This window comes from Alnus glutinosa, chromosome 7, assembly GCF_958979055.1.
Source record: "Alnus glutinosa chromosome 7, dhAlnGlut1.1, whole genome shotgun sequence".
In the NCBI taxonomy this organism is placed as follows: Eukaryota; Viridiplantae; Streptophyta; class Magnoliopsida; order Fagales; family Betulaceae; genus Alnus; species Alnus glutinosa.
Genome location: NC_084892.1, coordinates 30319397 through 30372675, shown reverse-complemented (window position 1 = coordinate 30372675; position 53279 = coordinate 30319397). Strand labels below are relative to the sequence as shown.

The 53279-nt window shown below is 37.4% G+C and overlaps 4 protein-coding genes and 1 pseudogene across 4 annotated transcripts; 2 read left to right on the top strand and 3 right to left on the bottom strand.

Moving 5' to 3' along the window:
• Positions 1–5736: 5736 nt before the first annotated feature.
• LOC133873884 (ethanolamine-phosphate cytidylyltransferase) lies at positions 5737–20457 on the top strand. Its single transcript, XM_062311677.1, has 9 exons — positions 5737–6282; positions 6433–6668; positions 7785–7966; positions 10410–10481; positions 14213–14280; positions 15529–15649; positions 19283–19348; positions 19536–19658; positions 19909–20457. Exons 1-9 carry the CDS (start codon positions 5972–5974, stop codon positions 19978–19980), a joined length of 1251 nt encoding a protein of 416 aa, XP_062167661.1. The 5' UTR covers positions 5737–5971; the 3' UTR covers positions 19981–20457.
• A 2802-nt stretch (positions 20458–23259) lies between these two features.
• On the bottom strand, positions 23260–24432 carry LOC133873477 (protein LURP-one-related 5-like). Its single transcript, XM_062311177.1, has 2 exons — positions 23985–24432; positions 23260–23825 (listed from the first exon to the last, which is right to left on the bottom strand). The coding sequence occupies exons 1-2, from the start codon at positions 24267–24269 to the stop codon at positions 23424–23426; spliced, it is 687 nt and encodes a 228-aa protein (XP_062167161.1). The 5' UTR covers positions 24270–24432; the 3' UTR covers positions 23260–23423.
• A 5174-nt stretch (positions 24433–29606) lies between these two features.
• On the bottom strand, positions 29607–30713 carry LOC133872827 (uncharacterized). Its single transcript, XM_062310445.1, has 2 exons — positions 30396–30713; positions 29607–30259 (listed from the first exon to the last, which is right to left on the bottom strand). Exons 1-2 carry the CDS (start codon positions 30475–30477, stop codon positions 29973–29975), a joined length of 369 nt encoding a protein of 122 aa, XP_062166429.1. The 5' UTR covers positions 30478–30713; the 3' UTR covers positions 29607–29972.
• A 303-nt stretch (positions 30714–31016) lies between these two features.
• Positions 31017–45593, bottom strand: LOC133872825 (probable serine/threonine-protein kinase PBL8). The gene is made up of 6 exons (XM_062310444.1): positions 45256–45593; positions 44591–44955; positions 44315–44450; positions 33739–33875; positions 33490–33613; positions 31017–31951 (listed from the first exon to the last, which is right to left on the bottom strand). Exons 1-6 carry the CDS (start codon positions 45305–45307, stop codon positions 31464–31466), a joined length of 1302 nt encoding a protein of 433 aa, XP_062166428.1. The 5' UTR covers positions 45308–45593; the 3' UTR covers positions 31017–31463.
• A 3607-nt stretch (positions 45594–49200) lies between these two features.
• LOC133872826 (large ribosomal subunit protein bL17c-like) lies at positions 49201–50274 on the top strand (annotated as a pseudogene).
• The last annotated feature ends 3005 nt before the right edge of the window (positions 50275–53279 follow it).

The window sequence follows — 53279 nt, the reverse complement described above, 5'->3', positions numbered from 1 at the left end:
CAATGAGTATTGTTTACTCACAAAATTAATAAAAAAAATTTCTCCCCTATTTTATTTATTTTTCACATTCAAAGCAAACGTTCATTTTCCACTCCCTTTTTTATCTCTTACCCTAACTTTTTTTTATATTGAAAGCATATGACAATTTTTTAAAAAAATATGACCATTATGAAAACAAAGACGAAGAAAAACAAATTTTAAAAAATATGATCATTATGAAAAAGATAAATTTTCAAAAATATAAGCGTTATAATAAGATAAATATTCAAAAACGTGATCGTTAGGAAAAGACAAGATTGTTAAAATATGACGGTTAGAATAAGATGAATATTCATAAACATTACCGTTAAGAACAGACAAACATTAAAATATATAAATGTTAGAGAAATAATAAATAGATATTTGAAAAATAGTATTTATATAAAATAGTTGAAGTTTATAACTAAAATGGTGAGGCTGTTATAAATGCTTTAAAAAAGTGAATAGCTAAAATATAGAAAAATGGTTTTTAACATTTTTTTAACTAGTAAAATCTAGTTAATCTATTAGGAATGCTCTAAATGGATTCAATTTATTATTTGTTCTAAAATTCTTCAATATTATTTGATTTGTATTGATTTGTTTCCTTATTTGATTTAAATATTAAATAGACACTTGTCAGCATTTTAGACTACCAATTGTCACTTTCGTCTTGAGAAAAAATAATCTTAGATGGACTAAGGGTCCGTTTGGGTTTGCGATTTTAAAAAGTGCGATTTAAAATAACGATTTTAAAATGTGCGATTTGGAAAAAATAATTTTTAAAAACACAGTTAAGCGTTTGGTAAGATCGCAGTTTAACCTTTAAAATTGTGAATTTACCTTTAAAATTCTGCGTTTCCAAAAAAAATCATCTTATCTGTGATTTAAAAAAGCAGATTTTCTACGTTTTCAAATCGCAATTTTTAAAAACGTAGTTCCCAAACGAAGTATGTTCTGCGATTTGGTTTAAAATCGCACTTATTGTCTACGAAATCACAATCTCAAACACACCCTAAATTTGTTACTTGTTCTAAATTTCTCAATATGATTTGTATTATTTGTTTCTTTATTTTATTTGAACATTAATGAGACACTTGTTAGCATTTTAGACTATAACTTGTTGCAATTATAAGTGTTGCTCTTGAAAGTTTCTGCTTTTATATATAGTATATGATATTATATCCACTTAAAAAATATATATATATATATATATATATATATATATATATATATATATATATTATATCCAAACTCAAGGCAGAATAAAAATATTTTCTACAAATTTGTGCCAAGATGTTTCGTTGAAAATATTTTAGAAAAAAATTAAATTATAGTGAAATATTTTTGAGTTTTCTCAAAAGGTGTTATTTGTTATAAATTTATCAATACGATTTTTATTTTTTTTGAACACAGAAAACTTCTCATTAAAAGAAAAGAATACTGAGTTACAGTCTAGAGGCCATAAGGTCTCTAAAATAAGCATTAGAAATAAAAAGAGACATCTCCTCAAACCAACAATAAGACAAGCATTTAGAAGAAGCCTCCCTAGCTAATTGATGTGCAACAATATTAGCTTCTCTGCAACAATGGAACCAAGAGCAAAAAACTAAATCAGAAGCTTCCTTTCTAATAGCATCTACAAAGTGCCAAATTTTAACAAAAGAGGAGTTTGGATCACAAATAGCTTTGACCACTTGAATGGAGTCACCTTCACATATTATGCTAGAGAAACCCATGTTTTTGCAGAAAATCAAAGCTGAATAGGCAGCCATACATTCTGCCAAGAGGGGAGTAGCTTCTGCCTTACAAGCATAACATTTGGCCCCCACAATCACTCCATCAGAATTTCTAATTACACAACCCAAACCAATAACACATTTTCTAACATTTAAAGAGGCATCCCAATTAACTTTAATATACCCAAGATTTGGGCATTTCCAAAATTTGCTACTGATAAGGGAGCTGGGGTGGGATTGCCTTACCAAATCATTCTTCTTTGGGGCTGACCAGTACTCCTCATGGCGCCTAAGAGCTTCTCATGCTAAGGAAGAAAGAGGGACATTTTTGAAAAGCCAGAGAGCCACTCCCCCAAACATCCTGGGCACCTGGACAGCCCCATAGAGCATGAAGGGTGAATTCCTCCTATTAACTTCAGAAAGACCTGACAAAGCCAGAATCTCCTGCCTTCTTGAGAGACATGTATTGCGGCTGAAAAAAATAGCAGTCTTGCTCAGGTTTATCTTCTGCCCAGACCCTCTTTCATAAGTGTCCAGAACATTCAAAAGTCTTCTCCATTCAACTTGTTTTGCCTCATGGTGCAGAAGATCCCAATTCTGTTGGAAGAAAATTGCTGGAAATCCATCTGGCCCAGGTGCTTTGAGGGGGGCCATTTGATTAAGAGCTTGCTGAACCTCTTCTAAAGTGATAGGAGCTAGCAAAATTTGGTTCATTTGGGGGGTGACTTTGGGGGAAATAGTTCTGGTGCAGCAGTCCACGTCTATGAAATTACTAGCTCTATACAACCATTGAAAATAGTCAATGAAGGCCCATTCAATGTCTCTTTGAGACGTCCAAATCTTCCCACTCAAATCCTCAATCTCCTGAATCAGATTTCTGCGGTTTTTTTGAGAGGCACAAGCATGAAAATACTTGGTGTTCCTATCTCCATACATTAGCCAATCTTCTTTGGCCCTTTGCTTCCATTTAAGGTCTTCAACCTCAAGCAGATTATCCAGCTCTTCCCTTATAACCATCTCAGCTCCTAATTTCCCAGGATCCCCTTCCTTCTGCACTTCTTGTAAAGAATCCTCCAATACGATTTTATTTGTATTTATGTGTTTCGTGATTTTATTTTGACATTAAATAGACACCTATCAACATTTTAGAAAGTCACTTATCACAATTAGACCGGCTAATAAGGGTGGCTAATAATGAGGTGGGCCGCTACCCATTTCCAAAGGAGCCACCCCTGCATTCATATTTTTTTAAAAAAGTTTTAGTTTTTTTAATTGTTTCCTAATATTTTTCTTGTTTTTAGAATTTAGTTTTTTTTATTTTATTTTTTCAAGTTTTTTTATGAATCACATGACATGTAGCAAATTTTGATGACTTGACATGCAATTCCATTAGCTTAATAGACGGAGGTATCATCACCATAATTATACATAAACGAAGTACCATTTAACATACGAAATTAAACCTAAGGCCTCGTTTGGGTCGCGGAATAAATCTATGTAATGGAATAACTATTCATATATAATAGTCATTATTTTATTAGGAATGGCTCTATTCCTTTGAATAGTTACTTATATTGATAATAACTATGAAGAATAATACATATTCATAGATGAATAAACTACATTTTTCCAGGAAAAAAAAATGATTTATATTTTCTTATTCTTTTTTTTTTTAAAAAAAAAAACGAAACACAAGATTTACAGTGGGTGGTCCGCCAGCCACATATGGAGCCCCCCCCCCCCCCAAACACACATATTTTCCTAAGCCGATGACGTCGTAACATTTGAATTTAGGAAAAAAAAAATCATAAAATGAAAGGGGCTACGGGTGACGCATAGATAGAGCTGAATTTTATTGACACTATTTGCAAATCTAACATAAATTATACATGGCATTAAAGGATTAGGACTTAGTATAAATGAGTTGGGATTATAAACATGTTACAAATGGGCTGACTTGCTTGACCAATTTAATAAACATGTCATAAATTGGTCAACTCGCTTGACCCGCAAGTTGACCCGTTTGGTTCGTTTATGAAATTATATGTTTTTTTTTTTTTAAAAAAAATAATATATATAGGTTGAAACAAGTAAAAAATGTCGTATTTAGGTCAAAACAGGTCAAATAAATTGTGTTGGGTCAAGCCAAATAGATTGCTTTGGGTCTAAAATAAGTCAAAAAAAAATTAACTCATTTAATAAACGAGTAAAATGAGCCGTGTCAGGTCACTCGTGCGTCATGTTAGAGTTGAATAATCGTTTAAACTTTCGAATGTGACAGGTAATGGGTTGATGGCTCGATTCAAACCTGATCTGCCAATCCAAAATCTGAGTACGAAGATCAGGAACAAGGATCTTCTCCAGTTCACAGGAGGGTAAAATGGTTATTTCGTATTTATTTATTTTTTGGGTTAAATACCCTTGAGGTACCTGAGTTTTACGTGTTTTTAAATTTAGTATCTCAGTTTCATTTCGTATCACAGGTAGTACTTGAATTTAGGAGAAAAAATCATTTTGCTCTTTCTCGTCCAAATTTCAACTTCTCGCCACGTGTCAACCGCTGAGGTTGACACGTGGCACCACATAAAAAAAATTTTAAAAAAAATTTAAAAAAAAAATAAAAAAAGAAAAAAAAAAAGAGGCCACCCTCTTGGCCGGTCTGGCCGGTCTGGGGTGGCCGAACCACCCCCTAGGGCCATGGGGGTGGTTCGGCCACCCCCTAGGGCCAAAACCCTTCAATTTTTTTTTTTTTTTATTTTTTTTTCAACTGTGGGGTGGCCGAACCACCCACTAGGGCCACGGGGGTGGTTCGGCCACCCCCTCGGGCCAAAACCCTTCCAAATTTTTTTTTTTTTTTTCAACTGTGGGGTGCCCGAACCACCCCCTATGGGGTGGTTCGGCCACCCCAAACCGGCCAGACCGGCCAAGGGGGTGGCTGGGCCACCTCCTTGGCCAAAATGGGGGTGGCCGGCACCCCCATGGTGGCCAAGGGGGGTGGCTCAGCCACCCCTCTTTTTTTTTTTTTCTTTTTTTTTTTAAAAAAATTTTAATCATATTTTTAATTTTTTAATTTTTATTTTAATTTTTTTTATGTGGTGCCGTTGAAATTTGGACGAGAAATAGCACAATGATTTTTTCTTCCAAATTCAGTTACTACCTGTGATATGAAATGAAACTGAGGTACTAAATTTAAAAACACGTAAAACTCAGGTATCTCTAGGGTATTTAACCCTTATTTTTTAGGGTTGAATACCTATTTGCCCCCTGTGCTTTACGACCTTTATTTTTTGCTCATTCAGTTTCACTTTTTATCAAATTTGATACCGGTGGTATATGAAAAGACGGAAATGGTACCTCCGTCTAATTTCCCGTCCAAAACTAACGTCCAGCCACGTCATCCTACAGGTGTCGGCGTGCATGCGCGACACCTGTCCCCGTGATACACTTCAGCGCTGACGTGGCTATTATTATTATTATTTTTTATTATTTTAATGATTTCTTTTATATATATATAAAATTTTTTTTTTAAAAAAAATAAAATTTGGGGTGGCCGAAACCACCCCTATGTGGCCCAAAAGGGTGGCTCAGAATTTTATTTTTTATTTATATATATATATATATAAAGAAATCATTAAAATAATAATAATAAAAAATAATAACTACGTCAACGCTGAAGTGTATCACGGGGACAATTGTTGCGCATGCACGCTGACACCTGTAGGATGACGTGGCTGGACGTTAGTTTTGGACGGAAAATTAGACGGAGGTACCATTTCCGTCTTTTCATATACCACCGGTATCAAATTTGACAAAAAGTGAAATTGAGGAGGCAAAAAATAAAGATCGTAAAGCACATGGAACAAATAGACATTTAACCCTATTTTTTATTTTTGTTTCGACAAATTTACTCTCTCATTTCGCCTAAATGGCTCCTCTTCATCTCACTCGAATAGGAGAATATCTAAATGCGAATATCATATGGGTGACCAAAATCGTAAATTGCAACGAAAACCCTAGAGCGGTGGCCACTCGCCACTCACCACTCAACCAAAAATTGAAAAAGTGAAAAAAGGGGGAGAGAAATCAGAAGAAGAAAAGAGGACCCGGCAGTAGTAAAGAGGAAGCTAAATCTGGAAATGGAATAACAAAAAGAAGTGGTGAATTCAGTTTGATATAGGAAGGTACCAGCGTGGACGTGCAAAGAACGGAATACGATGGGTTCGGATGAGGGGCGCCCGGAAAATGTACGGAGTACGGCGAGGATTCTGGCAACGTGCTTGATCGGAGGGGTTGTTGTGGGGGTCTCGCTGTTGGGCCTATCGCAACTGCCTTCGGGAATTCGGTGGAGAAAGAAGAATAAACCCATACGGGTCTACATGGATGGCTGTTTTGACATGATGCACTACGGCCACTGCAATGCCCTGCGTCAGGCTCGTGCTCTTGGCGACCAATTGGTTGTTGGTGTTGTCAGCGATGCCGAAATTACTGCCAACAAAGGTCCTCCTGTTACCCCTCTTAAAGAAAGGTCCCTGTTCCGATTCTCTATTCCAAGTGTGCGTAATTGATTTGTTTTTCTGCCACTTTGGATGAATATCAATGCCGCCAGCAGGCTGGATACTATTCGATTTCTTTCTTATCTAGTACTTATTTTTTATTCATTTTCATGTGATCATAGGATGATTATGGTCAACGCTGTCAAGTGGGTTGACGAGGTTATCCCTGATGCGCCTTATGCCATAACTGAAGATTTCATGAAGAAGCTCTTCGACGAGTACAACATAGACTACATCATTCATGGTGACGATCCATGCGTTCTTCCTGATGGTACTGATGCTTATGCTCTCGCCAAGAAGGCTGGTCGCTACAAGCAAATAAAGCGCACTGAAGGAGTCTCCAGCACGGACATTGTTGGTTAGAATTCTGGCCCCAATGTTTATTATATCTTTGCTGGTTTTCTAATCTCTCTCTCTCTCTCTCTCTCTCTCTCACACACACACACACACACACACACACACACGATTTTTTAACTTATAAAATAACCTAATAAATGTAGTAGGATTATAGCTTCTAATATAGTAACACCATTAAATAGACTCTAATAGATTAAAACCCAAGAAAAATATCAAGGAATTTGATAAATTACCAGAAATCTCATATCAGAACCCTTGCTTATGTTTTATGGTTAGCTCGATGTTTATAGGCCCTGGACTCTTATTCTAACCGGATTTGGGCGTCTAATTTAGAAACCCTATAACTCCAGAACTTTTGACCTTGTAAAACATGGCTAGAAGGCATATATATAGGCCCAACCACGACTAGATCGTCTAGTTATAAAATTAGAGCCATGAGCACAACTACTGCCCATATTGAAAAGTTTTGCAGTCACCAAATACCATTTATTTAATAGACTTGAATAAGCCAAATTCTATGTAGTTTAAGAAACAAATGACCTATTGAACTACTACTGATGTGCACTCCCAAACTGAAAGCTACTTGGTTGGCGTGGGCCGTTGGCATTTTAGTTTTAGGCTTTTGAAGGTAATTCTTCTCCAAGCACGCTATAGATGTGGCATTAGGCAGTCTATTTGTTGGAGGTGGTGATGTTACAGTAGGCAGCGGTCATGGTGGTGGCAGCAAGGTAATGTTCACAATGTGTTGCTCAATGTGTTGCTCAATGTGGTGATCAGGGAGTGGTAGGGGTGTTGGTGATAGTGGGATATACATTCTTGATTCAATGCTCTGGTCTAACGCTGAATTTATTTTCTGATTTAAAGTCTCCTTTTATAATTTTACTTTATATATCTAAATATTTGTGATTTTTTTGCTCAGTTATTTTAGCATTGATTTTTCTTCTTCTATTCATGCTCACTAAAAGGGTTCTTCATGATGTATACTTTCTCCCATTCCCACATAAAATATATGGTTTTAAGAATTTGTTTAAACTGATTGACTGAGTTGCCTCGCCCTATGCTTGGACTGTTGGATATATTGCATGTAACATTTGTTTTCTCCTAATTTTGTTTGTAGGTCGTATGCTTCTTTGTGTAAGAGAGAGAGCCATTAGTGACAGTAACAACCATTCTTCTTTGCAAAGACAGTTCAGCCACGGTCACGGCCAGAAATTTGAAGATGGTGGGTCAGGAACTGGAACTCGTGTATCTCATTTTCTGCCAACATCTCGCAGAATTGTTCAATTCTCGAATGGGAAGGTATGTACTATGGGTGTGTTATGTCTGTCTGTGCGTGTCTTTGTGTTGAATCCTTGAATTTTAAGATTGAACTTGATGGGTTTCCTATCTCCCAGTGCTGGTTGGCATGATTTCATCTTGTTTGCTTTAATACTTATAAAAAAGATGATTTCATCTTGTTTGCTTTAAAATAAATTAAGTTTGCATCTTGGTGCTTTCTTCATGAAGTGTGTGATCTCCGGAGCAGCTGGAGCAATTGGTTTCGAACAGGGATAATCTACCCTATGTGAAAATAGCCCATTTTTGAAGTGTGCAATCAAAATATCATTAAAAGCGTAAGGCCCAAGTACACATGAACTATACAAAAGAAAACATCTGGCTAACTAGAAGGAGAAAAATGAATAAGAAAAAGAGTATAGAAGAAAAATGACTCAAGCTCCTCCAACGTTCTCTCGCGGTCCTCAAAATTTCTATCATTCATTTCCCTTTGAAGGCACCACAAAAGGCAAAGAGACATCATCTTCCACACAACAATACTCTGAGTTTCACTAGCAGTTTGCCAACAAGCAAGCAAGTCAACTATTCGGTTAGGCATAACCCAAGACAGCCTAAAGCGACTAAAAAAAATTTCCATAAGGCGCAAGCAATTGCACAATGGAGAAGAATATGGTCCACAGACTCCCCAATCCTCTTACACATACAACACCTATTAATTACAATGACATGCCGCTTCCTAAGATTGTCCATGGTAAGAATATTTCCTATGGCTGCCGACCAAGCATAGAAAACCACCCTCAAAGAAGCCTTAGTCCGCCAAATACTTTTCCAAGGGAAATGAGAGCTATCAATACAAAACAAGACACTGTAGAAGAATCTAACATTAAATAACTCTTTTTTTGGAGGGGTTCCACCAAAGCTTATCTTCACCTTCCCGTCTTCCGCTAGCTGAATACAAAAAGTTGAAGATCAAGGCAAAAATATCCACCTCCTAATCATAAGCCGCTCTAACCTCTAGCAAAGCTAACTTTCCACGTATTGACAACATTTAGCAACACTGATAGGCTTAGGATCTTATGGCTTTGGACTCAATCCATAGCATCTCAAGTTTAAGTTTCAAAGAAACGAAGGCCATAAATGAAGATGGACCTTATTCACCAAAAAAACAGAAAAAATAAAAAAGAAGATGGACATGATTGGATCTCAAACTATATGAATACACAAATATTTAATGTGTTTAGGGTGTGTGTGTATGTTTGAGAGAGGTGGAGACATTTCTTTAGGCATGCCAAGTTATACAAAATCTTGGTGAATTTGAAAATGGCAAGAATATGGATTTTTGGACTTCTGCAGATTGATATGGCCACGAAACTGACTTGTGTGCAACCTTATTTCTAGCAGCAAAATTTTATGACTTTAATCATGAGGGAAGAAAGATGACAAACCTCCTCTGGATCCAAATTTCAATAAATTTGGATACCATTAAATTGTGCAATACAATATTCTTGAAGGTTTCGCCAGTAAATTAAAATGGCGGCACAAAAGGTTGTTAAAAGTATTGTTCTATGGTCTCGAGCATTGCCTTTGGCCTTTGGATATTTTATGTGACAATATCAAAAAACTAAAACTCTCTGTGTGTGAGTGGAGAGCAGGAGAGAAATAGAGAAGGGCTCAAATTGGGTAGACCGTTGTCTGTATTAGTTTTAACGGTGGATGATAAGTTTGGTTAATATTATCTCTTGAATGTTAATATTAAGGAGATTGTGAAAAGGTTGTTAAAAGTATGGCACGTGTGTGTGTTTGTGTTTCCTTGTATGTGTTGCAGTATGCGGTGTGCCTCTCAGTCAACCTTATAGCTCCTGCTGTTGAATCATATGGATCAGATGATTTGGCACTTTTGTAGTCATTCAAATCTTAACGTACATGTCTCCATGAAAGCTGTACATTGGAGGAACTTATGGATAGAATACTGGAGAGCTGAATCGCAGGATGAGTAAAATGGGAGCATTACCAACTTCTCGTCATTGCATTCTCACTCTCTCCTCCCTGCCTCCCTTTTCTCCCCTCTGAAATCCAAAAAATTAGATAAATTGTTAGCTGGAAAGTTGGATTAGGCTTTGATGTGTTGAACTGATTTTGAATAGATGTCTAGTGACTTCATCCTTTAGTCGAAGCATTAGATAGTTTAGTTTTACATTAAGATAACTCATGTTTTTTTTCTACCGTCTCTTGTTTGCTAATGGGAGCTTTATGCTACAAATTTGCTCTAGGACGAATTGGCTATTTAAAACAATGGCTCCCTCTCCACTGTATTATTGTTTACTGTTCTCTCAGTTTTGATAAGCAATCTTATTTCTCATTCTTCTTGATTTTCCTAAGGATCCGACCTTCTTTGTAAGATTTTTGTGTGGTTTGTGATGTCTACGTCGATATTTTTTTCACTAACTTTTAATGCCTGTTGTTTCAGGGCCCAGGACAGGATGCACGAATCATTTATATAGATGGTGCCTTTGATCTTTTTCATGCTGGACATGTTGAGGTGCCATTTTGACTCTCTTTTTCAATAATAAAGTTAACAAAGTCATGGCTAGATGGATAAATGATTAAATGGCATTGATTGCAGGGGCGTTTGTTTGTATGTGCATGTGTGACATAGTTTATGGTTTAGAGGGATGTATGACTTTTCTCCCTAGAAAAAGTTTTCGTTTGTTCTGAAGTGTGAGGCAGCTTATGGTGTTGGGATCATGTGCATCATATGCACAGCGGAATTATCCCAAGTTCGGCTTTATAAAACATGGCAAGATCATGCTAAAAAAATATATAAGAGAAGAACTCTTACTTGGAATACACGGCCACTCCTTGGCTATTGGGCAAAATTTTTCTTCTTGCTCTTGTTATGCACGGCTGTCTTGGGATTATTGAGAGTCTGAGAGCTTCAAGTTTTGTCCCCAATGATTGAATATGACCAAGAGAGTGGACTCTCAAAAGAGTATTTAGAGTTATTCTGAATTGTTCAATAAATAATGCTTGCAGGCACCTCTATTTATAGGCTTATATTACTTAGAGAGGTGAGCTTACTATTCCCCCTAGGAGACTACTAAGGTGGATGGCTAGGGTTAGGGGATTAACCCTATCCCCTTGCCTCCATCTCACACACATAGGGCTAGGGTTAATCCCCTAGCCCATGCGCCTATCCCCTTAAGTGGATTGGGTTGGATTTTATTCTAGGCCCAATTCCCTTTACACTCTCCATGCAGAGTCTCACACTAGCCTATGTTTTAAAATTACAACTTACAACCCAAATAAATAGAAGCTGTCAATATACATCAGCTCGGAGAGGGACTTAAAGGAAAAAATAAAACTAGCTTCAAATAGGCTTGTGACACTTGTCATCTAATGAATTGTCACAAGTTACTATTTAATTACAATTGATTCAACTAAAAAATTGTAATTGCACTGTAGTTTATATTTTTGATTAAATTAATCAATCCTTTAAACATTAATTAATTAATTATTATTATTATTATTTTAAACTTTTGATTCCTCCATGAAATATTTTGTAGTTGAATTAAAGTCACCATAAACTATCACTTTTAATTTAACTACATCTTATTCTGAAGTATCCAATTTAATCACATAATTATTTCCGTACTTGTGAAAACTCATTTCACTATTTACGTAAGTATTTTAGTAACTTTTACCAAAATGCCTTGGCTAGGGACTGCGAATAATTATTCTATTAAATCTATCTCAATGAGAATTTTCTTATCCTTTTAAATAAAGAACTTGGATTCTTTCTTAAGAATGATGGTCCTACAATATTACCTAATGCACCGAGAATTTTGACCGTAGTAAATGTCTCACTCCTAAATTCATCAAAGTGGTCTCTATTGTACATTTGAGTTAACAATTCTCTTAGGATTTAAAATTAATATCATAAAAAGTCTTGGAGTTACATTGCATCTGTCCTAACAGATCAATCCGAAATCACTATTTCACGTGATCAAGATAGATCATCATGATTGATTTGTTAGTCTTTGCAAATAGAATGCCCAATTTCGTTACCGACTTCGAATATTAAATTATAAATGGTAAGCTTCATGGTTTAAGATCTTCTATGTGATAATTTCATTATTCACACCATAAACCATATTCAATGCAATTGATTGACCATTTACATGTACATGCAAAATAAGAATCAATAAAGATAAACAGGTAAATAGGTTATATGTCCAATGTTCATTTAAATAAATCAGTGAATAAATAACTTTATTCAATTTAAATCAAATGTCTTATAAAATGATTGGAGTTTATGGCACTATTCCTAACATTTGTTGCTCTTTAATCTCTGTAATTTAGATTGTAACTCTGGTGATAATATTACCATATTTGTACTTTGTTTTCTAATAAATTTAGTACATATGGAAAGAGAACTGTGAGTTTGTATTGGGTGACCTATTTGCTCCTTCTTCATCTTGTTTTGGGTGAGGGGAGGGTTGAGGGTTGGGGTAATAAGATCATTATAATCAACTTGTTTTGGGGTAGGGGAATTGGCGATGCACTAGAAATTTCTATAAATCCTAGAAATGACTATGGATTATAGGAAATAAGGAAAAACTATCTCAATAAGAATTTTTTTATTGATAAAACTGATAAAAACAATGTATTGGGCAACCAAGCCGTCCTTATTATGCTTAAATAAAAGTTAGGGTTGGAACGCTGAAAATAATATTACAAAATTAGCCTCCATTAAAAAGATCGCAAACTCGTTTGAGCGAAGATCAAGCAGGGTTGAGCGGAGTTTCAATTCCTCGACAAATTGCAATTTCGCTCAAGCAGAGGTCAAGCTAACCATTAAGCAAATTCTTATGGCCATTTTAATCTGACCAAGTCAATGTTTGACAACTTACACAAACTTGAATATTCATGTCTTGGATCAACTTTTGCACTGACCTAATCCTAGACTTAAAACTTGCAACCAAACATGTTTTGACACTGAATTTACTAAAAACCTAACATACGTCTAACTCTGTTAGAAGTCACAAGACAACACAGCTAACCTTATTTTATAGTCTAAACCTACTATAGTTATTTGAGACACATACTCTATCGGTAACATTGTACGAATGAGCGTTCTTGTAACACCACCCTAGCTTGGCCCCAAAAAAAGAAAGAGAGAAAAGGGAAGTGCCTCATTGTTTCTAATCATCATGGATTTCAGAACCGCAGTATTCAAAGGAAAACCTATGATTAGCAGTATCTTTCTTTGTGTTTCTTGTTGATACTCTTTATCCCTTGTTGATCAAACACAAAATGTCTTGGTTTTCTTCTACACTTTGTTGTATTCCATTAGAGTGAAAAGGGAAGGGGAAGACAAGCTTTGGTGGGTCCCTTCTCACAAAGGGAAGTTTGATGTTAGATCCTTCTATAGGATCTTTGCTTGTAAAGATGAAGTTCCTTTTCCCTGGAAGGGTATTTGGTGGACCAAGGTTCCACTGAAAGTGGCTTTTTTCGCTGGTAGGCGGCTCTAGGGAAGATTCTTTCCATGGACAATCTTAAGAAGAGACATGTCATTGTGGTTGATAAGTGTTGTATATGCAAAAGGAATGGGAGACTGTGGACCATCTTCTTCTTCATTGTGAGGTTCCCTGCGCCATATGGAATACTATTTTCAGCCGCTTTGGGTTGTCTTGGGTATGTCTGGGCGGACGCTCTCGGAGTACTGTTGTGTAGAAGATGGTGCCGTATTGCCTTTTGTGGTGCTTGTGGAGCGAACGGAATGATAGAAACTTTGAAGACCAAGAAAGGATGATGGAGGAGCTCATAACCTTCTTTTATTCTTTTTTTTCTTGGACAACTGTGTTTTTAGCTCCCTTAGTGATTAGCTTTAATGATTTCCTTGTACTTTTTTCTTCTCCTTCTTGGGCGTTTCTCTTGTATACTCCCCTATGTACCTGGGTTGCGCTCAATAAATTGTAGAAGGAATCCTTTATTACATTATGTGTTTGATCAATACAAATATTTTTTGAGTAATTCCCTGATATTCATTTGTCCTTCTTGCTTTTCCTCCATTTTCTGTTTTACTTAATGTCTAAGCAATACGGCTAAATAAATTTATGTTTCTAGATGTTTTACTTTGCAAGTATTTTTGTTTTTCAAAATAAGTTCTAAAACTTCCTGTGTTAATTTAGATGCTGACTGCCATTATGGACGGATAGAGAAGAGAGTAAGACCTTATACACTTTGTTGTTGATCATTTGTTTTGTACAGATCTTGAGGGTTGCTAGGGAGCTTGGAGATTTTCTTCTTGTTGGGATACACAATGATCAGACTGTCAGGTTTCAACCTTCCTTCTTTTTCCCCTCCTTTTTCTTTTCCATATTGAAAATCAATGTTGTGGTATGTGCATGACTTTATATTTGTTCTCTATCTTTATATTTTTTATTTTTTTCCTTTCTAATATTCTCTATTGGGTAGGGGCTGAAAACACTAAATTGAGTGAAACTTTGCTGGTATATTTTGAGGGATATCACCAAAGAGAATATAAAGAAAACTCAGGGAAAATCAGGTCTATACTCTTCAAATATGAAAAATAAAAAGAAATGAATTGAAAAAAAAAAAGATTGAAATTCGTATGAAACCAGCTAGTAAGATTTTTTTTTTTTTGGGATAAGTTTTAGCTGTTTTATTTAAAGAAATGGGATTGGATGTTGCCCAAGTATACATGATGTATAAGGGAGGCGAGGAGCTAAATTTTACTCCATAAAAGTGTTACCTATTAGAAAGTGGGGGGGGGGATCAAATGAGCATGAGGAGTAAGAATTTATGGGGCTCTTTGATTGAGAAACCATAACGCTGCTTCGCTTAATTTAACAGCTTTGGACAAAGAATAATGGATTAAAAAACACAAGTAAATCGTTTTGAAAGACAAGTGAACTGTAATTGGATGTTGTTTTAGTAGAAGCAACAAATTTCTTAGCTTGTTATACCTGAATTCATATCGTAGGTGCTTTATGTCTTTCAGATCCACAAAGTTGACCTTTTGGCCATCTTTGTTGAGTGCTTGTGTGTGTGTTGGTCTTCTTTTTTTTGGGTATTTAAATCCATGTAAAGCATGTCTGCCACGGACAATACATGTCCTAGCTTGGACTCTTATAAAAGCGTATGCATTTTACAAGTTATATTGATCATTCCATGCTTCAGACTTCAAAGTTTACAATCATGCTATAATTTATTTGCTGGTCAAGTGAAGCATTTTGATTTATGGAATGTTGAGTCTGGTATATTTTCTGAAACCTAAGTTTTTTGGAAATTTGAGCCATAAATGGGAGAGTATGTTTAATGAGATAGTTGTTTGTTTATGTGTCCCTTTGGCTGGCAGGAATCTTTTTGAATTACGTAAAACTCTAAAGGACAAATCACTAATGTCATATTCCTCCATGAATGTTTTTTCTGAAAACCGAATTATGTATTTCTAAACATATATTTATTTCCTACAATTATGCACATGAACTCATAGACATACTCTAAATATAGAAATTTTAACCAATTAATATATCTGCCTTTGTCAAACAATGACTCTGCAGTGCTACTAGGGGAGCACATCGCCCTATAATGAATCTTCATGAAAGAAGTTTAAGTGTTCTAGCTTGCCGCTATGTAGACGAGGTGATAATTGGGGCTCCATGGGAGGTGTCAAAAGACATGGTTAGTTTGTCTTTTTCACTTAACGTTGTGCACTCTAATTTCTTCATAATCTATTCTATGGCTTTCATTCTTTTGCTTTTATAAGGGTTTTTTTTTTCAAGGTTCTATGTTGATTTCAATTTTGACTAAAGCTCTGTTCATGAGATTAAAAGAAAAAAAAAAAAAAAAAGAAAAGAAAAAAAAAAAGAAAGAAAGAAAGAAAGAAAGAAAAAGAGAGAGTTGCAGCGGAAAGGATATCAAGTGAAAATGACATGTTTTTAGCTGTTTGGTTGGAAAACTGATCTGAAAACTGTTTGGCGTGGACTGGAAAATGTAATATATGTTAAAGTGTCTCATATCGCTAAGATTTCCTTCACCTAGGCACTTTATAAGCCATAGTGTCCCCTCCTCTCTCAAGGCGTCTTTTGAGAGTGTTAATGGGCCCATTGACTTTTCACATGGTATCAGAACCACAAGTTTCTTGCGATGATGGGCCTTTCTCTCCCGTTGTTGTCCGCGTGTTTGGCCATTAGTTGCCACACGTGAAGGGATGTGTTAAAGTTTCTCACATCGCTAAGATTTTCTTCACCTTGGTACTTTATAAGTCATGGTGTCTCATTCTTTCTCAAGACATCTTTTGAGTGTGTCAATGGGCCGATGGACTTTTCACAATATATGGTTGTCATAAGACCATGATGGCCATCAAATGCCTATTTTTTCCATCACTAGCATTGGTTATGAGATTCTTCAACTTCACATCATCATACTGTGAGTGAGAAAATTGGACTGTGATGGTATTAGATTTAAGGGTGCAAGTGTTGCTGAGGTCACTGCTTATCTGGAAAAAAAAAACGAAGTTGCTTTTCTGATGAAGCCTGGGTACAGCTGGAAACTTTTTTTTTTTTGATAAGTAAGAGAGGTTTTATTAAAAAACGCAAAGCGCAATCAAGTACACATGGGGTATACAAGAAAGGCAATTAAGAAGAAGAAGAAAACAAAACAAGGAAATCGTTATAGCTAATCACTAGAGGTGCGAGATACGCAGCCGTCCAAGAGTACAAAGAATGAAGAAAAAAGGAAATGAGCTCCTCTATGGTTCTTTCTTTGTCCTCAAACTGTCTATCGTTGCGTTCCCTCCACAAGCACCACAGAAGGCAACAAGGAACCATTTTCCACACGAACGCACTCCGAGAGCGTCCACCCGTCCACCAGCAGGCGAATAAGTCTATCACCCGAAGAGGCATCACCCAAGACAGACTGAAGCGACTAAGGATGGCATACCAAAGAGCGCGTGCAACCTCGCAATGAAGAAGAAGGTGATCCACAGTCTCCCCGTTCATTTTGCACATGCAACATCTATCAATCACAATGACACGTTTTTTTCTGAGATTGTCCAAGGTAAGGATTTTCCCAAGCGCTGCCGTCCAAGCGAAGAAGGCCACTTTCAAAGGAGCCTTTGTCCGCCAAATGCTTTTCCAGGGAAAAAGGATAGCATCTTTGCAAGCAAGAGCCTTATAGAAAGAACTAACATCAAAAGACCCTTTGTAAGAAAGAGACCACCAGAGCCGGTTTCCCCCATCATGAACAATTCTGGAGGAGTACAGTAAAGAGAAGAAGGAAGCCATGACGTCCACCTCCCAGTCATGGACCACTCGAAAAAATCTGACGTCCCACTGATAGGACCCGCTAACCACTACCAACTGGTTTGCCACGAGAGCATCCTTGACACAAGCTATGTCATACAAAACTGGAAAAGCTTCCTTGAGAGACGTCTCCCCACACCACACATCATCCCAAAAACGGATCCTGGACCCATTTCCCAAGATAAGTCTGGTATAGCTACAAAACAAGCTCCACCCCTTCCTAATGTTCTTCCAAATCCCCACTCCGTGAGACCCAGGGGGGTCGAAGGAACACCAACCATAGAGGTGGTTCTGTGAATAAAGTTAGCATAATATGTGTAGTTACTGAGTTTTTTTTTTAAAAATTTTTTTATGAATAAAATCTTTTCATTGATCAAACTCAACATATTACACCTCTCCAGTGAAAACTGGATACAAATTCCTAACAAGGAAAAACAATCAACCCTCAAGCAGAAACAACACACCCTACACAACAACTAACGTTCATTTAAACCCCATCAACCAGAGACAACACCCCTTAATAACAGCTACCAGTTAATACACCAAAGGAGTCAGATTCCACTTCTGAACAAGCTTAGCATTATGACCTATTATCTTGAACTTTCCTAAGTTTAGTTTTCTCATACTTTCAAGTATTGAGTTAAATATTTTTTTTTTGATAAGTAAGTATTGAGTTAAATATGTGTTATGGTCATGTAGTGTAATTGAGCATCTAAAGTTAAAATTACTGGAAGAATATTTTTCCCTTTTATTTATTTATTTATTTTTATTTTTATTTCATCTAGTAATTCTTGATGACAGAAGTTATGTCAACAAAACATGTTGTTCAATTGAGAAAATAAATTTCTAGTCATATTTATCTGACGAAGAATATCGTTTGAGAATGGATTTTTATTTTTCTTCAATGGAAAATGTTCTAATCCTCTTAGGGCCGGTTATTTGCTACAGACTTCAATTTGTGGCAACAATAGCAAATCACATAGACAAATCTCTAAAATTACAAGTTCTATTGCTAATTAGTGGAAACTTCCATTGATTATTCCTCTTTCTTCTGATCCTGCAAACTTCGATGCTGTTCACTTCTCCAAGCAGGACAACTTATTGCATATTGACTATGAATGTTAAAATGATTCCCAGATTTCCTAAATAACCGAATTTAGAAATTCTGTGATTGGAACAGAAAGATGATCCATCCTCCCTATTTTTTCTATTTGTCCTTTTCTTGCATAAAATGATTTATGATCAATCTATACCTTTTAAGAAGAGTGATAATCTGAAGATTTCTGTTGAAATCTCTCATGCCTCGAGTATTCACCAGTAAAAAAGAGAAATAAAGATTATATATAAAAATAAAAATAAAGGAAAGGGAAGAAGAGGGGGGCCATAAGGTTGGAGAGGAATTTTTTATCGGGTTCCATGAATATCAACGACTTAGTAAAATGAAATTAGGCTGTTTACCAAAAAGAAAAAAGGATTATGTATGAAGTTCTTTATAGAAGATAAGCTCAAGTTAGTATGATAATAAAGTTGCGAAATGATTTAAAATGAGCTCTAGCTTTTCTTAATTGGGTGTTTTTCTTGTGTACTTCTTATGTATTTGGATTGCACCTCTCTACACTTTTTTATGAGATTGAGTTACTTATAAAAAAGAGAAAAAGAGCTCTAGCTCAAATGTCACTTTATCCTTTAATAAAAAATGGACCGTAGGATGAGTTGAGGTCGTCAGTTCAAGAGTCACATAATCAATAAATGAAAAGAAGTCTTTAAAATGGTCAGGTGATTCGTGATTTTTGGATGATTGTGGAACAAGTTTTCCCTCTTGTTAAGATTAGCTGACCGAGATCTTAAATCCATTTCTTAATTGTCTTATTTTACCTTTTGTTTTCTGGTCTGATTATAGTTGTTTTATTGAATTGGTCACTGAGTTTATGGACGACTTGGGCCCAAATGTGGTCTAGGCATACTTAACGTTATTTTAGATTCTGGAACTTAGTGGAAATTTTGGGTGCAGATCACTACCTTCGACATCTCCCTTGTTGTCCACGGAACAGTATCAGAGAATAATGATTTTCAGAAGGTAAATTCTAATAATTATCTAAAGGTGATACCTCTCGATGAAAGTAGCAATTTCTATTATTTCCAGTTCATCCTGTATTCATTATGTGATTAATCTTGTTAATTATGGAAGTATATACTCTTTTTGGTTACTGACATTTTTTTCATCTCCCTTATCAATTAATTTTTTTTTTTTTTCCATCTTACAGGAAAAGTGCAACCCATACGCTGTTCCAATCAGTATGGGTATCTTTAAAATTTTGGAAAGTCCTCTGGATATCACCACTATCACGATAATTCAAAGGATCGTATCAAACCATGAAGCATACCAGGTTCCTTATTTCTGAACTATGCCACTTTGTATTTCTGATTAAAATTTCAATCCTACTTTTGTCATCAAATTATGTTTGTGAGGTACATAAACTACAACGAAATATGACCCTTAAAATTTTGAAGGGGTGAGAAGCATGCCTTTTTGGCTGGGCTTAAAAATATAAACAGTAGAGCTACAGAGATTTCGGACTGCTTTGGTGCCGTTTTGGTTCAAAAATAAGGATTGATTTTTTTTTTTTTCCACTGCAGAAACGTAATGAGAAGAAGGCAGAAAGTGAGAAAAGGTACTATGAGGGCAAGACTTTTGTGTCTGGTGACTGATTCATGTTGGATCGTCTGGGACACATGCATGGCCAGGCGTTTGGCCCATATTTCTTCGGTTATTGTTACCAAGATTAATGGATTTTTCTTAGTACTAACATCACAGATGAGCCAGTAGGGTTGGCGCTAGCATGTTTTCCTGATCCATTATTTTAAGATATCGTGTAACGGTGTAATTGCTGAGTTAGTCTTGCCATGAATTTATATGTACGTGTATTGTAGTTTGTCCACTAAACTGAAAAGTGGATACAAGGGACTAGTATAATATTGTGGAAAGAGGTTGTGCTGCTGCGGGTGAACTCTTTGGCCTTGGTTGCTGGAGATGCAATCATTTTCCACACCCACGCAGATCCTGTTTTCCCACTTTCTACAAAGAAAAGAAATCTCTCTCTAAACAGAGAAAAGAATAATCTCGCTGTAGTCTGTTGGAGCAAATTCTTCATTTTTGTTTCCCTTTAGAAGAAAAGAATTGTTATATGGATAAATTGCAACTGCATTTTCTTAGAGTAGGGTGTGGCAGGAGTGCATTCCATCCCATGCCACATACCTGTGTGTGCCATAAATCCCCCTGTTTAGGTAGCTACCCACCCATGGTGGATGGGGGCCCTTTAACCCAAGGGGGGGGGGCCGTGCCAATAATGACTTCACGCTATGCTGAACACTGGTGGGTGTCTGGCGTGGTCTATGGTGCGAGTTTTAAGTAGGATTACAGAGAGCTAGTCTTTCTCTCTCTCGGCCTTCTCAAATCTTTGACTAAACCAAAAGAGAAATGTTAGAATTACTACAAGTGCACTTGTAAGGTAGATGTAGTGCATGTATCAACTATCCAAACCAAAAACACAACCTTCCAAAGAACATACATAAATTTTCGAAGAAAACTAAATGACTTACAAAGGAGACTGGTAAAGCCAAAGTACAACCGATCTTTCGTCGTCGGTGTTTTTTTTTTTTTTTTTTTTTTTTTTTTGGGCTGACCGTCCTCGATCTAAAGGTAAGTAAAAAATATTTTGCACGTGTTGTGGTTTTTACATTAGACTTGGAAATCATTGTATAATCAGCGGCAGAATCAGGATTTTTCATGTGGGGATGAATATTTTTTTTTTCTACGTTAGGGAGACAGACTTAAATAAATACAAAAGCACATAGATCCATATAATTTCTCTGTATGTGTTTATATAAAATATAAGCATAAAGCATATAAGTCTTAAATTTAATCTCATGGCATCACAAACACACAATAATATAAACAACTAGCAAAATAAACTAAACATGATCTATAGTGTCTAACAAAAAGGGTACGTACGTACTTTTGAGTGTGGATTCTTTCTCCTAATAATCTCCTGAAGCCCCCAACAACAACAATGCTAAAAGTCGAGTCAAACAATGGTGCAATCATAAATGATTAAACCATTTAACTTGTGATGCCAAAACGGATACTGTAAACCCAAAAAAAGCAGAATAACAACTCACTCCCAAAAAGAAAAAAAAGTTTTTAGTGACGTGTCAAAAGGTCTGACACTCACTAACTGCTAATGACTTGTGATTAGTGGCGCTTTTACCACGTCACTAATTCCCATTTAGTGACGTGACTAAGTTGTCAAACCACTAATTTCAGTGGCGTGGCAAGAACTGCCACGCCACTAAACTTACAGTTTTTTGTAGTGACTAGCTCATAGTCCCAAATCAAATTGAGTTTCTAGTTAGCTAGGACCAAACTAGAATTTGGAGGAAAACTAAATAAATGGGTTTTTTTTTTTTTCTTCTTCTTTTCTTAAAGTTTTTTATATTGGAAGAGGGAGCAAAACTAAAAAAAAATAAAATAAAGGAGGACACAAATATTATTTTGGAGAGACAAAAGTATAATTTTGAGGGGACAAATTTATAAGTATGAATACTTTAAGACACATTTGAAAATTTTGGGGGGGAGAACCCAAGCCTTGGGTCCACCCTCATGTATTTGATTTCTTTAACGTAACCACTATTTTGTAATAAAGTGATAAATATATGTTAAGAAATAGATAATATTCGGTTTTTTAAAAAACATTCTTGAAAGAAATATGGCAATTGTGATTTAATTGTCCTTTAGTGTTTTACTTAAGCTCATTGTATAAACTATTTACTTACTAAGTTATGGACCTATGCAGTTACTTTCTTCTACATGTCGGACATCTTAGTATTTTGCAAATTAGTGGGTTGTCAGTCTATAAAATGAGCAATTCAATAGGATGAAGATACAAAACGAATGACTCGCATTGACAAGTTTGCTTAGATAAATGTTAATTGTTAATTGTTAATGTTAGAGTAATATCTGTTTAAAAGTTCTGAGCCTATATTAATTGATAGTACATGTTATTGTTTATGGATTTATACTAGTTAATTCAGATAATTTATTTTCGCTTTTCGCTCTAAAATACTTTGAAAATTAGTTAGGTGTAGTAAATTTAGCCAATTATCAGTTAATTAGTTTGAAAGTACTCCAGATTAAGTAAATTTTAATTATTTAACTTTAGAGGTGTTACGGGAGGGACTGGCCTGACAGTCAAAAAACCCACATAGAATTAGAATATGTTGAGTTAAGATGACCTAATCCAAATGCAATAGAGTTGGATACAACACTAGAATCTGCCCACCGAAGAAGAGGGAGGCCTCAAGTTTTGGTTTGTGTACACATTTTATGGGTTGTATAACTGTATACATTCTGATTGTTGGGTAACTAATAACTAGTTGTGTTATGTGTGTGTGTTTTATATATGCATGCACTGATAATAACTTTGTGTAGTGCCATGTATTAGCCCATTGAAAGGATGGTAAGCATGCCTCTCTCTCAGCAGCCACATCACCCTTCTACCATGATCACACATTAGCATTCTGGTCCTCTAGATTCGGGTATATTTGAAGATGAAATCGAACTTGCAGTGTTGTCGGGATTCTAGAATGGACGTCTCTGGTCTGGTTTTTGGCTTTGGGTTCTTCATCTTGTTGACAATCTAAAGGAGTATGGTGGCTATCGAAACCCTAGATTCGAGCAGAATGAGTGAATGAGTAAAGTTGAAATGTCAAATCTTATTTCTGAACGTCTCATGCATCTCCATTTTAAGTGCTCTTTTTGGCTTTGCATCTTTTCTCTTTGTGGTTTCCAAGAGATTTTTAAATGCAAGCATTAGGCAGAGGTAAGTGTATATGTAGACTTAATTTGAAGCATTAATATATGGATCGGAATTCAAAGTTTCAAATGCACGTAGGAGTACTGGATCAAATATTGTGCAATAATGGCACTGGTTAATAAGGAAGGAAAGTCTAAGTCCCCATTAATTGTGCAGCTACCTCCTTTGAAGCGCGCTCTTCCGTCGAGGAGGGGGGACTGGGGAGGCATTATGCATATATATGATCGATCAGGTTTCTGTACATCGTTTTGTACGTGTGACATAATTACACGATGAATTTTAGGAACACAAAACGGGGGCAAATGGCTTAACGCAAATGCGGTCTAAGATAATTACAAAGGCCATGATAAGCTGTGTGTCAAAGCCAGGTTGTACCGCCAGGGTGAACACATCGTCCCCAAGCAATATTTTGTTGTTCACTCTCTTCCTAGCAATCTTTGCAACCATTTCTCCACTCCTAGTCTTTATTTTGCAATTTCGCCTTCTAAAACACCCTTCAATCCTGAAATCTGGTGTCTGATCAGATTGTCCTCCCATCATAACAATTGCCTCGACGTCTTTGCTACTGTGGAAAAGCATTGATCCGCTTCTCATTGAGAATACCTTGGACTTGGAATTTGGATTTCTTCCGCATTTATCTTCTCCTCTGTATGCATTCCACTGATATTGCATGCTCAATACCTGTTCATGTATGATATCAATATATATGATCATGTCATTAAACGACCTACGTGCGTACGTACTTAGGGGTCGGTCTACATGCACATACATACATATATACTTTCACAAACAGTAGCTAGCTAGCTATCAACGTACAGATCGAGCGTTCGTTATTCATACCTGAGGTTTCAAAGTTAACAAAGCGTTCCCAGCACCGTCCATGAGGACCAGCCCTCCTGATCCTGTAATGAAACTGCTTTTCCTCGAATAGTTGTCAACCCGGAAAGCCAATCTTCCCCGGTGGTCGAAAACAGTGAATCCGTCTGTCCCCTGGAAAGTCATGCTAGATCGCTTCCACACAGTGAGCACGGCAGGACGTAGTAGTACTTGGGCATCTTCTTCCGCCTTTTCCTTCAACAACATATCATGGCATCTGTTCTGATCAGCAGGATGGATTCTGGACATGATTCTTAATTCACAGAAGAAAGCTAGGGATGTCAAGGAGAGCTAGCTAGGGTGTAAAATCGATGAGGAAAATGAAAATTCTCCACGATCGCGATGACATTTATGCCTTTAATTGATTCTTGATACTAATTAATCCAATTGGTGAATACCGGAGCTTGGCGTTGTATAATTAATATATATAGTGGAAATTTAGTTGCAATGGGGAAGGACGACGTAGGTACGTGGAAAGAGAGACCTTTGTCTTGGAAGTTTGTCTAGCTTAATGGCTAACACAACTACTTACGTAGGTCCTCAGCTTTATGCCACCATCAATGACGCGGGCGGCCTGTACGTTTTCTCTTCTTAATTAATATTTTCTTTTCTTTTTGTGCGACTGGCCACCAAACTTCGCCGAGTTGCAGTGGTATATTGATGCTAGAAAGAGCAGTATCGGATCGGTATAAGATTATATAAGTCAATCTTAATCCGACCTCTTATTAATCTTAATTTATTAATATCATGTCGTGTTCATGCATACGTTGAATTTGCAGATAGTGTTAAAAATTGTCATATCTATCGCATGAGTACTACATGAGCATAGCTTAATTTGATTCTTTGTTATTTTCACTAGCTAAATACGGGACGCGCCTTCTCTTTACAAATTAGTTGTTAGTGCCTCTAATACGTACGTGATTATTAATTATGTTCTTACGGGGAGCACACATCTAAAGAAGTGCGCGCATAGTTGAGGAATTAAGGGGAATCATCATTTTACTTTTTCATAATTGTCAGTCCATTACTAAACATCATAATTATAAGTATCTTGTTTTGAAGGAGTAGTTAGGCAATGCATCTAAAGTTATATGGACAAAATGAAGCCCCTCGTACGCCGTGGGCATGACTGTCGCGTGTGCTTTACAAGTGATGATCGATTACCATATATACCATCTATGAGATTAGGAGGTGTATGAAATGGATTTCAGGAAGACACATTAATGGTTAATTATATATATATTGATTTCAATTAAACTATCAGCTCGTTCAAACTCCATGTGATCCCATTTGTCGTCATACTGAAACTTGGTTCTCTTTTCTCAATTGTCTATTTCAAGTGGAGATATTCTATCAAACTTAATTGCTCTTGACGAGTTGAATTCAAAGCGGGGCAGACTAATACATGGTTTTTGGTTGGAAACCACGGTGATTTCTTGTTCTCTTGCTGCCTGTCATGATTCTGAAAATCCAATCAATTTGAAAAAAAACAAAAAAAAAAAAAAATAGCAAATGCATGCAAACCACAAGAAATGTCAAGTACTGTAAGAGGGAATAAGGATTAGAATGAATGACAGATAGATAAGTCAATGAAAGGATGATTTATTCCTTCATTAACAATTTGAATACGACTGTTAGTGCCAGTATAATATTGGTTTAAGAACTAGTTAATTAAGCAATTTGGTTTAGTGCCCTGATCGAGGTTTGAGTCACGAAAGCACTTGTGTACTAATCACTTGTTGAATGTAGGATAAACTAATTATATATATGTAATATTATAGACGAAAAAGATGGAGTACTCTTAGTAAGAAACTGGCATCCATTAAGGCATTCGCACACCTTCCCCCCACGGCCCCACCCTCCCTTCCCTGGGCAAAAGAAAAGAAAAAAAGAATAAAATGTAAAAGAAAAAGTAGTGGGTGATCATTAGCGTTCCTCTTTAATTACCAAGCTCCTTGCAAAATTAATTAATAACCAATGGCCACTCTAGTTCTAATTATGTTTCTTAGAAAATGGATTTCTTTTTTTTCAAAAAAAAGTAACTGCGGAAAACTAGTGAGAATTATCAATTTATCATGTAATAAGAATATTGTTTTCTTGTGGTATAGAATGATGCGGAGATGATAAGACATATTTCTATCTAGAACTAGATTCTTTCTTTTGGACATTTTCACTTAATTCCCCAGATCCAGTTATGGAGTGATGACCTCATGGGGTAGTGGCATGGAATTTAGGAGGTGTACATGTACGTATGGATTATGGATACCTAAGTGTCCTACTAAGTACATAGCTTAAGTACAATTTTAGTCTTGCATGCGTATATAAGCTCTTGGGTACATTTCATTTACTAACTGATTTTCAAATGTGAGTTTTACCAAGGTTTGTATTATTTGGTATCAAAACCACCACAATGTCTAGTAGGAGATTAAATTGAAAGATTTGATAATTGTGATGGATTGGCAAGATATCAATTCCATATGTAGCACTTTGTACTTATAGACAAAAAATGATTTACATGTGAAGACTCTGCTAGAGAGTTTAAGCTAAAGTAAAAAACATTTGAAATTTGAACTTAGTAATCTATACAAAACAGAAGATGATTATCTCATATTTGAATCTCTTGATGATATCTAAATTGAGTCCAATTGTGGTGTTATATTCAGATGTGATAGAGGTTCAATACAATTGAACCTCTCATGCGATTGAGTTTTCTACGTGATAGAGTTGCAACTGCATTGAATCTTTTGAGCAACTGCACCTTATCTGGAGGATCATTATCTGCACATGTTGAATTGATTGATGGCATAGGACTTAGGTTAACATAAATAGGTTACGGTTTTGCAGTCGAGTCACCAAGGGAGCTGCGACCTATAGGCTTAATTAACATGTCTTGGTATGTATGAACATAGTATTTTGGGTTGATTAATTAATGCCTCTAGAATTAAAGTAATAACAAAGTATATCATATGTAAGTGGCCTAACATCATCACTTGGAATAGCACATGCACTATTTAAGATTTGTTAGAATGCATGAGGAATATGGGGTCTATTCTTTAAAGTTTAATATATATATATATAGTTTGATAAATGGTAAGTGATAACACACGTTAGAGCATTCACAGTAAATTATGTAAAACCCACTTTTGGATATAATAGATAGCAAAAGGTGCAAAACCTTCCTCCATTGGATCATCTATCTTGAATCCAAAATAGGGTTTTCATGAATCTGTGAACAGTGCAACGCCACATGAGGGCTGAGGCGTTACACTGTTCACGGATGTATCCTTTTTTTTTTCTTTTTTTTTTTTTTTTTTTTTAAATTTTTATTATTATTATTTTTTCTTGCAGCTTTCTTCTCTCTACGTCTCTCTCTCTCTCTCTCTCTCTCTCTCTCTCTCTATTGTCGTTCCAGCCACTTCCAGATATCTCTCTCTCCCTCTCTCTATTGTCGTTCCAGCCACTTCCAGATATCTCCCGTCCACAAGTCCTCCAACAACGAGGCCAAGATAGGTGCAGATGACTCTGGAGACTCGCTTGCCAGCTATTTGGACGGTGTTCTTCACCTTCTGGCTCCCTCCAATTTCAGGGAAACCGCGCCGGAGAAGCTTAGGCGGGCGTAGGATCTTGCGCTGCATGATCCATGCACTCGAATTGCTGAGTAGTTTTTCGGCAACATCCTGGTCTTGGATCTGTATGAATCGCTAAAGATGGTGGGATTGGACAAGGACAAGGGGATGGAGAGGGTAAACGCTGCAGTGAGTGAGCTGAAGAGGGTGACAAAGGTTTTATCGGAGGGATTGGAACGTTTGAGTAACGGCATGAACAGAAGGTTTGATATGGCCGGTTCTGTGTAGTTGGAGCGGCATGTTATCCGATTCCTATACCAAATAGCCTGCAAGCAAGTCACCTAACATGCGCTGCAACCTTGCAGGGCTGAGATCTAAGTCGACACTGATTATGCCGTCGTGGAGATGAGTGCAGATGCGGTTATGTGGAGATGGGGTTTTTTTTAAAAAAAAATAATAATAATTTTTTTAAAAATGCTTATTTTAATAAAATATAGAGAAATTTAGATAATCGGATGGAAGATACCTTTTAAAATTCGTTAGCTAAATTAGATAAAAGTAAGTTTTGATTAGTTATTATAGATTGAAAAATAGATAAGTTATTGGGAATGATCTTAGAGCACTAGCAGCAGATTCTCAACCATTTTCCCTATATTTAGGGAACAAAACTAATTTTTGTTTCCCTATAAAAAAATACCCCACAATAGATTCCCTTACCTTTTCCTATATCAATTAAATATTATTTTTTTTACTCTTATTTTATTCTTTTTCTCTCTTTCCTACTTTTTCTCTCTTCCCTATATCAATTAATTATACTTTTTTTATATTAAAATAATACATAAGGAATAAATAGTAGACATGTATACATTGAGAATCACTATTCATTCCCAACCTCCTCATCTAAATATATGACATTTGCTGTGGGAGGTTTTTTTTATGTTTTTCATGAAATTTTTCTTAAATATAGAGAAAGAAACCAATATAAGGTAACTGCTACTAGTGCTCTTAGAGGGTCGACTGTTACATGCTAAGATTCATTTTTCGGGCCTTTCTTTAACTAATCCTCTTCCTTTCTTGTCTTCACTTTTGGTAGGCATGAGGTTTTCTTTTTATTGAGTGGGGGGAAGGGATAAGCGCTCGCGCAGTATCAAAAGTTTCTATATATATATATACAATTTATTTCCCCAGATGAGGACTGAGGAGTAGGACAGATCGATGCCTAATTACTACAAATTAATCGAGTTGCAATCTGACTAATATATTATCCTAATAGACAATGCTCGAGCTCAGAAAAATAATTCAATTAAAAAGAAAATTAAAGAAGAAGAGGACACATTGATCGGATCAGTCATGCGGTCGATCGATGTTGCGAACGATGCTGCTTGCTGACATGACTTCACAACAAAAGAAAAAGAAGTGATCGTTGCTGGCTACGGAGGTCCAGTTTGCTTAATCAAGGTTCATGTCAAGAAGAAAGTAGGCAATAGAATCGTGGGAGATCATATTATTTCTTATATTCTTGTCAGGTAAGATACTCTCCCTTAAAAGCTTTCTGCCATGCATCCATATTCCAAGTATGAACAAAATCCAACTCCAAATAATAAGGTTCCAACTCATAACTTCGATTTTAATATCATGTTAAATATTTACCATTTATAACAAAAATTTAATTTAATTTAATTTAATTTAATTTTTTTTTTTAAAAAAAGGTGGATCCAATTATTTAAATATTAATTTTAACAATTATAGTGATTTCTTTCTTCGTCAACCTATATATCTCTATGTGTTTATAAACTATTTTAGGCTCTGTTGTTCAATTTATGATCTGACTCTTACTTTATGTTACAGAATAGTAACTAAACCCTGTAATATATCTTCTTTTCTAGGAAGTTAAACCCTAGAATTTAACAATATTATTCAACCCATTCTTTTATGAAAAAATAAAATAAAATAGATCGAAGCTATTTAATCATGCATAAAAACAAGAAATTGCGTGTGAAGTATATAAACTTACATAGTATAAACAAAATACAAATACCATGGGGACTTTCTATATATATAGAGCAGGAAGCTATATATGTCAATTGCATCTGCTAAGTAATGGGAAATAACTTACACAAACTCCATTGGCCATTAGGCCTCATGCTAACTTATAGAAGAGAGATGAGAATTAATGTACGTTATAGACAATCGTACTTAGATAATACAGAGCTTGGCCACTTTCACCTTCATTCTTTCAGCAAATAATTGTATTTCGATCTACAAGTATATGATGGCGATGCAATTTAGCATCAGCACCACGACAGCTATCCAAGATATGTTTTTTTCTTTTTTGGTGTGGGGGTGGAGTTGCGGAGTGATGAAAAGTGATCGAAGACGGAAAGCTTTAGACAGCACAAGAAATACAGTCACACTTCTTGGGCACGAAAGCGCAGACTCCATAAGGCTTGTTAGGAAGCTGGCAGTCGATGCCAAAGCAGCAAGGCATAGTGGTGCAGCTGGTAGTGGCGGCAGCAGCGCAGCACTTGCATAACAAACAAAGCTGGAAGGGCGCTAACCTCCGTCGTGCATCGTGAGAATCATGAGCTTCAACCATCCGGTACTCTGTTAGACCCATGGGCTGTAGTGTCCCGGTTGATAGCTCATGAACTGGCATCAGCTCCGCGTGGGATCCTGCACGGATGTAATTTAACTCACCTTGACTCTGTGCGGGTTAATTTTGAATTTACATGACAACAAGGTACTCAAGTGAGAAAGGAGATTTAATTAAAAAGGAGCCTTGCTCGGAAATCAGAATATGCAAACTTACCAAGGGTGATGATAAACTGAACAAAGAAGAATAGTAACGGTAACAACAACTTTACGATGTTTGGGATTGTGAAACTGTCCATGGCTCATAGACGAACAAACATGAACACACCCACATCCCCCGCACAGAGAGAGAGAGAGAGAGAGAGAGAGAGAGAGAGAGTTTGAAAGAATTGTGTGGTGGAAAGCAGTGGGGAAGGGGTTTGTTGGGTAAGTGGGGCAACGAACGGATATTTTTGCCTCCCTGGATAAGGGAGAATCCACCACCAGGTATCAACGCAAGTTTTCCAGCTTTATCTGGGCACTTCTTTTTCAATTGAAGTGATGGACTCTGGTTTAAAAGTAAATACAGCTCTACTCCACTAAATTCTCAGGATAAGCCCACTCAAACAGTGTCAAGACGTGTACCCTAGCCCATGCCAGTCGGGGACTGAGCTCACAATATAATAACGATAAAAACTAGATTCATCTCGTTGGATCTACAAAATTTTTGAATCTTTTTTGTACTGAAGACCCTTTAAAACGATGGTGAAGAAACCCTCGATTTTATAGTTTAAAACTAAAGGATCCTAATGTTATTATTAGAGTCAAACCTATAATCTATACTAAACAAAATATAAACTTATTCTTGAAACAATGCTTAGATAATTGTTGGGGATGCCTCTTAAAAGCAATTCCACAAAGGTTTTAACTAGAATTCGAGCATCATATTCAACAAACTTGCGAACTGTAATTAGCAATGGTGAAATAGCTTTTCACATGGCAATTCCCATTTGGTAAGCAAATAGACCCAGAACATTGATACAAGCAAACAATAATCTTGATGATGATGCAGATGTGATCGAGACGGCATCACCTCACGAATCTGTAATTTATGTTCGCATGGTAGAATAAGCTTTTCACATTGCTAGAAGCACCAAGCCGGAGAAAAATCATCGACAAAGGCTTGGGATCACCAGGATACCATGTACATGAGATACAACGTGGCAAACAAGAGAATTTTGTCATGTCAAGGGGGGAGTGGGGGGAAAAACACACCAAACAAGCATACAGTTGGGTGATATGCCTCTCACCTAACCCTGCATGCTGAAGGGCCGCCAGGAGAACAATTTGGGTTGGGAGATCGACAACTGGCACCTGGACCAACGTTGTTGGCAAACCTGTGATGCATTCTGTAATTTGGCATTCCAGCCATCGCAAATTGACCACCACCAGTAGTTGACGATGATGATACTTCCTTCACACCATCACTACAACTTTGTAGAGGTTCCAAAGTTTCAACTACGTCACTCATTAAGGGCCTTGCTTTGGGATTCTGGCTCAAACAATAGTAAGCCAAGCTGCAGGCTTTCTGTGCTGCTCTTACCGAGTACTGATTTTCCAATCTAGAGTCGATTATTTGCAGCAACTTCCTCTTGTCATTCAGTTTTGGCCGTGCCCAATCTACCAAGTTCTGCTCCTTGCTTGGTCTCGTCTTATCAACAGACTTTCTTCCTGTCAAAAGCTCCAGAAGAACAACTCCGAAGCTGTACACATCACTCCTGGCAGTCAGGTGCCCTACTCATTTCATGTACACCAGAAAAACAAGCACACATAAATTGGTACTCCTGAAGTATAGGATACATGAAATCTAGACACATCCACATAGCTTTCGTCATTCACTAAAGCAATAAAATTAAAAATATCTGCAATGATTTGACACAATGGTAAGCAGAACAAAGATAAAAGGGCAACCAATACAACTGAGTTCTACATTTACAAGTCACTTGTCGTGTTAACAATATAAATGCAGTTTGTGAAGGAGTTTGGAGCTATTATTGTTTTAAAGGTTTCAAATATGGCAGCTTTTAGGGTTTTGAGCAATGATCAACACAAAAAACGAAAAAGAAAAAAAAGAAGCAAAAACTAGAGGAAAACAAAATGCTCAACAAGGAAAGCACCTCTCATATTTGTTGTGTCTTACTTGTATTCCCTACTTATTGTTTATTATTAACATTTTTACTTGTCAAAAAAAAAAAAAAACTTATTGTTGGATATTATTGTTAGAGGATTTGAGTAATGATCAACACATATTGAAGTTTCCCAATCAAGTAAAATTCATGCTCAACTTCCACTCAGTGTAAACGCCAAATACCTTGTATAAGACCAACACCTCTCATTCCATCAACTAGTCCTAACCTCAGACTAGTTTGCGAAATTATGCGTTCTGACATCCATGCACAAAGTATTTTATTATACCTTACTACTTCATACTTTGTCATTCTGTCCAGCAATAAATATGAACATACTTCTATAATAGGAAGCAAAAGACGATTTTGGTTAAGAATATGGTAGAGGACCTTTCAGAGAGTACTACCAAGATGGCACCTACCACCCACCCCAATCCAAATCCTCTGTCAGTTAGCTTTTAGACTTTGTGTAGCAAAATACCATGCCCCAAACCCTAAACGGACATGATAGCTACGGTAAATGTAGAATTTCCCAAAACCTGCATACAAATTTTTTTACAAAACAAGACAGTGCAACTAATGGCCACATAACATCCTCAGCACATTCCCATCCACCAAACAATTCCAATAACCCATATATGTGACAATAAAATACACCACCATGTCTTAACATCAATCCCCCATAATTAAAACCACAATGATTTTTCTCTGGTTAGTGAACATAGTAGCCGAAGACCCAAAGATTTTCGATTGAATGCATCTGTCAGGTATCTTGATCTCTAAAAATTCAAATTTCCAAATTAAACCCATTTTTTTTTTTGATGAGTAAGAGAAATTTGAACAAGGTCAGATCCACTTGGAGACTTATATTAGCAATGAGGGACCTCTAACAAGTACGACCTTATTTGTACAAGATCTGTTCAATAGGCTCGTACCTCTGTATCCGTGATCACTAAGGAAACAGGGACCTCTTACAAGATAAAGACCCAAATTCAATTCCCAGTAGATTACATTTTTAATGGACAAATATTTCTTTGGAGTAAAACTCTGTCCATTTTTAATTATGAATTTTTTTTTTTTCTATCTTCCTATCGTCAATGTAGTTCTTGATAAGTCAAGCATTTTTTAGATATAAGGAAACTGTACCCGTCATCACATATTCAGGGGCAGCATAACCATAGGTACCCATTACTCGAGTTGATACATGGGTTTCATCACCTTGTGGTCCAGCTTTAGCAAGCCCAAAATCAGAAAGCTTTGCAGTATAATCCTGCAGAATCATAGGCAACCAGCAGATGAATATAAACAAATCATCCCCCTACCAAGAAGGGTGGTCAGAAGAGGTTTAAAAAAACACCAGTTAGGAGGAGGAAGGTAGGGGCAGACACCACTTACAGAGTCCAATAGTATATTAGAGGTTTTGAAGTCCCTGTAGATAACAGGCCTTTCAGCATTATGAAGAAAAGCAAGGCCTTTGGCAGCTCCAAGAGCAATCATCATTCTTGTGGCCCACGATAATGGAACAGCCGCCTCTGAAGGCCTCAGCAAAAGTCATATCAACTTGAGTTAACAAAAACATTGCCAAAACTAAGTAGAATGTCATAGCTTTAAATGATGTCAGAAATATAAATGACAAATTTTGATTAGCAATGCCTTTCCCCCAATAAATCATCAAAAGCACAGAAATTAGATTACTCACAATTTCATAAATTATTGTGTAATATGATTTCATTAAGGGTGTCTCAAGCGTCTTGTGGACCAAACCAGGCAAAATTGACACAGCAAGAAACTATTTGCACAAATATCATATGATTTTGTCACCAAACATCAGCAAGTGTCACAAATAGAAGTGCACAAAAAAATTATTTGACATATCTTCTGTAGTTTGATCCCTTAAAATTTTGCATATTAGATTCTACTGGTTTGGTTTTGATGCTCTCTTAAACTATCTATTTCATATATTTCACAAAGATCAAGAAGAAAATGAGGATAACTCTCATGTGGTCATCAAACTTTGCATAAGTTCCCATAAGATGTAGCATCCAAGGGTTGCTAAACCCTATTACATGGGAAGGGAAGTTCAACTGGCAAATATCTAACGCTCTTCACAAGGGACTTAGGATAGCTAACTAGATGCACAAGGAAACAAGTAAAACACAGAGACGATGGTTCAGTTCAGTATCATCTTTGAAAATGTTGAGGGCTTGATTATGTGTTCTAGAGATTAAGTTGAGTGGTGGAGGTTGTACCAACCCCTTAAGCTGTGAACCTGCTCCCCACCTTTTTGAGTATTGGATTAGACTTTGTTGGGGATAAATTCCACTCAATCCAATCCAAGGAGGAGATAGACGTTTAGCAACTACTCAAGAGAAATCAAAGAATTGGGATAGGACTCTTGGTCCAATCAAATAAGAAGAATGATCAGATCAGAAGTCTAATAAAATATCAGATTAGAAGTCTAATAAAAGATCAAAGTCCAATTAGAACTCTGATACCAGTTCTAGATCAACAAGGAGCAGGAATCCTAATTTAGGTTGGACTTTACCTCTTTGTCTATAAATAGGCCCATACCCCAGGTATAAATGAAGACTCAGTATTTTATGCATAAAACATTATTTTCTCACATAAGTTAATTTAAGCATTGGAGCAGGATCCTCGGAAGGGTCCCTAGTTTTTGTTGTTTTGCAGGATTATTGAGAAGCATGAAGAACATCAAAAGAACGTGCAAATTCACACCATATCGGAAACTGTACCAACAGTTTGACGTCGTCTGTGGGAAGCGATTATTCGTTCCTTATAAAAGAAAAAGAAGATCCAGCATGGTGATGAACACACGTTCCGGAAGCCAGACCAACCGATAGCACTGGAACCGATTATTCAGAATAATCCACAGCCTCCACCGCTCGGTGGAGAACAGGATCGCATAGCAGCGTTAGAAGCTTAGATTGAAGCCTTAAATGCAGAATTGTTACGCAGGAGACCGGGGACATGATCTTTGCTGCCATTTATCAGGGAATTTCACCCAGAAAGCCTTTGATGAAGAAGTTGGTCCAGAGGCAACCGAGTACCTTGCAGGGCCTGATGGATAAGGTAAAAAAATTCATCAATCAGAAAGAGACGTTGAAGTCTATGACCAGTTCTAGGCTACCCCGAAAGACAGCCCCGAAAAAGAAAATGAAAGAATTCAGAAAAGCCGATGGGGAAGAGCAAAGGCTGGTAAAGAAGTTTAAAGATTACAACTTTACACCTCTTAATGCCGAGATATCAGAAGACCTTATGGAGATAAAAAAAGACCTGGCATTTCGGGAACCACAAAAGATACAAGGTAATCCTCCTTACAGGAATGCAGGCAAGTATTGTGATTTTTACAAACAAGTAGGTCATTACACCGAGGTGTGCGTAACCCTAAGGTTGTTAATAGAAGAATTCATAAAGAATGGCAAGCTGGTTCGGTTCTTGGGAGAGCAACGGAACCAGCCAAGAAATAACAGGCCTCGGAATCATCGAGACTATCAGCCCCGAGATCAGCAGCCACGGGATTACTATCCCTGAGACCGTCCTCAGCTAGATAAGAGGCATCAGGAGAATGATCCCCGAGATAACATAGAAAGAAGAGAGGACCGAGGAAGTAGAAGCCCACGGCATAGAGAGCCGAAGCAACAGCAGAATCTGCCCGTGATCATGTAGAAAGGACTCTCGGGAATTTTAGGCTAGACTTTTATTTTTAGCATTTATGTTTGCAAAGAACTAGACTTTTATTTTTAACTCAGACTAGTTATAATAAAAAAGACAGAAAATTCCCCAAATTTTGGGAATAAGTATTTTCAGAATAAAAGAATAGAGCTGACTTAAGTATCGGAGTGTTCCCGGTCTAGGGACCGGGAACCCGTTGATGTCGCTTCTTTTGTAGGTAAAGCCTCTCGGATTAGTTCTAGCCGAGAGCAAGAAGAAAACTCTCGGATCAATCCTAGCCGAGAGTAAGAAGAAAACCTCTTGAATTAGTCCTAGCCGAGAGAAAGAAGAAACCTCTCGGATCAGTCCTAGCCGAGAGAAAGAAGAAGCATTTCGGATCAGTCCTAACCGAGAACAAGAAGAAAACTCTTGGATCAGTCCTAGCTGAGATCAAGAAGGAAGCCTCTCGGATCAGTCATAGCCGAGAGCAAGAAGAAAACTCTCGAATCAGTTCTAGCCGAGAGCAAGAAGAAAACTCTCGAATCAGTCCTAGCCGAGAGCAAGAAGCAAAGCCTCTCGAATCAGTCCTAGCCGAGAGCAAGGTGAGGCCTCTCGGATCATTCCTAGCCGAGAGAAAGAAGAAACCTCTTGGATCAGTCCTAGCCCAAAGAAAGAAGAAATCTCTCGAATCAGTCCTAGCCGAGAGTAAGAAGAAAAACTCTCGGATCAGTCCTAGCCGAGAGTAAGAAGAAAACCTCTCGGATCAGTCATAGCCGAGAGAAAGAAGAAATCTCTCGGGTCAGTCCTAGCCGAGAGCAAGAAGAAAACTCTCGGATCAGTCCTAGCCAAGAGAAAGAAGAAATCTCTCGGATCAGTCCTAGCCGAGAGCAAGAAGAAAACTCTCGGATCGGTCCTTGCCGAGAGTAACAAGAAAGCATCTCGGATCAATCCTTGCCGAGAGAAAGAAAGAAAGAGAGCCAGGGGGTCGGATTTAACCCTCGGATTTTGCAGGTTTTCAGGAGTTAGCCATTCCAAGAGACAGGGAGAAAACCCTAAAGAAAAACAAGAAAGTAATGGGAGGTAAGATTTAGCCCTCAGGTTTTGCAGATTAGCAGGTTTTCAGAAGGAGACAAAGCTCGGGTTTCCTTAGACATAGAATTCTCATTATTCAAGCAAGCTTCGGATAAGGGAATTGGGGGGTAACTGTTGGGGATAAATTCCACTCAACCCGATCCAAGGAGGAGATAGACGTTTAGCAACTACTCCAGAAAAATCAGAGAAATCAGAGAATTGGGATAGGACTCTTGGTCCAATCAGATAAGAAGAATGATCAGATCAGAAGTCTAATAAGATATCAGATTAGAAGTCTAATAAAATATCAAAGTCCAATTAGAACTCTGACACCAGTTTTAGATCAACAAGGAGCAGGAATCCTAATTCAGGTTGGACTCCACCTCTTTGCCTATAAATAGGCCCATACCCCAGGTATAAACGAAGACTCAGTATTTTATGCATAGAACATTATTTTCTCACGAAAGTTAATTTAAGCATCGGAGCGGGATCCCCGGAAGGGTCCCTAGTTTTTGTTGTTTTGCAGGATTATTGAGAAGCGTGAAGAACATCTAAAGAACGTGCAAATTCACACCATACCGAAAATTGTACCAACAGACTTGTTATCCGATAATGATAAGTGTAAAGTGTTAGAGTTAGATCAAGATTTGTTATCCGATAATGATAAGTGTAAAGTGTTAGAGTTAGATCAAGATTCTTCCTCTATGGATAATCTTTAGACTTGTTATATTAGTTTAGGTCTCTTTAGTCTTGTGACAAAATAGATAGTTATCAGTACTAGAACTCTTCATGTAAAAGATATCTAGTGTAACCTAGATGATCTATTCTCTATATATTCTAACACTGCCATACGATTGAAGTATGCAGTTTTACCTACATATCATAAATTCCTATGTGGTATCAGAACCAGTCAAGACTAACGTCTATAGCTGCTCCCACCTCTGAAACCGATTCTACTACCACCTCAAACCCAATTCCTATCTCCATCCCAATTATTTCTCATATTCCCATTCAGAATGTGCACCATCACGTCTTTGAAAAGCTAACCCAAGATAATTACATCCTATAGCAATTTCTCATGGTTCCGTTTCTCGAAGGCCACAACCTCTTCGGTTATGTTGATGGCACCTTCCCTCAGCCTCCAAAACTCATCCCTGACCGAACCTCTGGTCTCCTCATCCTCAATCCCAATCATTCTCCATGGTATCATCAAGATCGCATTATCTTCAACGCCATCATCTCCACGCTCTCAGTGGAAAAATTGCCCCATGTTATTGGTCTTACAACATCTCGGGAAGTCTGGGTCACTCTCGAAACTCTATTTGCTGTGCAGTCCCAATCCCGGATCCTCCAACTCAAGCAACAACTATCAAATTTGAAGAAAGATGCTCAAACTGTCTCTGCTTATTTCCAAAAAGCATAGGAAATTGCAAACCTCTTGGCTGCCATTGGTAAGCCCGTCGAAGATTCCGAATTAATCTCAAACATCCTTGCCAAACTGGGTGCTGATTATGACCCCCTTGTTACCTCTGTCACAACAAGGCAAGATTCTATCTCTCTTACTGATCTTTATGGCTACATGTTATCATATGAACTGCGTCTGGAGACTCACAAAACAACTCTTGAAATCAACATCTCTACTACCAACACTGCTCAACGTCAAAGTCCCAGCTATCCAAGGAACAATCGGGGCTCCAATACGGGCTACCGCAACACAAATTTCTCTCGTGGCAGGGGGCGTGGCTGTGGTCGAGGACCACCTCATCAATATTCCTTTTTTGGTCCGTCCCAACGCCCTACATGTCAAGTTTGTCACAAGCTAGGCCACACGACTGCCACTTGCTGGTTCCGGTTTGAACAAGGATACCAATCTGAAAGCTCTCCTCTGAATGCAAACTTGGCTTCCCTCCCTAATGCATCTGACTCTCAATGGTATCATGACACCGGATCTAATGTCCATCTCACAAATGAGCTGGCGAACCTCAATATGCATGCTGAGAATTACAACGGCACTGATCAGATCCGAGTGGGCAATGGACAAGGTTTGCATATTTCAAATTCTAGTCGTGGACTCTTACCCACTCCCTCACGTAATTTTCATTTATTCTCTTTTTCATGTTCCTCAAATACAAAAAAATCTTATATCCGTAAATCAATTCACACGTGATAACCATGTTTTCATTGAGTTTCACCCTACCTTTTTCTGTGTTAAGGATCTTCGAACTCGTTAGCCGCTCCTTCAAGGCCCGAGTAAGCTCGGCCTCTATCCATGGCCATCCCTTGTTGCTTCTTCTTCCCAGTCACCTGCTGCCTTCCTTGGTGAAAAAGTCTCCCTGAATTAGTGGCATCTAAGGCTTGGTCATCCTGCCTCTCCAATTGTCAACGAAGTTGTCCAGTCAAATAAATTGCCCGTGTCTTCATCAAAGTCCTCCTCCGTCTGCTCTCCATGTCAACAGGGCAAAAGTCACCGATTTCATTTCAGTTATTCACCTTCTATTTCAAATTCTCCCCTTCAATTGTTGTTTCTTGATGTATGGGGCCATGCCTCTGTAAATTCTGTAAACAACAATCATTTCTATTTAAGTGTGGTTGATGATTTTAGCAAATACACTTGGCTCTTTCCTCTTGCAACTAAATTTGAAGTGTGTTCAACTTTTCTTCGTTTCAAACACCTTGTTGAAACATTCTTCAATACTAAAATAAAATCTGTCCAAAGTGATAATGGTGGTGAATTTCGCCCACTTCAATCTGCCCTTAATTCCATGGGCACCTCTAATAGATTAAGCTATCCACACACCCATCATCAAATGGGAACTGTTGAAAGAAAACATCACCACATAGTTGAAACCGGCCTATCCCTTCTTGCCACTGCAAATGTTCCTCTTAGCCTTTTGGGATTCAGCTTTTGAAACAGCTACTTATCTCATAAATCGTCTCCCATCTAAAGTAACCAACCGAAAATCTCCCTTTGAGTCTCTCTTTCACACTCCTCCTGACTATAAATTCCTTAAAATATTTGGATGTGAATGCTGGCCCTTTCTTCGACCTTATAACTCTTCTAAACTCTCCTTTCGATCTTTCTCCTGTGTGTTTATTGGATATAGCAAACAAAATCTTGGCTATAAATGCCTTCATCTTCCCTTCGATCAAGTCTATAATGCAAGACATGTTGTCTTCAATGAAAACAACTTCCCCTTTTCAACTCCTACTCCCACTACAACATCTATTGTTCCTATAACACCTTCCTCGATCTCTATTCCCATTATACGCTCCTTAACTCCTCAATCTCCTGCCTCATGTTCAAATCCACCTCTGCTAACTTTTCCAAACACACCACTTTCTCCATCACCTTCACCTACAGTAAACACACTGCCCTCACCTTCTCAATCCGAGCTAGCCTCTTCTGCCCCCTTGCAAATTCCTCCAACCCGAGTCCATGACATAACCACTCGGTCACAAAAAATGATCTTCAAGCCATCCAAGTTCACTGATGGAAGGGTGAGGTACCCTCCTCAAGCTCTCACGGCTTCCATTGCTTCCAACGAAGAACCTATTTGTTTCTCTCAAGCCAGCAAACATTCGGCCTGGTGTGCAGCAATGAATGCTGAATTTGATGCTCTCCTAAAAAATGGAACATGGTCTCTAGTTCCATCTTTACCCTCAATGAATATTGTCGGCTCCAAATGGGTTTTCAGAATTAAAAGAAAAGCTAATGGCGAAATATAACGATACAAGGCTTGTTTGGTGGCGAAAGGGTTTCACCAACAACCTGGAATTAACTTTGCTGAAACTTATAGTCCAGTGGTCAAACCTATTACTATTCGTATTGTGCTTTCCATTGCTGTCTTTGCAGGTTGGGACATTCGGCAAGTGGATGTTAGCAACGCATTTCTTCATAGTCACCTTCAAGAAACTGTGTATATGACTCAACCTCCTGGATTTCAGCATCCTCAATATCCAGCAGCTGTTTGCAAGCTTCGCAAAGCCTTATGTGGCTTAAAACAGGCCCCCGCGCCTGGTTTTCGCGCCCAAGTACTCGACTACTTGATCTTAAGTTTACTAGCTCCAAATCAGACTCGTCTCTGTTTATATACAAAGCTCACGACATCACTGTCTTTGTCCTAATATATGTCGATGACATCATAATCACAAGCTCCCATCCAACATCCATCTCTCAGCTCATCAGTGACCTTCACGAATCCTTTGCCCTTAAGGATCTTGGACCTCTTCATTTTTTTCTTGGAGTTGAAGCTACATGGCACAATGATGATCTTCATCTTTCCCAACAGAGGTATATTCATGATCTCCTCACCAAGACAAACATGCAGCTTGCAAAGCCAAAGCTACTCCTATGTCGGCTTCCACTACTCTCAGCCGTTTTGATGGTTCTACTATTACAGACTCTACTCAATATTGAAGCACGGTGGGATCTCTTCAAAATCTCTCCCTTACTCGGCCTGACATTGCCTTTGCAGTCAATAAAGTATCATAGTTTATACAAGATCCTAGGGACACTCACTGGTCGGCAGTAAAACGTATCCTTCGGTACTTAAAGTCCACAATTTCACATACCTTCTGCATTTCAAAGAATTCTACAAAGCATCTTACTGCTTTGTCCGATTGGGCTAGTTGTCCTGATGACCGGCGCTCTACTTCCAGATATTGTGTCCTACTTGGTAAAAACATCTTATCTTGGAGCTCCAAGAAACAACCCACGGTGTCCCGATCTAGTACCGAATCTGGGTACAAGGCCATTGCGAATACAGCTGCAAAGTTAACTTGGATCCAAACAGTTCTTCGTGAACTTGATGTAATATCTCCAGAACCACCAATTTTGTATTGTGATAACATTGGCGCCACATATCTCACTTCAAATCCTATCTATCATGCTCGCATAAAGCATATAGAGATTGACTATCATTTTGTCCGAGATATGGTCGCTAAAAGGCTCCTTAAAGTATGCTTCGTCTCTGGAAAAGATCAATTGGCCGATATCCTCATGAAGCCACTTGTTGCTGCCCGGTTCATCATGTTCCGATTCAACCTCAACGTTCATCCTCCCACGTCGAGTTTGAGGGGGCGTATTGGATTAGACTTGTTATCCGATAATGATAAGTGTATAGTGTTAGAGTTAGATCTAGATCAAGATTTGTTATCCGATAATGATAAGTGTAAAGTGTTAAGAGTTAGATCAAGATCTTCCTCTATGGATAATCTTTAGTTATATTCTATTAGTCTAGGCCTCTTTAGTCTTGTGATAAAATAGATAGTTATCAGTACTAGAACTCTTCATGTAAAAGATATCTAGTGTAACCTAGATGATCTATTCTCTATATATTCTAACACTGCCATACGATTGAAGTATGCAGTTTTACCTACATATCATAAATTCCTATACTGAGTACTTATGCTCATTGTCGAAACCCCATTTTAAACCACTTAATTATGGTTAAAGGAGTTCTTGACTTTGCGACCAAATATGGAAATTTTGGTAGGAGCCCCCAGAACAAAATTGGACTCTTTTGACCAAATGCACAAATTCCCCCAAGTTCTTATTGGCTTAGAGAAGTCAAAAATCAATCTTTCACACTTATTGATTGGTAGCTCCATAGTCTCACTGGTCCAAGACCTAGAACCACAGTCTGGAGCCTGAAGGATCATACAAGCCTTTCAGGTTTAGGAGTTAGAATCTTCCTCTGAAAATTAAAATTTTTTGAGCCATTAATATAGTTCAACCCATGAATCACATGGAGATCTGATTCTCAGTCAAGTGAGACACCTTAATATCCTTTTTTCAAGGTCAAGCCCAAAATCCAACAAAGGCATTATTCTTTTGACTTGTTTTTTTTCACTTTATTTAGTCATGCTTTATCTTGTATTGTTCATTGTTATGCCTATCTTTCTTTCTTTTCTTTTTTTTATGGGCAAGATAAAATTCATTAAAGCTAAAAAAATATACAAGAGAAGGGGGTGGGGGGCCCCTACAAAAACCCCAATAAAATGAATACAGAGCTCAATAAAAACATTAAAAAAAAAAAACTAGGAATGGGCAAAAGAATTGATCTGGTCCAATGCCTTCTCAACTGAAAGCCAAGAAACATTGTTGTGCCTATCTTGCTTGATTCAATTGAAACTGGAAAAGGCTATATTCCGTCAACAAAGACCCGCTCTTAGGCCAGGAGAAAATGGGTGAGTAAAACCTTATTATCCAACCTAACCCCATAACCACCACTTGGTTTTCAAGGGCTGGTTCTAGATGAAGAGCTCTTTTAAAAAGAACAACAATAAGAGTGAGAATAGTGAGAATACTATTATTACTAATAATAATAATTATATCCTGCTCAGAAAAAAATAATAATATTCTTTAAAAAAATAATATTTTCTTTTTTCATTAAAAAAAATTAACAACTCTCCTCTCTTCCTTCCAAAACAAATATTGCTCATCCCTTTGAAAATCGGGATCAGACCTCTCATGGACCACAAGGAACCGTGGTTCAAATGATTCCCAATTACTGGATGATAAAACATGACAGATTTTCATTAGCTATGTCATCCTAAACTACTATAAACATTTCACTAAAGCAAAAAGAAAGGGTGGAACGAACAGTGTTCCAGAGGTAGAACAGTACTTTGGGATCTAAAACTCTTAGTGGACGAATATCGTGTGACATCATTAAGACTCATACAGAAGGGGAAGCAGATATCTACCAATTACCCTTCCCTCCCCCCAAAATTACCTCACTCTCCTCTCAAATTGCAGCTCTCAACCATCTTATGTTAGCTTCTTACGATGCACCTCATCCTCCAAGAGCAGGCGTCCATAAGGTTCAGTGCATAGAAGCATGCAATACTATGGCTACATTGACATTGCCGTCATAAAAAGAAGTAGCTATCACACCTGAATGTTACATTTGCGAGTTCTTACTTGGTCAAGAAGAACCCCAAAGAAAAAAAAATGTGGCAAAAGAAAAGTAAAATTCCTAGGGCTGTAAACATCTCTCCAATGGAAGGGGAAAATTGAGATTTCCAAAAAGACTACGGAGAGTAAGAATTATGGGCGCAGAACCAGTTTTCTGGTGGTTGCAGGAACACTGCTTTGATCAAGTTATCAATCCTTTAACAGCTAATCACAATGCCAACAAGATCGGTATAGAAATAAATAGAACTCCGCAGAATGGGGGGGGGGGGGAGAGTGCTAAAACTAATAATAAGATAAAGATGTGCATACTTCGAAAGAGGTGATTCTCAAGGCTGCCGCGGAACATGAATTCGTAAACGAGTAACCTGTGGTCATCCTCGCAACAATATCCAATCAACTTAACCAGATTTGGATGCCTCAGCTGGCCGAGAAAGTTAACTTCGGTCTGTTATAATATCATACAGAGAAGACATATAAATACGTGACGAAACGGAAACAGATAAAGAAAATAAATGTGGAGGAGAGAATAGAAGAATGATAGGAAAAAAATGAATCAAAAAGGGAGGACAGAGAGAGAGAGATTACAAGCCACTCTCGGTGCCCCTGAAGGCCCTCCTTGTTGAGAACCTTAACGGCAACAGGGAGGGATTTGAGGCCAACCCTGACATTCTCGTCGATGTAACCCTTGTAGACGGTGCCGAAGCCACCTTCGCCGAGAATATAATCGGAGCGGAAGCTCTTGGTGATAGTCTCGAGCTCGTATAATGTGAAGGCAATCACGTGGGTATAGAGGAGGGCATTCTTTCTGGAGTCCTCAAAGTTGCGAGGGGTTGAAGGATCGCTCAGATCTGACACCGACCGATTGTGCTTCTTGTCCTTGTCCTTGTCCTTGTCGGCGGGAGTGTGAGCGGGGGTGTTGCCATTTTTACTTAACATGTGGAGCTGTTGAACTGCTCAAATTTAAAGATGAAACAAAAAAAAAAAAAAAAAAAAGAGTTGTATCCATCACATTTGAGCTAAGACAAAACTTCCAGCTGAAATGCCCTTGAATTGAATAACTTATAGTGGAATTTAGAGAATTAACAGTGGAAGAGCTATGAAAAATGAGTATGAGAAAGAAAGAGGGAAAAACAAAGCCCTAGATCTGAACTGAAGAGGGGGGTAGGAGGAATTGTGAGGAAAATCAGTAATTAAAAGAAAAAAGCAAGGAAAGGGAAGATAGAACAGAACAGACGAAGCAGAAAAGCAACCTTGAGCATGGGAAACGACAGCAGATTCCTCCCGAGTGCCGCAGTTGCCCATCCTCTTTGTGCTCTGTGATGTGATTGCAATGCAGCTGCAGCGGCTGACTTATTACCACTGATGCTACAAGTAATGGCAGTGGCAGTAAGGCTACAGAAGAGGACACAGTCGTTGATTGTACAGCAAGAGTAAGTGCTCGAAGTGGGAGTGTTTGCTGTTCTGATGGACCAGACCAGAGTTTCATTCTTCAGTGCCTTTTCCTCCTCTTCCTTATTTTTCCCCAGGCAAATGCAAATGGCTATTTTCTATAATAATCTCTCTCTCTCTCTCTGTGTACCGTGACTTTCTTTTTAGTTAGTAAATTTGAAAAAATTAATAAGAATCAATATACATATTTATATATGGGAGGGAGAATACACCAATAAGTATACTAGTAAACCCATACAGCTAAAGCAAACAACTTTTGCGGGACAAACCACTTCCCATCATTCTTGTAAAATAATAAGAGACGTCGCTGTTCAAAAATAAAATAAAATAAGAGACGTCGATAGCTAGAATCTGTGGTCTGCTTCCCCCATCCTGCAGAAAGCTTCCCCCTTCGAAGTCAGTGTTGCCGCTCCCCCCCCTCCCCCTCCCCCTCCCCCGGCATAGTTTTTTGGTACCTTTGGCCTTCCTGGACTAAGGGATCTTTTGGTCCTCCTTGGGTTTTCTCAATGGAGGTTTGAGGTTCCCAGTCTCTATTGTTGGGGAGTTTTTGTTCCACCCGGATTAGTTCCGGCGATGGGTTTTCGTCCCCCCGGTTTCAGATCTGGCAGTGGCTGTTTTGGTCCTCCAAGTCCTAGCGGACTTGGGAGGTTTGTGCAGTGGTTTTTCCGTTTCTTATTTGTTGGATGACAGGAAATTATTTGAAAGAAGGCCCCAGGGGATGCTTCCGCCGCTCGTGTCTTCGGCGGCAAGGTTTTGGTTCCAGATCTACAAAATTCTGCCGTTCTCAGGTCGACACGCGCCCTCCAGCCTCGTTCGCCGCCGCCTTCTGGTCTTGCCGCCACGTCGTAACGGCCGAAATGATCACCGGAGCCTGGCGCGTGGTTCTCACGTGCCCGAGTGCTTTCTCTCCTCGGCTTCGCGTGAGAGCTACGCTCCGTCCCGTTTGGCGTGTTTGGTGGTTCCGGTGTGCTGGGGTGTTACGGGTCTTGGGAGGGTGAGGCTCGACGGTGGCACGTGTGCCACACGCGCCGACGCTGACGACAGCTCCTCCGACGGGTGCTTCTGTTTGGGTGGTTTTGTTGTTTTTTCATATTGTACTTAACTTTTGCTCTGTGTCAATCTTTCCTAGTCATTGCTTTGTGCATAGATTGTTTTGACCGACACCATAGCGCAAGTAGCAGTTTCTATGTTATCGCAGAGGTACCTTTCTGTTGGCTAGGCTTATTCGTAACAATTGTTGGTATAATCTGTATTTTTAGAGTAACTGTAACTGTAACGAGGTACCTATAATGTTAGTCCCTGTGTTGTTCTGAGCTTGTCTCAGTTTGATGGTTTCTGAGCTTTGTCTCAGTTTGATTGTAATCTGTTACCCTCTAGAGTGATTAATGAGATTTCCTCTTTTCCCTTAAAAAAAAAAAAGAAAAAAAAAAGTATACTAGTAATAAAATAAAAATACCAAATAAATAGAAATATAAAAATCGCCTACAAAGTTGTCTCCAGTTCCTCTTCGCTGCAACAATCTGTGGCTGTGGGACCACTCTGTCACGGAACCGCCTCCACATTTCTCCCGCTATTTACTGTGTACCCTCTACAATTCTACGTACTACTCTATCAACTTCCTTCTTTCCTTCCGGCGTGGTTGAAAGATATTGGCCAAGTCGGAGTCAATTGCTCCATTTTTTTTGGATTAACTATTGCTCCATTGAGGCCACCGCAACTAGATTCCTATAATTACCAGCGATTGTCATAAATAAATTAACCATTAAAATCTAATAATTACTAACAATTGTGCTAATTAAGCCGCTCCGTGGTTGTTGGAAAATAATAATAGTGATGACTTTATAAGGATAATAGTGACTTTATCAGTAAAGGTGACGATAACTTTATGAGTAAGTATCATAACTTTCACAATAATCGATCATCACTTTTATCAATAATGATAGTGATCGAGAAGAAGAATAATGAAAAGAAGTTCAAATGACATGTAGTATATATTAACAATAAGAAAATAATTGTAACATTAATCCAACCAATCACATAAAATTAATGAACAAAGATTGAGTGATCAATGGAGACATGATGTGATCGGGTGATATTATTGCAATAGTAAACGACATAATCTCAAATCGACAGTCATTGAGCATATGACAAATGTTGAGTCATGTATTGATGGAAAAATAAAGTGTTATTTTTCATATTTGATCGTATAAATTAATATTGAGAATAAATAATATGGTGAGATAAAAAATAAATAAATTAAAAAAAAAAAAAAAAAGAAGAAGAAGAAAGAAAAATTCCTTCTCTTTCCCTCGATCTATATATGTTTTATCTTGCTTGGAGTATTTTGACCAATTCCCTATATATGCTTAATTGGAAAGTATCAGTCTAGCAGCAAAGAAAATTGGAAAAGGAAATAAAGTTTTCATATATGATATGAATGAGCAAAATGCTTTTTGTTTAATTATGGATGATTTTGTGTTGTGGTTGCCCCTGTTACATTGGGTTGTGTTGCTCTTTAAAGGATATTGACATGGAAAAGAAAATTAATGAGTTATAAGATATCACATTTTCACATTGGGTAGATGGCAATCACGTTGGGTGAACAATTCAAAAGGAAATGAGGGAAAAGACTTATCATTTTTACCTTGGAAAGTGTATTTTCACTTTGGGCAATGGGGTTTTTAATGGGTAGCTGAGAGAAAAAAATATTTGCTTTAACAAATAAACAGTTTTGAGAGTTCATTACGTACGATCTTTGTCCCTTAAAGTGTGGAAGTAGATGAGAAAGCAATTTACAAACTAATGTGCATTAATATATAGTTTAAAATATATGAGAGGGTAACTTGTTAGGCTCGATAAACTTAGTTGAAATTTAACTATTCAACTTGGTGCATACCACTTTTTTGACAGATTTCCAATGATCTATTTACCATGTCTAGCCACAATATGTGGTCACGATCCGACAACAGAGCTTATTGGACCACGTCCCATGCCTTCCAAATCACAATTTTTTTTCCCAACCCGCAACTCATTAGCTTGATTCGTGGTTGGAGAAATGTGTATTGAAAACTTAAATAAGCAATGGACAAGTGGATTATTGCAATAAATTGGTCTTTATGTAAACCACTTAAACACTTGTATAATGTCATGCTTGCACTGCACTTGTGCTATTATGACTTTTTTTAAGGAAGAAGATGACTCATGGGTTATAGCCCATCTTTGACCTATATTCTCCCGTGGGATATGAGCCCAATAGAATATGAGTACTATTGATGGAGATCTTGCAAGTTTTTTTAATGAGAACTCATGCATACCCAATAGAATATGAGTACTATTGATGGTTATACTTGTTATATTTTGATTGATGCTGACGTGACATTTGATGATTTTAGCTAAAAATTTGGACCCAAGTTGAATGTAATTACCTATTTGTTATATTTACGTACTACATGCAGCTCTCAACAAATTTTTATACCAAATAAAACTTATTATTGCAAATCGGTGTAACATATGTACTGATATTACATTTTCTCCTGAATTTATCTACTGAATAAGCGGGCTAAAGTCGAGGTGAGGATCAGTTGACAAGGCCAACCTGAAGGTAGCCTGAACGTAGCTCGCCGTTGAGCACGAGGCCCAACAAAAGCCTTAATTGTTCTTGTTCCGACTCGAAAAAGACAAGGGAAAAAAAAAAGGCCCAAGAACAAAGATGTCGTTCTTTCACTCATTGCTTCATGTATACCCTTATCCACATAACACACTCAGAACTCAGAAGCCAGAAGTGAGACTAGCAATGGCTACGGCGGTAGTGGTGGACAATAGATGGAGCATGGCATCTCTAAGGTCTACACTTCCTTCAGTGGCAGTGTTTCCCCATACTCACCCTTCCTTTCAGATACCGGTTGTTGCATTCCAATCATCGATCACCACCATCATCGATCATCTCTCAACCTCTCCCGTCGTCCCAGAACCTAGGAGCTTAAGGTTCCTTACACAGGTCTCTCTCCCCTAAATCCTCTACTCTCAATTGGCTCCTCAGGTAAGTTATCTCCTTCCATTTCTCTACCTTCCCTTTTCCATCTAGATTTTTGCATATGTATTCTCTCGTAGCTTATAAAAGGTTGGATTACCCGACTTCGATCTATATGCAAAACCCAGTTTTAGTTTTTCATGTATTCAATTTTGTTTTTCTATTTTTCCTTCATGTGGAATTCCCCATTGACGCTATAAATTTTTATTTTGCCAGGAAAAATGACAAGGTTCATCGATTCCCTCCAAACCCACCAGCTCGATCATCCCTCATTCCACGTTCGTGGAAGTAACATTTGTTACAAATGTAATTTGCTCTTAACGACTTATATGCCTCCGATCCTCGCGGACCACGCAGAGTACATAGGTTATGAATATATATCATTTCACCATTTTTGATAATGGGTGCCGGTTTTTAGCCATGAGACATGGCGCGCAGGCAAGTTCCCAAACTTAACAGGTCTCCCGACCAACGACGGGTGCTCCTGCGAGGCCTCACCACTCAGCTCCTTAAACATGGTCGGATCAAAACCACTAGGGCAAGGGCAAGTGCCATGAGGAAGTTTGTTGACAAGATGATCACACTAGCTAAGGAAGGCTCTCTTCATAAGAGGAGACAAGCTCTTGGCTTTATCTACGAAAAACAGATTGTGCATGCCTTATTTGCGGATGTTCCAGACAAATATGGGGATAGAAATGGCGGTTATACAAGAATCATTAGAACGCTCCCAATGCGAGGGGATAATGCGTCCATCGCATATTGATAAGTACTAAATATTATATATTTAGACCCTGGCCTTTAATTTGTATTTGTTAAACTTTTAGTTTTATTATTTTTTAATATTTGTTGTTAGTTTTGGTGTTTTAGTGTTTTGCATGACATTGAGAGAAAATAATGTTTTTTTAAAAAAAAATAAAATTGCAAAGAAGCGGAAAAAAATCATCTCAGTTTGGCTTATTTTCATCGTGATTAATTTCAAGAAAAGTACAGAATGTAGAGAGAAATATATATATATATATATATATATATATATTATGTAACGATCCCGGCATTCATTTAGGGAGATTTAGGTAATTTCAATAACCATGGACAATTATTTTTTTTCTTTTAGAGAACAAAATTTTAAATTTCATTAATTCCTTCAAATATTGATCAATGATTAATTAATGACCAAGAAAATTTTAGAAGCTGTTTTTAACGAATTTTTAATACGGCCTCACAATTTGATATTTTTCTCAAATCTATAAAGAGACAATATTTGTTTTAAATAAAAATTTCAGACATTTACGAAATTTTACCCATTATCATTATTATATTATTTTCAGTATATTAAAAATACCCCTCATTCCATGTAAACCCTAAGAATAAAAGAAAAGAGAATGAAATAAAACCCTAACCCTTATATATATACCCATTAGCCATCATACTTTTCCCCTCACCACAAAAATTGTCCACAAGCTACCTCTTCCTTTCACTGTGCGTACGAAGGTCTGCAGGTATATTACCTTGTCTATTTTCTTGTTTTCGTTTTGGATCAGCTATAGCATCCTCCCCATGTTCCTTTCTTTTTCTTTTTTTTGCCAACCATAGCAGGCCTAGAGACTAGAGGCATGACTTCATTGACTTGTCCTTTTCCTTGTTGCTTTCTTTTCCTATTTTTTTTTTCTACAGCAGTACGTGATGCCAACCTTTGTTTATTTTAATTTATTTTTTTTCCTGCCTTTTTCTTTCTACTACCTGCTACAACAAGACCATTCCGTCTTCATTGTTTTATTTTGATGTTTCTGAATCCTAGCCATAGCATACACTATCACGTGATTTTCTCTTTAAGAAACTATTGGTTATTTTCATAAGCATGGCGTCGTTGCAGGGACATAACTCTTTCCCCAGAATTCCCAAACCGTTTGATTTGTACATGTCATCTATAAATTCTTTTATATATATATATATTTGAAACTCTCTTTTCAGCTAGAAGTCTTGGTTAGGATAATATACATACACAGATTATAAGACTATGTTTTACTTGCCATGTATGCCGAGACTTATTTATAATAGTGTAGTATATGTGCTACTTTGATCACAAATTTTAATATGTGGTTTCATGATTTCATCCAAGAGTTTTGAAAAATATTAATATTAATAGTAATAATTTTAAGTCCAGAAATTATGAATTTATAAGTCTTATTGTACATTTTTATTGTGCTACTTTAAAAACCAATGATATTTTAGTATCTTAATTGTAATACCTCTTCTTAATTTTAACTTGAACAAATAATATTTTTAAGAATATTTTTTGTATAGTGAGCTAATATCCTATTTTATGAATATGACCTAAGAGGTTACATGCACACTCAAATGCGATTTAATTATAGCAATAAAACACTTAAAATCGTAATGTCAATAGAGATCAGAAAGCCGGGATGCGTTGGATTCGATTCTAGTTAGGATTTGCATTCTAGCCTAGAGCTGATATAGTTAAGTTTTATCAATTCAGGTATATGTTATTTCAGAGCAGTCTTTTTAGTAGTAGTATCGAGGTAAGGGATCCTCTACCCCTTCTCAAATTGTTTTATGTCATATTACTTTATTCTTTTATTAGCATATTTGCAATTAATTGTTCTTGTTCTGTATTTCAAATTATATTGATGCATGAAGGGCTGTTTTAAAAATAGTTTTGAGATAAAAGTTGTCGGTATAAATGTTATTCTTCAAATCACAGTTTTAAGAGAAGCTTTGCTTATAAAAGATTTTATAATTATTAGTAAATTGCTTAGTTGGTTCCTGAGACGGGAAGTTACAGCTTTTTGAAATTAATGAGAAAATTAGAGTAAAAACCCTCCTACACATTGTCTTAAGAGTTATCAAAGGAATAATTACAATTTATGAGAATGAGATTTTTATAAATGAGGCATGTGTGTGGAGGAGACTATTATTTTGGCCCCAGATATATTCACAGAGATTTGCAGAGTTTAAGCTCGGTACCGTTGCTTGGATGGAAGTGCAACCGCTGAAGGACTTAGAGAATGCGGTAATCCATTCCTATGTCATGCTAAGTGCACTTCAATTAATTAGTTGACGGGGCAGAGCCTGTGGCCACAGTTTACCTGCCTGAGGTCGCAGTAGACTGCGCAACCCTAGTACACATGGCGTAATAGTGTACATGAGCCCTATATATGAGAAATCTTAATTGTTAACGGGTATTTTATGTGTTAAGTAAAATGCCGAATTTTGAATTGTGTTCTAGAAATTTAGATTTCAAGTGTATTTTAATAATTGTTTTAAAGAAAATGAAGTTAACTCAACCGTTTTATGGTTGAGGGTTGTCTTACTGAGCATTTCTCGCTCACCCCTTATTTTTGTTTTGTTTTCAGGTTAGGAACAGAGAGACCTAGGCGGCAGGGATGGGATCTAGGCTAGCAGTAGGATATTATTTTTCTGTTACCTTAATAAGTGCACTCGCAAAATAAATCCAGTTTTCCTTTGCATTTTCATTTATGGTATCAAACAGTATTACTCTTTTCGAAATAAACGTTTTCGCATTTATTAAAGCTCTGAGTTTTAAAATTATTATTATTCTCTTTATTTAATTTATTTAATTCAGCATATTAGCTAGGTTGTTGGCAGACCTTACGAATCTTTGCAGTTTGGTGTATGAAAATGGACGAACCTAACCCTTAGCGGTTTGGGGGCGTTACATATTAATTATAGAAAAAAGTTGGAGGAGGCGTGAGTGTATTTTGAATCGAGCAAAGAGTTGTTCTAACCTGCACCTAAGCTACTAATCCTAAAATCATG

Coding starts and splice junctions, on each gene's coding strand:
- LOC133873884 (XM_062311677.1), top strand. CDS start 5,972: ATGGGTTCGGATGAGGGGCGCCCGGAAAATGTACGGAGTACGGCGAGG. Junction 14,281..15,528: donor CACAATGATCAGACTGTCAG/GTTTCAACCTTC, acceptor ATGACTCTGCAG/TGCTACTAGGGGAGCACATC. Junction 19,349..19,535: donor AGAATAATGATTTTCAGAAG/GTAAATTCTAAT, acceptor TCCATCTTACAG/GAAAAGTGCAACCCATACGC.
- LOC133872827 (XM_062310445.1), bottom strand. CDS start 30,477: ATGGACAGTTTCACAATCCCAAACATCGTAAAGTTGTTGTTACCGTTA. Junction 30,260..30,395: donor TCAGTTTATCATCACCCTTG/GTAAGTTTGCAT, acceptor ACATCCGTGCAG/GATCCCACGCGGAGCTGATG.
- LOC133873477 (XM_062311177.1), bottom strand. CDS start 24,269: ATGTCCAGAATCCATCCTGCTGATCAGAACAGATGCCATGATATGTTG. Junction 23,826..23,984: donor TGTTAACTTTGAAACCTCAG/GTATGAATAACG, acceptor ATACATGAACAG/GTATTGAGCATGCAATATCA.
- LOC133872825 (XM_062310444.1), bottom strand. CDS start 45,307: ATGGGCAACTGCGGCACTCGGGAGGAATCTGCTGTCGTTTCCCATGCT. Junction 44,956..45,255: donor TGTCGTTTCCCATGCTCAAG/GTTGCTTTTCTG, acceptor AAATTTGAGCAG/TTCAACAGCTCCACATGTTA. Junction 44,451..44,590: donor AGGGGCACCGAGAGTGGCTT/GTAATCTCTCTC, acceptor ATATTATAACAG/ACCGAAGTTAACTTTCTCGG.